The sequence below is a fragment of the Strongylocentrotus purpuratus genome, unplaced genomic scaffold, assembly GCF_000002235.5.
Source record: "Strongylocentrotus purpuratus isolate Spur 01 unplaced genomic scaffold, Spur_5.0 spur5_scaffold_3, whole genome shotgun sequence".
NCBI lineage: Eukaryota > Metazoa > Echinodermata > Echinoidea > Camarodonta > Strongylocentrotidae > Strongylocentrotus > Strongylocentrotus purpuratus.
Window position 1 is genome coordinate 22,649,720 of NW_022145609.1, and position 72,089 is coordinate 22,721,808.

Here is a 72,089-nt window from a genome sequence, read left to right on the forward strand (position 1 = left end):
CAATATGTCAATAGGCAAATGCTTCCACTTTATTTTCATAGCTAATTTTTCTCAGTTTCGATACTATAACATATCCCATTATTCTTAGAACATGGTTGGTTATTCTAAAGCATAGACCTATATTTTGATTTAATTATTTATTACAATTTGGGGGGGTGATACACTCACCGAATGGTGGAAAATGCAAATTTTATTATTAAAAAAAAAATGAATAACTTGACTTTGAAGAGTATTATACGGCGTTCTGGTTTAATTCTAATATTTTCTATTTAATAATTATTCCCTTCAAATTGTTGATACATCTTTCCATTACAATCTAGTTCTATTATGGATGTCATTTTGACCCAGACCTTCTCCTACTCTATATATTATATTTGTGTCTTTATATCAGATGTCGGAATGTTGCATAAGGGGTGGAAATGTGTTTCTTTTAAATGTGAAAAAGTGGTATCCATTTAGTTTTTAAATATCTTTATATCTACATGCCAGCCCTTGTCAGCAACTCTGTATAATATTGCCCTTCTTTAGCCATGTAAATCTGAATGACTCCGAATCTCTAAATGAAGTAAAATCAAAAGGACAGACCTGCCAATAAATTTGATGTATTCAAAACTGAACAATACATCTACAAAATTATATCCGTCAGAAAAATATCACCAAATAACACCCTCTAATGATAAAGAAAAATGACAATTGAAATATTGAATTGGAATAATAACACTCTATTCAACAGGCAATTCGTGATAATAATCGTCTACTTGTGTTTGCTCTGCTAAAATTGTTATGACATGTGCGAGTTTAGCCAGCCAGCGATCCATCTCGCCCCCGAGTAGCGGCCCAGACACCCGGGCGCCAAGCCCAGAGTACCTGCAAACAATGAGTATGTATTTCATCATTGTTCTATTTTAATACAACCTTCCTTGTTTATTCTGTTCGCTAGAAACCGAAGGATACTATCAACGGAGAAAAAAAAGGGAGAAAAGAATCAACTTATGAGAGGTTCGGGGGGTCTTGGCGGGCTTTCGCTGTATACGCGCAGACGATAGAGAAAGAAGAAAACATTCCGCGGAAAGCCTTGTTCGCTGCCTAGCAACCGGGCTTGCCAACTGTTTGAGAATGTTGAAAAGTAGCAATACATCTCTTTATTTTGTGTGAAGGGCTTGAGCTATCTCATAGTTCCATCACCAAAGTTCAGAAATTATAACAAGTGCATGGATTCAATCATCGATGACAGAGCTTGTTTGAGCTAATTTTCTTAAATTTCTTCATTATTGCTGTACCAATATTGAAGCGGACGAAATATATAATGTAACCGGGAGATCAATGAGGGGTAATGGTATGTTATGAGATGAAATTTATCATGAGCCATTAACTACTCTTATCAATTAGACACAAAGGAAAATAAGATAATAAAATACTAGAAAGTAGATAAATAAATATATAGGCCTATGCCAATCCAATCCATGGTTAGGATGCATTGATCTAATGATATAAATGTTAATCCATCAACATTCATCATGGCTGTATATTAAGTTATGCTAATATATGCCAATAAATCTCCATTCTTTTAAGAAGAAACAACCGACATTTGTAATTTGTTTTTACCATCTACGGTGTAAGTATGTGGTACTCGTGGTATTGATAACTCTTTCCCCATTCTGCAAATCAAGTTCGTATTTAAACCATGAATCTTTTTCCATTTTTGTTTTAGCCCTCTCTGCATGATTATTTCGTATAATGATTAGGATTAATTATTCGGCTGTACGCATACATGGGGAAGTTTTGTCACCCAGGAAAATCCAACCTTAGCAACAACACGATTTTAGATGACCTATAATAATATGTTATTTATGAAATATTTTAAGCAGTGCCCCAAGGGAGAAGGGACTTAGGAGAAAACATTTTGTCTGCTTTCATACGAATGAAATTAGTACAAGGGTCGGATTACAAATTAAATAGGATGTACACTGCCTCTCTTAGTACAATGCAATGTTTAGTCTGGGAGTATAGAAGGCTCGAAACGATATGCATATTAGTACTTTAATATTAACAAGCCATTCAACCTATCCTTTAATGCCTAACTCTTTTCTCAATTCTTACAGTAACTTGGCATTATCTGAAATGGGTGTTTCCTACTCAAGCATTTTCTTTCCTCCTTCTGCTTTTTGAATTTATATACTGTTATGTTCCACTTTGTTATTGTTAGCCAGTTCGTCAATGAGAGAAATAGATGAATGTTATTTTACAATTAGCGTTGTATACAAAAAATTAATCGCCTATTTGATCACGGTCATAGATTTGAGGATAATCATACTTCAGCATATTTAGTGTTTCACCTTGAACTACTCAAACAGTACTCGGTGAACATTTAATTGGTTCATATTTATGTTATTACTTTAATGGGTATATATATTCATGTTATAGTGAGTAGAGAGGATGGGGCCGTTCATTAAAAAAGAGATCTAATTGTATTTATTGTAAAACTTTAACAGTTAATTATAGTTATCTGAAAGTCGAATAGTAGGCAATTCAAATGTTTGACCTTGATTATGGCATCTTGATATTAAAAAATCAAGAGACAATTTTTACCCTCTCTCTCTCTCTCTCTCTCTCTCTCTCCCTCACCCTCTTCTATGTATCTATATATTTTCACCTTATCTATCTCTCTTCTATATTATTTCCCTTCCTATTTCTTTCTTTCTCTCTCTCTCTCTCTCTCTCTCTCTCTCCCTCTTTCTCTTCCTCTCTTCCCTCTCCAACTCCCTACCTCTCATCTCCTTACATCTCTCTTTCTTCTCTATTCTCTCTTTATCAAATTAAGGAATCATCTTTGAAACAATCTTCTCGTCCTCACGCCATTATTCTCCACCATATCACCAGATCCAGCCTTGCAGTAGGTAAGTCACATTAAACCATCAAATCATCGCTCAAATCGGTCCAAAACTCTATACGAACAACTTGGAACACACACCCCCAAAAAAGAAATTCTCGCCACAAAAGTAGTAACACGAAACAGTGGCATTGTTTGCACCGGTGCGTGGCGGGTACTCAAGTAGCCTGTCTGTGGGTCGTTACATTTCTCAAGTGGATGTATATAAGGCGATAGAAAAGGTAAGACTAAAAGTCGTGATGTTTGATAGAAGTGGTTGATTGATTGGTGTGTATTAATGGGCGCCAGTTTGTAAGGTCATGGTATATCGGAAATGACTTCATGTCAGTGAATAATTATGTTTGGGATTTGTAATTCTCGTCATGAATTATGAAAAATCATAAAAGGAAGAATTATCAACATAAAGAAAGTGAGAGGGAGAGAGAGAGGGAGAGAGAGAGGGAGAGAGAGAGAAGAGGGAGAGAGAAAGAGGGCAGGGAGAGAGAGAGAGAGAGAGAGAGAGAGAGAGTGTGTGTGTGTAAATTGGGGGGGGGGGTGGTCGAGAGAAGGGGAAAATGTGAAAGTACATGAATAGATTATATAGTATATGTTAGAAAGATAGGTAAATAGACAGATTCATAGATAATGATTGATAAAACTTTGACAATTCCCTTTTTGACATTCATCTATATCTCCGATTGTACTTTATTGTTTATCTTGTTTATATCATGCAATATATATATAATACTTTGATTATTCCATAACTTAGAATTTTTTTTTTTCCTATATGAGACATAATTTGGAAGGAATAATGAGAAAGTCATCTAGGAAAACGTAGAAGTGTCGTGGTATATTACAGTTCAGTCACTTGACTCTTGAACGGCTGGGGTTTCGAATCCCAGCCTGACTAGTAACATCCTTTGACAACTACATGTAATTAATCTACATTTGCAACTCTCCTTCCAGATAAAAATTGGTACCTGTAATTGATTTGGTTAATAATTCATTGGCCCTCAGGAAGAATAGCTTTGATGCTGATGAAGCTTCCTTAGGTAAATAAATTAATATTGTTATTATTATCATTATTATTAATGTTTTCATTATCATTATCATTATTACTACCATTGTTATCATTAATATTATTAATATTATTTTGATTATCATAATCATAAACATCATCATCATCATCATCATCATCATTATTATTATCATGATTATTAACATTATTATTATATATGTTTCAAAATACAAAGGCCCGAATTCACAAATTCGGGCCAGATTGTTTGAAAGTCCGGATAGGAGCATACACATGATCATAATAAGGACACTCAGTACTCAGTACTTAAAATACCATGCACATCCTTTATTTACCTAAATCTACCGATTTTGACAATCATCACAATTTTAATGAAATCTAGATAATATGATCTAAAATACATCTTTATCACTGATAAACTCATCAGACTGCATAATAAATGTAGTAAAGGATGTTTTGAATTTGTCCGTGATAATTAAGAATAAAAAAGAATAAGAATAAAATTATGATAAATAGAGAGGTATGTAGTGAGGAAGAGAAAGATGAGGGGGAGAAGTGGAAGATAATGAAATACAAAGAGGGACAAAAATATAGTCTACAAATATCGTTTTTCAGAAGTGTTTTTGTTTGTTAATCAAAACAATTCAAAATGATCGGAATTAAACTGTGATAATTATGCCGACCAGGTTTGACATATCACTACAAATTTTCCTGCAGAAAGTTTTGATTTTATTTTAGAGTGTCCCCCTCCCCCCGCTACCACACACCTCTCCACCAACAGCCCTATAGGAATTGTAAAGATATGCAAATCCTTGAGATCATGTACATATTCCATTAACAAATAATTAATTAATGATATATAACCTTGCATCGAATCATTTTCCAAATCCCCATTTTCAGTTTTCCATGCAAGTTCACCATAGAAACAACAACCCCTGGTTTTAATAGATTCTTACATAATTATTTAATCAATGTAAATAAAATTTGATAACACACAAACTGATATATACTATTGATACACTCCTTAAGTACACATTCCATTCATTACGCTAATGAAATCATATCATAATGTGACAATACTACGCCATAATTGCAACAAACAGAATCACATCACTCTACCCGGCAAGCCAATAATATAAACCTTTCGTCTAACTAAAGTAAATTTGTATCTTTAGTTTGCATTGCTTATCTAATTCCAAACCTAAAACGAAAACAATAACGATGAAAGATAAAATAATATTGAGAAATTCAATAAACCGTGATATTGTCTGAATACAAGTATATATTCAGGACAGTATTTTAAATCGCCGAAAATATCCAAATTTCTACAGTATTAATAAAAAGATCTCTGAAGGTGACCTACCCTATTATTGCAAAGACCGTGATTAAGAAAACAAACTTTGTGAATGTGAAACCAAGTTTTTGTTCTAGTCACAAGATGGCGCTATATCAAAATACAGAACAGGTCAGATCAAAACATTTAGCATTAAAAAAAAAAAGTTTATTATTGAAAGGGAAGTTCGCCAGGGTTGCCAATTATCGGCATTACTTTTAAGCATACGTGTTTCTATTGCAAGCCATTATCCGTGGAGAGAAAAATCGCATTAAGAAACTGAAAATAATCTAGATATTTGCAGGTGAATTGCTTGCGAGTTTCCTATGAGATTTCAAAGTTTTTTCGACATGATTTATGGCACTTCCTTTGCAGGTCAAGTTAATATTTGATCAGTACGAATATTGCTGCTCTACCAAGCTGATTGCTAGTAGATCCAGTTGTACACCGTGTTTCTTTTAAAAGACATTAATCTTCCTTTGCCTCACTGTAAATTGGTACACGGCAGGATTCCTTGAGATGGTAGAGCACCCAAATGGCAGCCATGCTCATAAGCGTGGAGCGACAGGCGTTTCAAATATGACAGACATGAGCGCTATACAAGAACCCCCTACTATGATTACTATAACAGTATAATTATTATTAATAATGGTGAAGTGATATATACCGTGGGGCATGACTGAAATTAGCACCCACACCTTGCTATACATGTACAACTGAATTCAATCTTCCTTTTACCATCCCCCATTATATTTTTATTCAAGAAATAATAAACAAGCTATCTCTTTGTTATCTTTTAGTATTTTACAGAGTCGTAGATGCTCATATGGTTTTTTAAATACTGTGGGTGATTCTATTCAATGTTTGCCTTACGACATATGACATTATTTTATTTCAACATTAAATGAAAATTCCCTGTTATAACCGTTGACTAATAGTTGTTTCTTATACTGGTAATGTCAAGATATTTGCGGAGTTAGCAGGAGTTAGCACCACAATTGCGGGGTTAGCCCTGCTATTTTGCAGGGCCAGCTAACCCCGGACTAATAGGTGGGGCTAGCCCACTTTGATAAATACGAGTATGAACAGAAAGTGGAATGAGCTTAACCCCGGACTATAGGTGGGGCTAAGACCCCCCTTTAACCATACCTATAGTACGGAGTTAAGCAAATTTTTGCCAGTGTGAAAAGAAAGTGGAATAAGCTTAACCCCGGTCTATAGGTGGGGCTAAGATACCCTTTAACCCCACCTATCGTACGGGGTTAAGCAAAACAAGTGTGAAAACAGTATAACGGTACATACAATGCGGCAGCATGTGGGGTTGGTCTCTAGTAGGAAAGATTTTAAACTATTTGGTGTGCTGAGAGCCAGAAGGGCATTAACAGGAGGCGCGATGGCTTTGTGGTAGAGCAGTGGTCTCGTAACCGGAAGGTCACAGTTTTGAAACCAGGTCTACGCGCTAGTTCCCTTTGGTAAGGCATTAATCTTCATTACCAGGCCCCTCAGAGAGGACTTAACTCCGTTGGTCCTCCGGTTGCTTACATACAAGCATACACATGCTTTCTTAGAAGTCAGGTAAAATACTAAAACTCGGTAACTCCCTTCTGGCTCTAAGCAGACGATTTATTCCTGAAGAGCTTAAGTTGGAACAAGTCTGTTCGAAAACTCAATTTTTTTAAAATATATATCATGTACATGTACTTGCTAAATATAGACAGTGTACACGTATTTTATATTTGCATATGAAAATATTCCTGTTAATAATGTGATGTTCATAACTGTTTAGGCCTATACACCAAGTTCTTTTCTGTACAAATTATCTGGAAAATTTATCATGCATACTAACTATTAAAAGTATTTGGATTTTATATGTGCCATTTAAAGGCTTGTTCAGGTATGACGCAGCAAATGGTGATGGTGGTTATTTTTACCTGAATGCTAAGAGAGCATAATTGCTTGTAAGTAAGCAACCAGACGACCGACGGCTTTAGGTCCTCTCCGAGGGACCTGGTAATGCGGATTAATGCCTTACCAAAGGGCGCTAGCGCAACGCCTTGGTTTCGAACGCTGGTCAACGGATTATGAGACCACTGCTCTACCGACTGAGCTATCGCGCCTCCATATTATTTTGGGGCGTTTTTTTTAAATGCTTTTCATTACGTGTAAATGAATCGCAGATATGACGCGGGAAACCGATCCAAAAAAGCTACCAAGGCTTTCTTACATGTAAATGAAATACCATTGTGTGCCACAGATGTCCCTCACATATTCACTGAGGTCTGTGTCATAACAAGCAGAAATTTGAAGCTCATAACACTTTATGCCGTAACAGAAAACTTGTGGTTCTTCCACCTTATATCTGAACGAGGCAATATTCAAAGTTCAAAGTGTACATGTATGTTTTCGGTTCAATTCAAATAAGTTTCATTACCCTCTACAGTATCATTAGGTTTGAACAAATTGTATCATATTACCTTAGATAACATTTCATTCATTTCATTTCATCTTTATTTTTTTAATTTCCAACAAAATACAATACATTGAGTACTTTTGAAAAGATAACATTGTTTCCAAAAATATAAAAACAGTTGTCTATTGGTAATCTGTAAAGGTTGATTGTGTATTATATGTGAATTGGTGTATACCGTTACTTTTTTAATCATTGCAATGGTAAGAAAGTGGTATTTTTTGAAAGTCACATGAAATTCATACGGTTTTCTCATGGTCAACTTACCAACAGTGTGTAACCCAATGACTAATTCCCACTTCGCAGAGGAGTCATTACGAGAAACAACAGCGCAGTTGGGGAAGCAGCGAGTTAAGGGACCATACAGCTACAGCTGACATGAGATGGCGCCAGAGGGGATTTTGCGTAATACTTCTAATATAGTATGGCTTTAAATCAAATACATATACACAGTGCATACCGTTATTGCAGTTATTTTTTATCAAAGACTTATAAATATACTTGAAATAGTAATTGCACGTTTGCAACTATACCTTACATGTACATTTGTGTAAACTAAATGTAAACAAAACCTTGAAACAATATAGTAATAAGATAAATCATTAAGTTGAAAAAGAAAGAAATACTTTTAGAACTAGACCTTTGAGTTACTTTTAGGACTTGATAATTTTCATTATGAAAGGACATGCGGGATATTGTCAAAGTGTTACATAACTTATATTTATAATTATTTATTAAATATTCAAGTTTTATTGTCATTATACAGACATTTGTTTCCCATTGGTGTTTAAATGTTTGAAAGGTGTTTCATTGTACTGGAAATTTCGAAATTAATGAGGGATTTTTTTGAAAATTATGATGTTTTTTTTTGGACAAAGAGACTTATTTACATTTCATTATTTTATTTATGCATCAGTCAAAAGATCGCAAGTTTGTAAATCTGTTTTAATTACTCATTATGTACTTAAAACAATGCACTGTTAACAAAGTTAATTCCATCTATTCATATTATTCAGGCGCCTTTGAATGCTTTTCCAGATAAATGGCGCTATACAAATGCTGTTCATCATCATCATCATATTAAACTATAAAGTATGATATATGACATGTATATGCAATTGACATACCCCTTTATAATGTGCAGCCCTATGCACAACAATTCAATCCCAGTATGATATTATTTGAAATATATGTGCATCGGATATTCACTATTATAATGTGCAGACTTATACAAATATAAAAAAACGCTATATAATATAATCCTTTAAAAAAATCACGTACTGCATAAAACATTAACTACTGTAATGCGCAGACTTATGCATAAATTCAATCTCAGAATGAAATTTAAAAAGCATATACAAGTTTGCAAACATCCTATCTCAGTATGATATATATGAAATATATATGCATTTGATCATTCACCAATAAGACTTAAGTATAAAACTCCAATGACAGTGTGATATCATATAACATGTATACATGTATGCATATGACATTAATCACTTTAATGTGCAGGCTTATGCATAGAGATCGAATCTCAATATTATATCATAAAAATATATAGATGTATGCATAGGAAATACAGCATAATAATGTGCAGACTTATACATACCGAAAAAGAATAATCAAATTTCAGTTTCATATCATAAAAACATATATACATGTATGCATAGGAAATACACCGTTACAATGTGCAGACTTATGTGCACACAAAATCCTAACTCAGTATAATATCATAAAAACATATATACATGTAAGCATAGGAAATACACCTTTATAATGTGCAGACTTATGCACAAAAATCTCATTCCAGTAAGATATTATATGAAATATATAAGCACTGGACATTATCCACTATAATATGCAGACTTATTTACACAAATCCAAATCTCAGTATGATATCATGAAAATAAATACACGTATGCATAGGAAATACACCATTATAATGTGCAGACTTATGCACAAAAATCTAATTCCAGTAAGATATTATATAAAACATATGAGCACTGGACATTATCCACTATAATGTGCAGACCTATTTACATTAATCCAAATCTCAGTATGATATCATGAAGATAAATACACGTATCAAACTCAAATATCGGTATTACATCGTAAGAAACGTTGATGTACATTGGACTATCACCATTTTAAGCAGACGTAGGCACAAAAACCCAAACTCGGTATGGTATTGTATGACGTGTATATCCATAGGAAGTAAACGAGTATACTGTGCAGACTTATGCACAAAAACCCAATCTCAGTGTGATATTGTGTATGATATATATGCATGCGAAATACACCATCATACTGTGCAGACTTATGCACAAACATTCAATCTCAGTGTGATATTGTATATGATATATATGCATAGGAAATACACCATCATGCTGCGCAGACTTATGCACACAAATCCAATCTCAGTGTGAAATTGTATGCCATGTACATGCATAGGGAGTTAACGATTATACTGTGCAGACTTACGCACAAAAAACCAGTCTCAGTTTGATATTCTATGAAACATTCATGTACATTGGACAATCACCATTAAAATGTGCAGACTTAAGCACAAAGATCCAATCTCAGTGCGTTATTGTATGATATATATATATATATATATATGCATTGGACATACGCATTATACTGTGCAGACTGATGCATACAAACCCAATCTCATTATGGTATTGAATGAAACATTAATGTACATTGGACTATCACAATTATAATGTGCAGACTTATGCACATTAAACCCAAAAGCAATATAATATATCATTTAAAAAGATCATGTATGCATAAAACATTTACTACTGTAATGCGTAAACTTATGCACAAAATACAATCTCAGAATGATAATTAAAAACATATGCAAGTATGCAAACAACCTATCCCAGTATGATACGGTATATATGAAATATGTATGCATTGATCATTCACCATTAAGACTTGAGTATAAAACTCCAATAACAGTGTGACATTATATAAAATGTATATATGTATGCATTTGACATTAATCAATATAATGTGCAGGTTTATGCAAAGAGATCGAATCTCAATATACATACCGAAAAAGAATCATCAAATTTCAGTAAAATATCATTAAAAAACATGTATACATGTATGCATAGGAATTACACCATTGCAATGTGCAGACTTATGCGCACATAAAATCCAAGCTCAGTATAATATCATAAAAACATATATAAATGTATGCATAGGAAATACACCATTATAACGTGCAGACTTATGCACACAAAGCTATTTCCAGTAATATATTATATGAAATATACATGCACTGGACATTATCCACTATAAAGTGCAGACTTATACACAAAAATCCAAATCTCAGTATGATATCATAAAAATAAATACACGTATACATGTAAAATACACCATCATAATGTTCATGCTTATGCATAAACCCTAAATCTCGGTATTATATCGTAGGAAACATTTATGTACATTGGATTATCACCATTATAACGTGCAGACTTAGGCACAAAAAAAACCAAAACTCGGTGTGATGTTGTATGACGTGTATATGCATAGGAAATACACCAATAATGTGCAGACTTATGCACGAAAATCCAATCTCAGTATATCGTAAGAAACATTTATGTACATTGGACTATCACCATTAAAACGTGCAGACTTATGCACAAAGATCCAATCTCAGTGTGATATTGTAGGATAAATATATATATGCATAAGAAATACACTATTATAGTGTGCAGACTTATGCACACAATTCGATATTCTATGAAACATTTATGTACATTGGACTATCACCATTATAACGTGCAGACTTATGCACAAAAATCCAATCTCAGTGTGATATTGTACGACATTGATATGCATCGGAAATAAACCATTATACTGTGCAGACTTTTGCACAAAGATCCAATCTCAGTGTGATATTGTGTGAAATATATATACATAGGAAATACACCATTATAACGTGCAGACTTATGCACACAAAGCTATTTCCAGTAATATATTATATGAAATATACATGCACTGGACATTATCCACTATAAAGTGCAGACTTATACACAAAAATCCAAATCTCAGTATGATATCATAAAAATAAATACACGTATACATGTAAAATACACCATCATAATGTTCATGCTTATGCATAAAACCTAAATCTCGGTATTATATCGTAGGAAACATTTATGTACATTGGATTATCACCATTATAACGTGCAGACTTTTGCACAAAGATCCAATCTCAGTGTGATATTGTGTGAGATATATATACATAGGAAATAAACCATTATACTGTGCAGACTTATGCACAAACATTCAATCTCAGAGTGATATTGTATATGATATATATGCATAGGAAATACATCATAATACTGTGCAGACGTATGCACAAAGATCCAATCTCAGTGTGATATTGTGTGAGATATATATACATAGGAAATAAACCATTATACTGTGCAGACTTATGCACAAACTTTCAATCTCAGTGCCGTGTGATTTGTATGATATTTATATGCATAGGAAATAAACCATTATACTGTGCAGACTTTTGCACAAAGATCCAATCTCAGTGTGATATTGTGTGAGATATATATACATAGGAAATAAACCATTATACCTTACAGACTTATGCAAAAACATTCAATCTCAGTGTGATATTGTATATGATATATATGCATATAAAATACACCTTTATACTGTGCAGACCTCTGCACAAAACCCAATATCAATGTGATTTTTATGACATTTATATACATAGGAAATAAACCATTATACTGTGCAGACTTATGCAAAAGCATTCAATCTCAGTGTGATATTGTATATGATATATACGCATGGAAAATACACCATCATACTGTGCAGACTTATGCACAAAAACCTAATCTCAGTATGGTATTGTATGACACATTTATGTACATTGGACTATCACCATTTATTGTGGAGACTTTTGCACTTATATATTTGAACTCAACAGAGAGAGAGAGATCTACAGTGTACTATCATATGACAAACATATACATTGAACATTAAAGATCGTGAGCAGACGTATGCATACAAATCCACAATCACCATCGATTTAAAGTTTGTTCAACGAAACCTATATAAATCGGGCATTCACCATTGTAATGCTCAGACTTACACACACAAATCCAATCTAATGAAGAAGATATTATATCATATGAATTCTGCATACATTACGCATTCATCATGACAATGTGCAGACTTATATTCCAAACAGAGAGGCGCATTCGACAAGCACAATTACAGTGTGCAGACTTATACAGCAAATCCAATCATAACAGTGATAAGCGACATTCTCAAAAGCGAAAAACCATATACATTGAACGTTCAGCAATAAAATGAGCAGACTTATGCAGAAAGATCAAACATCAACATTGAGTTATGATATCATATTTTTTTAAAAAGTCAGAATTATGTGCAGATTTATGAACAAGAAATCAAGGTCAATTGGTGTGTGATATTATGAAATATACATTAAATATTCGATTTTATGTCAAGACTTATGCACAAAAATATAATAAACTCAAGAATGAACTAGACTTTAATTCGTCACTTTGACGAATTAGGTGATACGTATGCTCATGTGTAACATAATAAAGAACGTATTTTCACGATTTCATATTTCGTTTACTACTCCCATTATGGTCTATCCATGAGTCAAGTTTCAACTGTAGAGCAGAGGGAGACAGACCAAGAGAATAAGAGGGACGCAAGGCAAGAGAGAGAGAGAGAGAGAGGGAGAGGGTGAAAGAGAAGAGAGATAGATAGATGCAGAGACAGACCAAAAAAGGAGAGGGGCAGAACATGAGAGGAGAAGTAAAAGAGCAAGAGAGAGGAGAGAGAGAGATGCAATTGAGAACAATGCCTTCCAGATGACCATGATTGAAAGTGGTATAGCGCCCCCTTTAGGTATCCGATTGAGGATTGTTATATATGATAATTGACATGTCACCTATGATTGAATTTTTTACTATGATAACGTCAATATAATGTTAGATAGTCTACATAAATCTCGTGGGAACTTGTCTCAGCTACAACATACTCAAAAATCAACAAAATCCAAGCAGAAATATTGGCGATATTGCTCAAAACACAGAAATGTAGAATCCAGATTTGAGAAAAAGTAATCTCCCATAGGGATTAAACGCAAAAAGTAATGGATTAAGTGAAAATAGGGTGATAATAAAGAAAATAGGGTTGTTTATTACATTATTTGCGATTCTACGTGTTTTAATACTCAAAGGAGATGGTACAGTGAAAGGTCAAAAAATAAAGTGAAGACAAATATTGTTGGAGACACCCGGACTCGAACCATGGATCTCGAGGATGGAAGTCAAGTGGGTTACCGATATACCAAAACATTTCCCATAGCGATTACACGTAAACGGGAAATGGAATTCTGAAATCCTACTTTGCAAGTGAAATATGAGCATAATCCCGGCATCTGATCGAAAAATGAAATGCACACGTGTGATAGATTATTGTCTCAGCTACAACATATTCGAAGTTCAGCGAAAACGAAGCTAAAACAACGGAGATTTTGCTCGTGAAAGACAGGAGTGTAGAATCCAGTTTTGAGAAAAAGTCATGTCCCATAGAGAATACACGCAAAATGTGAAAAATTGACATGCCTCCTTTAATCGCAAAAATACACCATGATACTTTTGTCATAAATAAAAATTGTGAACATTACATTTGTAGAAAATTGTCTCAGCTAGAACATATCAAAATTAAAAAGAAAATTGATCCATATTTACAGAGATACAATCAATTTTCCAAAAATATGCTGACGTCATAATATGCAAATTGAAATTTTGAGTTTGGAGGCCATTATGATGACGTCATGAGTTAATTGAGGATAAAATGAGGCATGAAATCATATTTCCGACTCATAATCTATCCAAATATGACAAAATATTAGGAGTTTCTATCTATTCTAAAGAGTTACAATTAATTTTATATAGGCATGTTTTTGCCCATGTATTGTGGATAAAGATAACGCAAATCCGCGCGTGCTGTCAACTTTGACGGACGCTCATTGCGTTAGTAAAAGGTGAACAAATTATCAAAATGCTTGGAAAAATGTACCGAATATGATGACAGAAAAAAATCGGCGATTCTATGTTGCAAAATGCCAGTACGCGCGAAAACGCGCGCGCATGCGCGTGTGCGTAATTTTTTTATCAAATGCTCCATATGGCCTGAAACGTATGCAAAAAAAATTTGGGATGATTTAGAGCATTTTTAATTTTTGCGCGCGCGTAAACGCGCGCATTTACGCACGTTTATTGACCTCAACTTGACCAGACAAATATTGATTTTAATCATGATAAATATGAATGAAAAATTATTATTCGTTATAAAGATATGATCATTAGTTGATTTTCACAAAATGGCGCCTGGATGACGTCACGATGACTTTGAGTCTTTGAAAAGTCACGCAGTTCTAAGTTAGACTAAGATCTATGATCATTGAAAGATTCATAACAATGGCTTCGTTCAGTCTTGAGATATCCTGCGAACAAATTCGAGGAAGAATAATAATAAATAAATAAATAATAATAAAAATCTTGACGAAATCAAAAGGTGATACGTCTACGTACGTATCACCTAAATATTGTGTAATACAAGATTTAAATGCATTGGACATTCCACATGTGCAGACTTATACAAAACATTATAAATGCATGTAGATATGATTTTGTCTTTACGGTGAATAGACCTCATGTTTTAAACTTTTGAAAGTAAAACTAAAAAATGATAAGAACGAAACTTGGTAAAATTTTAGAAAAAGCCAATCAAGAGAATCAAACAACAAAACGATACAACATTTTGGTGACATTCATAAAAAGGATATTTGAATTTAAAGAGTATTGGATTCCTTCAATATTGTTAATATTTTCTCTAAGGGTAATAGCATATTACTGTTATTACGTGTTACACTATTTATTTGTTGGCAACTTTGGAAATTCCGATTGACTAGAAATAATGGACAGAAACATGCTTGTTTCTTACAGTGAAGGGGAAGGAATTATGGTATCTGAAGTTGAGTCAGTGGCCTAGCGCAGCTACTTTGTGAACGAGGAAGTTGTTGGGAATAAAAATATCCCAACGGAACATAAAATTAACAGTGTTATGAATCGTCATTTGAGAATCTACACTCGGTTACTCCACACAGTCACGCAGAAAATATGTCGGTTGAAGCTAGAGCCTTTTTTCGCCCTATCACAATAGTCCACTTTCGTTAAGTAATCAGATTTAAATACCGTTAATACTACTTGGCCAGAAGGAATTAGACCACACAGCGATGTCACTGACAGGTGGCTATCTCATTAACTCAGCTATCAACTAACATAAGAAAAAAGGATCATGGGGGACCAACAGGCATCGATTAAGGAAGTTTTCTATATAGAGGGAGCAAGTAGCTACAAGTAGGACAGTGGGGCTTTAATGCATACAAACTTTATTCAATGTCATGTTATAAATCTTGTTATTCATCTGTTACAAATGAATGTATTTCAATAGTCAGAATGCGAATTGCATACGTTCCTTGTCGCTAGGTATGACAAACATTATGGCTTGTCTTACCTAACGAGGCACTTATCAATAATTTATGCATTAAATTTGATTACATTACGAAAATGGCCTATCCTAAAATTTGAAAAAATTAAAAAGAACACTGATGGGACTCACATACAAACTAGGCAATTTTAATAATAAGAATTATAGTTGTGACTACATTCAAAACACACTTCAAAATTTGCCATTTTGATGGCTACTTCTACTATTAAATACAAATTATTTTTAAAGGCGAAAGTGTGGGTATGACTATGAGATTTTCCTTAAAGTATTTTCTACAAAGTAGTATAAGGAGTGATAAGTATTATGCATGGTATAAAATTGAACATCAAATATGTCAAATACTGAACTATTTAGAGTTTTTCAATTTGTATAGTAAGCAAATAACTACCGTTGGTGAAGGTGATGGGACAAACTATCACTTCCGAGGCGATCTGGATGTAGCTATCTTTCCAAAGCGAAGCTGAGGAAAGATAGCGTATATATTCTGACCGACGAGGAAGTGATAGTTTGCCATCGCCTGAAACCAAAAGGTGATTACTTGCTTTATATTCCACATCTAAAACAATTTAACTACAAAAAGAAAAGGACGTGTATGCATCTACATAAAAGACACCATGCCCAAATTCACACCAAAAAAATAAACAGTTTAACCCAACCCCTTGAGGGTACGGTGCGCGCATGTGTTTCTTTTAATTGCGCTCATTGGTAATGCGCGCTTAATTACGCCTGTTTTAGTGCTCTCTTGGATAATCTTCAATGAAAGTGCGTTGCCCTATGTAGATAGTACCTCTATCTTCACTGAAAGGGCGTTGCACTGTGTAGATAGTAGTACTATCTACACAGTGAACTTTTTGCTTCTCCCATCAATAATGGGCTAACTATCTTTCATCACGTGATTTACTTTTGACCAATCGTAGAGCAAGATTCTCAGTATGTGGAATATAATTCAAGCTAACTTGCCACATCGTCGTTCAGGAGGCAGTCTGCTAGTCGAAGGTGACCAATCGCAATCAGGGCCTCCTTCAACTGTTCACGTTCTCTTGACCTCGGTGTCCTGTTCCTCCATGAATCGAGCATATCACGTGTTCCCTCGTATGTGACAGTTGTGTATTTTTCGTTTGTTTGTATGTAACGTTGTATTACCGCTAATTCAAAACCCAATTGCCTGCCCAGATCAATGATCTCAACATTCTTGTAAATCTTCTCAGCTACTTTCTCGAGAATGTCGACAAATTCCTGCTCCCTGGATTCTTCGGTAGGGCTATATTTGTATGGAGAAAATATGAAATGTTACTCATTATATAATAATCTCACCGATTTTACAATGTGTAGCAGTGGTTTCAAGTTTGAAGTGTGAAGCTTATACTCGAATCAAATAACTGTGATTGTATGTAAATACATAATCTGTATTTCCTCTTGACTTGTCTTCTTTTTTTAATTCGTCTCAAAATACAAGTATATTTTATAATACGTGCCTTATGGATAAATACTCTTATAGGATTTTCCGGATATTTCCGAAGCATAAGCATGGATTGTAATTCTTTTCATTTGTTCTCTCTTATTTCCTTGTTAGATACAATAAGATACAATAGTACAATTTTCCTCTTTTTTTATGATGATTAATGATGATCGTTTTACCTAAGATATGCTTGTAAGTAAGTAAACAACCAGGGGATTGACGGAGAACTGGATCATCATGATTAGAATTAATGCCTTTACCAAATGGTATGAGCGCATTGACTTGGTTTCGAACCCGGGACCTCCCGTTTTAAAACGAGGCCACTGCTCTACAACTAAATCATCGCGCCTTGTCATCTAGCCAGATTATATGGTATATTTCATTTTGTGTGGCGCGGATGACAAGAGTCTAAATGCAGAATATTAATGAGTGTCAGAAGGACGTAATATCGTCAAATTCTTTAAAATGTTGTTATTTTGTATTAACTTTCTTCCGTTGATTAAGATGGGGGCATTTCTCCCAAAGTCAATGTTGTAGTCAAAATTGACGTTGATGATGGCATTGCTAAACCGTTGAATACAAATAATGTACGAGAACGCAAACAATCCTCACGTATATCGAAAATTATTATTATTACTTAAAATATTTTAACGTATTTAGACAGACAAAGGCTGCGTTCATGCTTAAATTTTGAAGGTAGAATGAGCGATCTGAAACGCTCATCGTAAACGCTCATCGTGATCGCAGTTCCACGATGTAGTGTTCATGCTTACTTCTCTGGCTCCCAAGGCAATTCTACGTGTGTGGCCTTAATTGGTCTTCCAGCTGGATTCGCAAACCTTCACTGTGCATGCTACGTAGACCTACTAGAGGTCAGTGCGTTGACCCCATTTAAACGCGTTTACAAATTGTAAACGCATCTTTTTGTGAGTTTACGATCGGCGATCGTGATCGCCGTTTTTCGGTGATTCTACAAAAGTGAGCTAAGACGCAACCGTGTTTTAAACTAAACGCGTAACAGATGCCTGATTCTGGCCGTCAAAATCAAGCATGAACGCGCCCAAACATATTGGCCCGAATTCACAACGGAGGTCTGAGGACAGACCCGGTTTGATCAGACCAAGGTTTGTACAAACCTCGGTCTGAGCTCAAACCTGGTTTATTTTCAAACCCATTCCACAAAGGAAGGTTTGTATAAACCTTGGTCTGTAATTCCCAAACCTCCGACCAAGGTTTGTAAAACTAGTCTCAGCCATAGGGTTTCTAACATAATTTTTATGGGCTAGGGTTTAAATGTTAAGAATTGAAAAAACTGTTAAACTAAGCATTCTTAGTACGATCCGGACATCTTAATGAGCAATCTTGAAAAGATGATGGTTAGAACATCTCTGAAATAAACTTTTGAATTGTATTTTCATGAATTAATCGAACCAAACTGGCGCGCCGATGCAGAAAGTGCCCCACGTACTCACATTTGTGTGGTGCTGGTGAAGCACTCAATCTGACCCAGAACAAATTGACATCGGCACCTGAAAACCTTCGTTAGATAAATACATCTAAGGTTGTCAAGGGCTCTTTTAAATTAACTGTAAGAGTCTTATTGTTTTGGGGGTTACACATTCTTATCAATAAAATCACCTAATAATAATAATAATAATAATGATTTAATATGAATTAAGTTTTTATTGTGATTAATATATTAATTCATTTGATTGCAATTGTTAATTACTATACATCTATATAGTTATTTTGTTAGAATGGTCAATCAATTATTATTTTAACTAGTTCCCCGTTTGTTTCCCCAACTGGCTATTTTTTTCACATCAAAATTGCAACTGGTAAATGATTTGTTTCCATATAATATTAATTTTTAAAAATTCCTCTATGGCCATCTTTTCTTTCTCTCTCCCTCCCTGTCTCTTTCTCTGTCCCCGTCCCTCTCTCTTTCTACCCATTTTTGTTCTCTCTCCCTCCCTTTCTCTATTAATTCTTTTTCTTTCTCCCCTCTTTCTCTATTCATCTTTCTCTCTCTCCCTCCCTGTCTCTTTCTCTGTCCCCGTCCCTCCTCTCTTTCTATACCCATTTTTGTTCTCTCTCTCTCCTTTTCTCTCTCTATTAATTCTTTTTCTTTCTCCCCTCTCTCTCTCTCTCTCTCTCCCTCCCTTTCTCTCTCTATTAATTTTTTTCTTTGTCCCCTCTCTCTCTCTCTTCTTCTTCTTCTTTTTTGCAATGAAACACATAATGCAAAACCATGCAAACTGCAAACACACACATCTGCACCCCCCCCCCCCAAAAAAAAAAAAGGGAGAAAGAGAGAGAGAGATAATCTGACACATATCTATTTCAGTTATCTTTGTAAATATATGAAAGCAAGAATATTGTATTTGTATTTTCATGTTTTACATAAATAATTGAGCATACAACACAATAGTAATCTACCGTTTGTTCAAACAATGCAGTTCACATTTGTAAATTTTGTAGCATGCTTATATAAAATATAGCCCACTAGAGGTTAAGAGAGGCTCTGGAAGGCCAATTAAAAGTCTCACTGTAGCGCTATTAGCAGAAAGAAAATCAGAAATACAACAAAATGGGTGACGAAAATTCAAATTTGCAGATAAAAGTTCTTTAATTCTGACTTCGCTTAGTACAGTAAATAATATTTGTTCAAATACTCTCCCCTAGCTGCCAACCAAATAATTTATATTGACCCACCCCTCAACTCAGCAGTACAATGCTAATTATAGTTAAATCGGGTGCATTTAATCTATAGAGAACACTTAATTACAAATACCGTCAGAGTGACAACAAATACTTATCAACTAAACATAACATCAAAAATATTCAACACCCAGGTTCTTGATGTAATGCTGCATAACTACGAAGTATTGTGGGAACACCAAGGAGGGGCCGTATTTTGAAATACTCTTAGTATTGATGAGGCATGGAACGTCCTCATCCTTGCATTTAATAAATATGCGCTCAATCACACATCTCCCTTTTTTGTGTGTGAAGTGTTAAAGCCCCACTGTACTACTTTTAGCTACTTGCTCCCTCTATATAGAAAACTTCCCCAATCTGTGCCTGTTAATCCCCCATGATCCTCTTTTTCTTATGTTAATTGAGAACTGAATTGATGAGATAGCCTCCCGTCAGTGACCTTGCTGGGTTGTCTAATCCTCTTTGGCTGAACTAGTACAGATGGCCTTTAAAGCACATCTGTGGTCGACCCTCTGAATGAAGAAATGGCTTCTGATGAGGCAGAGAAGGCATGGATACCTGCAAAATTGAATGAACAAAATAAACAATATCATAAACAATATTTTTAATTTCGACTTGTTCATTTTTTTCTTGGAGGGGGGGGTGGGGGGGGGGGTAATACTATAGAAAGGATACAATGTATTGTACACATAATCAGGAATTATTCAATCCTGTGTCACTAATACAAAAACTATGAGGTTCCACTTGACAACAAACTAATCAAGTTGCATCCAGATATCAAAAACATTAATTGTGATTTGTGAACTGAAATTTAAAAGCACATGAGCTCGTTTGAATTAATTACTTAATGCGAGTTGTTACTATATTACCAAATGAACATTCCTAACATGTCACATGTTGGCCAAATACAAAAAAGGAAACAAGATTGATTAAGAAAAAGAATAAACAAATGTTTTCATATAAAGAAATAATCTACAGTACCTACCCTATAGTCTATCTCCAAGAATCAACTGTTATTCATATGCCCTAGCATCAAGCTGTCAATTCAGTGCACACTCAGAAAAGATCCTGGCATCGTGGCTGCTACCAGTCCAGGCCACCTTGCAACGATACTAGTTATTTTCCCAGCATAATCACAGACAACCTGTCAATATGAAATAACATGTTGGCATTCATTAGTTATGAAAACTCACTCATTTCACACTTCAGATAGGCCGTGAAATGTATAAATTTCACTTGTTATTTATGGTAATTAATGCAAATGCAGTTGAATATGTGATAATTGCTTTTCAATATCTATTCATACAACAAAAATTGGAAGAAAATTCTAATTACCCTATATTTATTGACTGATGAAGTATTTCTTCATTTTTAACTCATGTTTTCATTGTTTATCTTGTAACAATGTAAACAAAAATAATCTCACTTTTAACAAAACATTTCGAGCCTAAAACAACAAATGCTTTGTTTGTGTGTGGGGGGGGGGGGGAGGGGGTACCCACTCTCGCATCTTTTTATTTGAAATGAACCTGTTTGTTTTTCTATAGTTTAAAATATATAGTGGTAATTGCCATTGATCAATTTACATGCTTCTCTTTGTTGTTTTTTCTTTCATTGATCAATGGCAAAATCAGTGGCCCAATTGCCATGGCCATCAACAAAATATCAGAAATCTAGAGGTCATATCCGTATTGCCAATAGAAGGATGGAACAAGTTTTGATTTTTCAAATTTCCCTTTCGTTAAAAAGATATTAACGAGTGTTAGGATTTTTAAGTTTAACTATCCATTGGATATTCTTAACTGTGTACAAAGGCAGTGAAATGAGTACCTGTACGCGAATATTACTTTAATATCCATTTGGCCACTAGAAATCTTGCATTGGTCACCAATGAATTAGCATGGATGTACAACACACAAGACTGGAGAGTGTATATATCTAATGTGAAAATTTTGCAAGGTACAAAAAAAAAGGTCTAAAGGGAAAGCCGTGCTGGATCCAGTCATGATGTATTCATTTATTCTCACCTGAACATCGATGGAGTACCTGTTCTTCCTATTGAAGTAGTACCTGGCTCTTGCCCCACCAGGGCTCCTGATGTAAACATGTGTCCCATCAACAGCAACTCCTGGAAATCTGCAGTACTGGAAAAACTGCTTCTGAATAGTAGTCACTATTGCCTTGTAACTTGTAGGAAACTTCATGACTTGTCCCTTTCTTCTGACAACAGCTTCGGAAACATCCCTCACTCACTACTCTCCATTCGGCAAACAGATGAATATGACACGGCATGCCACCTCCTCACGGTGCATCCTTTAGATCGAATTACCTTTTTAAAAAAATTAAAAAAACAAGCATTCAAATAAATCATTTTTTTGCTGGTTTATGCTATTATATTTTTACATCCCCAACTGTCACTGTCACTTTACAAAAAAAAAAATCCTGATTTCTAGATGTGGTGTGAATCAATTTAACGTAAAAGACAAAATTGTCTATGCCTTTTCTAATCTCCTTCACGGCTTCACCTTTTGAAAAATAAGTTTAAGTAGTTAAGTAGTTTTACACAAAACAAGAAATCACAAACCTGTTTCCAACACATAATCTGAATAATTTCCTCATGTATTAAAGCCAAATAACAGTATTGGGAAATGCCCCACACACAAATTATGAACATTAATGCTCCCATCACCTACAGTACCATGTAAAAGAATAAATATCATAACTAATCTATCAATGTATCGAATATGACAGAAAATGCTTAGAAATTGAATAAATTTATGTAAATGCACATGTGTATTGCATTGGGGGCTTGCACAGTCGTAGGCAGACCAGCGAAGCGGGGCAAACGAACAGTGAATTTAGGCGGTCAACATGAATTGAAATATTTCTGCATTTTAATAACGACACTAGTCTAGGGTTGGATTTTACAACAGAAGCCCTTTTTTGTATAGCTATGTTAACAATATTCATCAAGTAGTTTGGCCATGTTTTCAGCAACTTTCCCAATACAGAATTTGAATTCAAAGTAGCCTACCTCAATCTAAAACAAAAGGCTCATCATCCAGCGGGTTTTCCCAATCTCAGACTCAGAGGCCTCTGCCCGGTTGTGCTGCTATATATTGCTCCAGCTCCTCCTTCAGGTACACCAGCTCATTATGCTGAATCAGCTGCATTTCTACCATCTTTATTAGAGTGAAGATAAAATTAAACAAATGTTTAAACAATGTTTTTAAATTAAAGAAATGTTATTACTTGTGCTTGTGACTTTGTGGGTGATCCTTGCTCTGGAGACTAAGCCAGTTAATTAAGACAATCAGAACCAGATCTAAATTTAATAAAACTAAGCTTTGCTTGTCACGACTCATACTAGATCTAGTCATAGACAGAAATAACCGTCCGAGTGATATGGGTCATTTCTTTAATAAAAATAATATTAAAACTGACATTTGTTGACATTCTATAATCGGAGGTCTAGTGGAGCCAGGCGTAGTCTCAGTGAACAACCGGCGATATAGAGAGACTGAAGCTTTTGGTCCATGCCTGTCAGTGTGATTCATTTTGGGGAACATTGGCATTGCTGATGCCATTTTAATTTCTATTTATTTATTTTAGGTACCAGTGTCAGTGAAACAAGTCAAGTGATAGACATCATTGCCAGGCCTATACTAGGCTAGAGCCTGGTATTATTATCATTATCATGAATTTGTAATAACTAGTGTAGGTCTAGGCCTATTCTAATAGGCATGTGTCATGGCATTGCTGACAACAAGACGAAATTAAACATGACAGTCATACTGACATACTCAGATATAGCCTACTGTAGGCCCGGCTAGGCCCAACTCCAGCCCAGGGTCAGAGGGTGCGAGCTCCCCCGCCGCCTTGGGCGTTGGACTCGAGCTCCCTCGGACTCAGTCCCTGAACTCTGGAATTGAGAGGCCGTCGGATATGTAAACACCGAACATTTCATGGAAAATGGAAAGTTATAAAGCATATCACATATTGAAATCTCAGTAACGTGAAGAGTATGGATTCGACTACATGACTACAGGTTTTATACTTACGATTTTAAGGAAAGGATCGAGAGATTGAGAGATTTCAATTGCACTAAAATCGGGCTGACCAGATACTATCGCAGATTGTTTAGGCGGTGAATTATTTGGATAAAATCAATCGAGCATAAATTATCTCCACCCAGTGCTGCATCCTGATTGGTTGATAGCTCTCAAACCAGGTTTGAGAAATTACAAACCTCCTATCTGAGCAGTCTGTAAATTTCGGGTCTGATGACGTACATAAACCTGGTCTGAGGACAAACCTTGCTTTGTGAAATGTAATTTCAGACCAAGGTCTGAACTCAAACCTGAAACGCGTCATATGACGTACATAAACCTTGGTCTGAGGACAAACCGGCTTTGTGAAATGCATTTCAGACCAAGGTCTGAACCAAGGTCTAAAACGCGTCATATGACGTACGTAAACCTTGGTCTGAGCTCAAACCTTGCTTTGTGAATTCGGGCCATCCAGTCTTGACTAGAGTTCTGCCAGTTCAAGTGTGATTAATGCTCTAAAGCATCACCGCGCACAGATCTTTACATTTAATACATGAACCTGTTATGCTAACCGTAAACATTCATTCAGGGAATGCTAGTACATTTCTATGCAAATATACAACCATATATGAATTATCCCATCAATGATATTTAATTAAGAATGATAAGCTAATATTCACATCAGCGATTAAGAGATAATTCGAACCTGGCTTTAGCAGTGGAAACTTCACCGGTTGCTGCTGATGCATCTTTAGGTGGACTGCCAGTTGATGTGGATGCTGACGGCATTGGGGACGCGGAATCTGTTTTATCTGGTGATGCCTCGGTTGTATCTGATTGGAGTTATGGGACATTGTGTTAACTTTGTACAAAAAATATATATTCAGTTTTTGATTTTATTGCTTGCATAATCATGGTGCATTAGAAATGTAAAAAAAAAAATTACAGTCTAATTACACACAAAAACATTTTCAAGTAATTTAATCTTGTAACTTCAATTTAATAACGTATAATAAAAATAATCATGCTATTTGGTACTTCGATTTCGTTTTAAATTGACAGGAAATTAAAATTGTCATACAATCCTCTGCGTGAAATGTGAGTCATTCTTCAACACTGAACTATTAGAAAGTTAGAGCTGTTATAAAAAAGAAAGGTGTTGTGTTTGTGATGTTACAAAATCAAGAGACGACGTCTTTTTTTATTTAAACCACAGTTGCTGCTTTTCACGTACTAAAAGGATTTAAGTTAACAACGAAATACAATGTTGAGCTAAAAAGTGAAAGAAAATATATTTTGTATTGATACTTTGATATCCTTTCCAAATATGAGGAATGTATTTTGAATTCTCACATAAAATTCTACTCAACATGTTTTTACATGTTCTGGCGCATTCATACAGGCCTATGTTTTAATTGTGTTTGTACTGTACATATATCCGCATAATTATGACATAGATTTCAATTGAAAAGCTTAGTGTAAACAGTACGATAAATAGCGATTAAACAAACAAATTGTAGAGCACACACAATGTGTGCTGTATCTCATAAAAAAAATTAGCAGTTTGTGTTAGTTAAAATCCGTATAAATGTCCGTCCGTCCGTTATTTTGTTTGTATACCTCTTAACACATTTTGTGCTTAGTTTAACATTGAATTGATGTGGCAAAGAAATCTTGACTAATATTCCCGGTTGAAAGTAAATGTCAATGTCAGTAAGTTTAGATACAAAAGACAAAATAGAGCCAAAGTCAAGATTACCGTTTGCTTCTATCTCATCCGTCAATGAAAAGGAACATTTCATTTATTCTGTATTCAGGAGGTTTATAGCAACCAAATGTTTCGACACCTTTGGTGGTACCTTTAAAAGTGACTATAAACAGTTCCCTATGGTGCTTTTTCTTCATGCCCTTTAATTGTTCTCAATATGTCAAATGTCCATAGCTGACAGATTGAATGAATGGCAAACGTTTGTGGACCTATAGGCTGGTTTGATTCTATCACATGTTATTTACCTTCTAAGTGCATGGGAACCAGGAGCTGCTTTGTTGTGCTTTGTTCCAAGATGAAATGTAATATCCCTTTAATTTTTACAGGGGTTCGTCTATTCACTGTGAACATCACATTGTGCTCAGTCAGATGGCAAATCTCAATTTCCTGTAGAGTCTGAGAAATAATCACGTATATATGTAAATATACATATGATTATTTTTGAAGTATTTAAATGACCCACATGCTGGCTCTCTTTATTTCTATATATCTCTACCTTATCTACCTCGGAAAATTCATTTGTAACGTTGCTGCTAGATCACTTAAAAACAAAAAGAATGCAAGATGAAAATCGTCAAAGAGCTATTGAATATATTAAGTTATATACCTCTCTTTAGAAATCTAGTCATCTGATTGGTCGAAATTGGAGTCGTTATTTTAGCCATGCCCGCCTACCGGTTAATTTTTTTTTTTTTTAAAGATGCCCGTTTTCCTGGGTAACTGGCCGCATAAGTACATTTTGCTGAGATTCCCATTGGTTTACGTGTAACAGGTTTCTTTGTGCGAGCGCGAATACCATCCAGTGCTTTTTGTCTGCGATTCCCGAATAATCGCTACATTCAGACAACTTTTCAGTGAAGATTTACATACAGCGTCTCATATTTGTTGTGATGTTCTAACCAGTCTTTACTCAAGAAAAGGATAAGGTAAGAATTATTTGTATATTTGTTTGTGAATTCGGTATATAAAAGATATATCGACTGCTTTAATATTCGAAGTAAGCATAGCTGTTTCTATATACTGGCTCTTGGTGACGTCCCGACGCGCCTCAGGGTTATAGCAGGATGAAACGTCCCCTTGAGCCTATAGAAACAGCGATGCTTCTCATAGCAGTTAATATATCTAGACTATATTGAAGATCATCATTCTGCCATACATTCAACTTTCCACTATTAAAAATAATTTGAGCGAAAAAACACAACTAAAGTTGGGTAACATGCTATCCACTGTATTTTAGGTAAAATGTTGACAAACTGATCTGGACAACTGAAATGCTAAGTGGTGTGGGCAAAGTAAATTGCCACACTGCAGATAATCAACCAAAAAGTGCCTAACTCTCCGATTGCAAAATTATGGGTTACATATTATGTGGTCAATCAATAAATAGCTTAACCAGCTGATGTTTAAAAAAAACATCATCCGATTCTATAACTAAACAATTTTTGAGAACATATAGGGCTGATGGCAAATGATGCATTTTTCATTTCTTAAAAAGACCGAGATTTTAGTTTGATAAAAAGAACAGGTTGATTTTAAAGTTTTCATTTAAATGTTACCATAGCCTTGTCTTTCATGGTGCTTTCTGGGCAAGTGATCTTGAATTCTCCATAACGCCACCTAATTAAGAATTGCTCTCCCGTGATCGGAGCCATAAATCCAGGCCGCACCTTGAAAGTTGAGAAAAAGGATTGAATAGTTTAAGTTCAAATGCATTTTCACTCAAAATGTGTAAGCTATAAGTTATAGAGAGAGAGAAAGAAAGAAAATCAAAATAAAGCAGGGTATTGAGACATAAACAGATAAATTCAGAACTACAGAAGTTTAGAATTCAAAAGGCCAGGAGAGGATCTATTGAAGAAAAGTTATCTGCTAACATTACGATAGATAATTATATTAGCCATCGTAATGATATTTTTATAAACATTAATGATAATAATAACGAAATTAATAATAATAATTATAATATTTATAATGATAACAATATCAATTTCTACTATTTTCCTTATTATTTTTATTATTATCTCTTAACATCCTTTTATCGATCAAATGTGCACAATTAAGGACACAAAATAACCCAGGATAAAACTAAATTATAGAAGTTGGAATATAATAATAGTATTATAATTGGGCCTTATATATCCAGGGTAAGCACATCAGCACTGATGATTTTTTCTTCGAAGAGGTCCTGCAACTATTATTACCTCAGCATTGCCAGGTACCCGTTTACACCGGGTTGGGAGTGGTAAAGTGGATTAATGTCTTGCCAAAAGACGTCAGTGCCTGGCTTGGATTCAACCCCCAAACGCTTGGATTGGTAGTCAAGTGAATGAGCCACAATACCACGAAACCTCTATGTATAACCCCTTTATACCTAAACTTGATGAAAGTTTACGACTGTACCTAAATGTTGTATATGTACTTTAAATGCAAACGAAGAAGATGACGATGGAGAACAAATTAAGTAGAAGAAAATACAAAAAGGAAGAAAACCAACCTCTCCTTCTCCGATGTTGTCATCTCTAACACGGACGAACAACATAAAATGGTCATCATTATCCGGAGTTGACACTGGAATATATGGTGTACAGATAACACGTTTTCCAAAGAATGCCCATTTGATGATAGCTACTATCCAAATTTCGGAAAAGTGGTCCATGTAGACATCTAGGTCGCGATGTCTTACAACACATCGTGGGCCACCGTCGGTAGAAGAAATCGCCGTAAAACTTTCCGAAGCTATTTATGGAAAATATCAACAAAGAAATCTAGTAAACGTACGTTTACCAAAACCTTCGCACAACTTACTTTTGTACAGGGCCCCATTCTCACAAGCTTTGCTTTTCTTGGGGTCCTTCCGATTTTGCTGTTAATTTGATATGTATTTTATTTTGAATTTTAATGGAAAATAAATGAAATGAAATGAAATAACTTTAGTATCCGAAAATAAATTTCAAAACCTATATGTTTAGAAAAAGTATCGCAATTTTTACATCATATAACAAAATATCTATTCCTTCATTTAATGAATGACAATTTGAAAGGAACAGAGAGGGTAATAGAGAGATCGAGAAAAAGAAGACTTTACCATTCTTTCGATAATAAATGACGACTTCCGCAGCCTCTGGCTTTGTGAAAATACCACAATGGGGCATCGTTACTGTCACAGGATTGTCAAAGGTTGCATCGGAGGGCGACAACCTTAGACCGACGCAAATGATGGCTTCCGTTTCCTTCAGCGCCAACTCAGATGGAATGTCATGGATTGGTTCGACAGTGACATCCTTTGCTCTGTATGCTTCGTTTGGTGGAATTCTTACTTCAATACCATGCTTCTCAAGCCGAATCATGCCAGTATCATCACTCAAATCCTCCCTTCTATCAAGATTGTGAGCTTCGGTTTCATCCTCGTGGGCGCTCGGTTGAGAGATATGGTGAACGGACTCTAGTATCTGTCCCTCGTCGTCTGTAGGTTTTGAAGTGTACTGACGCGGTCTGAAATCCACCGGCTTTGCTTCTTCTACAGATTCCATCCATGCAAAAACAGCTTGCGTCGAATGCCCCATTTCTGTAAATGAATTTCGGTTTTATACTACCAATAATAATTATAACTGGACTATATAGCGCCTTTCTTAGTAATACAAGTCACTGCCTCTTATATTGAGGACATATAAGTGTTTGCTTTCAGAGTATTTTTTTAAAGGAAGTCATATGAAATACTTTTTCTCATAATACAGGGAGATAGTTCCATAGGCCCGAGTTAACAGATTGAAAGAATGTGAAGCAAGGCGCGTACGCAGGGGGGGGGGGGGGGGGGGGCTTTGTGATTTTGTTTTTGTTTGTTTGTTTTTTAAATTAAAAATAACAAATAAAAAAATAAAAATATTATGCCAATGGCTGACCTACAAAAAAATGACCTCCCCCCCCCCCCCCCCCCCCCCCCCCCCCCCCCCCCCCCCCCCCCCCCCACAGAGCAAAATGTCAAATTTTCAAATTCCGAGACCAAACAAAAAACAAAAAAAAGTGTCCTCTTACCCCCACCCCCCTGCTTATTCAGCGGCTGGCTGAGTCGTTGAAAAATTTTCAGCCAGATTTAAAAATGTTAAACATCCCCCCCCCCCCCCCCCTTGAAAAAATCCTGCGTACGCTACTGTGTGAAGCCAACCTGCTTTCTGAATTTTGGGATTGGGAAAGGAAGGAGCCGATTTAGATCGAAACATGACGTTAACTGTTGCTGAAGGAATGGGTAAATTCATAGAGGAATGTGGTTGACAAAGATTTAAAAGTTCGAAAGTTTGAACAAGCATTCGGTATTGTAGTTCGCGTAAAAAAAATGGGTAGCATGTGACCATTTCAGCGCCTGACAGATTATCCTTCACATTAGCATTCAACAAGCGATAACATTGTGGGGTCTGTCTGTGATTTGGAAATTTATGTAAAGTATCAAAAGAAAGATGAATAATTGTTTACTGTACGTCGTTACTTAAATTTGTCACATGGCATGTTTAGGACATATATTATGAGGAATTAGAAATATAATCCTACTTCCGAAAAGAAATACTGACTTTTAGGTATTTTGATATTTTAATGATTGATTTTACAATAAGAATAAACAAATTTACATAGAAGATACTGTAGTACATTTCATTCTTGCATTTCATTTTTTCTTCATGGTACTTTTTTAATTGTCGTTTCATTAATATTGTATGAAAATGAACATGTAAACATTATTCAATTACTGCACTTTGGAACGTAATCCATTTCTTTACTTGCCCCCAAAAAGATATAAAGGGGATGATTACCTTCATCTTCTTGATGCTCGTCAATACTCAGATGCCTATAATAGAAGACCAAAATTGTAGGGAATTCTTGAGCAACATCCAGGTACAGACAAAAGATACGTTTCATCTATAGCAATTTAAGATTCTAAGAATCTAAGTTCAATTGATTCAGTTGATCATCATGTTGACATTTCATATGACTATCCAGTAGAAATTTTCGAAAAATCAAAGAAGGTGTAGAAGTTGTCAACATAAATATAGTATAGGCAAGTCTTATCCCAACCTCGCTGGGGATTTGCCCTTGATAGGCCTTTGGCCTTTGTTAGTCAATAAAATACATGATTTGAAGTCAGTTTTCGCAATTCTAATTACAAGTAATTGTAAGCAAGAAAAACAGACAAAATACCTTTGATCTCTTTCACGTATGTGTCTAGAAGTTAAGGCGTTCCATTTACGCGCACGATCAGAACGGGGAATACCTTCGTCATCTGAAATGAACATTTAATAAACGAAATATTATTATAAATATCCGTTTGAGACTCAACAGACATACAAGTATTTACACTCGACCAAAATGCTGAATTGATCTTTTGTCTCATTTCAAGAACCTTCTAACTCACAACCTACATTAGAACATTGCAATGGCTTTTTAACCTCCAATAGCAAGATACCTGAAGCATCATGCTGTTCAGAAACACTACCCATATGTTTATAATGACTTAAGTATTAACAAATAATTAGGGTATACTACACCCTTTTTATTCTGTTATTCAACAATTAAAAGAATAAATTTAGTTCTGGACAGGGCAACTTACAAAGTTTCGGAAAGCGACCCTCCTCCTCCTCTAGAAACGTGCTGAAACTGTATGATGATAATACAAATTTTAAAAAACATCAATAACAATACTACTACTATTACTACTACTACTACTACTACTACTGCTAATAATAACAATAATAACAATGATTATATAATAATGACAATAATGATAATAATAATATTAATTATGATAATAATGATAATAAAACTTTGTTTAACCATAGAAGCCACATCAGCCTCAATGCTGTTCTTCCTGAGGCCCTGCAATTATTATTGCTCATGATTTCTTGTCTGAACGTATTTGGATTTTGTCATAGAGAGAGAGAGAGAGATTTTTATCGCCAATCAAAATAAACGCCAAATCCATCCACGATCTGTAATAGTTTTTCCTCAAAACGTGTTTAATCTATTCATTTTGTTAAATAAAAAAATACGGTCCTTTGACAAGAGGCTATAACGCCATTCTAGTTTTATCTTCCTGACAGAAGCTAGTAACCAATAAAACCCATGGAAACGCATTACGAAGTCATTTTCTACCTGCTAAACGAGTCACTTCTAACACTTGGAGTGTTAGCTCGCTTATGATGAATCCTCTCCGCCCAATGCCCCCTTGCTCCTGGAATCTGTAGAGGGGGAAACAAACCATCAGTTGCCAAATAGGCATATTTAACTGGATTACAGCAATACTAGTAAGATTTGACACTAAATACAATAATTTTTACGTCTCTATGAGAACAAAAATTCCTGATTTAATCGTCAAGGGCACTCCACATGGTAGCTTAGTAGCTAAGAGCTCATTTCCTAGTACGTCCAACGTATACTCTTTAGGGATATAATCATGAAAGAGCAAGATTGAATTTCTTTTGTAAAATCAATTTAGCCATATTGCGTGGTATTCTCAAAAGCGGACTAACTTTAGTCAATGGTTTAATCCACCGACTAAGTATGGAATGCCAAGTGTCAATATGAATATATTTTTGAATGATTTGATATGTCCCTAAATTACAATGATAACATAATTATATCATAGTTATATTGTTTTTTATTAATTATGTTATTACATTTTAGTTTAGTTTAGTGACAGATTAAATTATTCAAAAACATATTCATATTGACTATTGGCATTCCATACTTAGTCGGTGGATTAAACCCTGGACTAAAGTCAGTCCGCTTTCGAGAATACCACCCCTTTTAACGCTAAAACAGACATCCTATGAGACTGAAGATATTATAAAAAAAACTTAAGAAAGCAGAAGCTACATGGCAGCGACATTTTTTGTTTGTAGTCGGTCCATTGGACTGCGTTCTGAAGGGCTGTATGTAAATAATAACAATATTTGTTCACAGAGTAAATATCATTTTCATTTTGTGTATCTTGGATGAAAACGTTATATCTTTTTATCGGTCTCAAACAAAGCATTTCACCCTATTTATAGAGTAAAATTTTAGCATCTGTTTTCTTTTCTTTTGTATAGGGTTATACAAGAAATTCAGTGTTTCATTGGTTTGATTCACCAGATATTAGAGAATGCAGAAAAGGTAAAATTTACATCAACGATATTGACTACAGATTATTCGAAAACCTTCGATAGAATAAACCACAATGTTTTAGTTAAAAAACTTCTCAATCTCGATGTCAGACCATGCCTTATTAACTGGATAATGAGCTTTTTGGATAATCGATTACAGTGTGTCAAATATAATGGAACAAAATCAAACTGGAATGTCATAAATTAGGAGTTCCACGAGGAACAAAACTTGGACCTTTATTTTTTTTGATACTAATGAATGATGCATGCCAAGATTCCATTATACCGTATTTCAAATACGTAGACGATTTGTCAATGGTAGAAAGCAGGAGTATATGTAAGGCTTCAAAATTACAAGATGAACTTCGCAAACTACAGGAATGGTCTAATAGGAATGATATGAAACTAAATGCCTCTAATTGTTACAGTTATGCAGATCTCCTTTTGTAAGCAACCTGTACAACAGACGGCCTTGTTTATTAATGATACCCAACTATGTAATGTAGAATCTCCCAAAATATTGGGTTTGATCGTACAGAGTGACCTTAAATGGAATAAACAAGTAACTGATCTCTTGAACAGGAGTAACAAGAAGTTGTACATACTCAGGAGACTGAAATCATTCAAACTACCTACTGCAGATCTTATCACCATATTTAGAGGATATATAAGACCAATTGTAGAGTACTGTGCCCCTGTGTTCAACGGAGCTCTTACAAAACAGCACATCTATGCACTTGAATCAATTCAAAAGAGAGCATGTAGAATAATTGTGGGTAGTAGTTATACTTCATACGATGTTGCATTAGAAACATGTAACTTAGTGACTCTTGAGGAATGAAGAAAACAATTATGTCTTACGTTTGCTCATAATCTGGAAGAAAGTCCCTTTTCATTGAATTGGCTAGTTAAAAACAGGGAAGTCGCTACAGCTTGAGGAGAACAACAAAGTACACCCAGTACAAGTGCAAAACTAACAGATTTAGAAAGAGTGCAATACCATACCTTATAGATCTTCTAAATAATGAATAATTGAAATGTATTTTTACATAATGTTTATATTAACAATATTTTACAAATATTTTTACCATCATCTAATGTTTTAATACGTACCCAACTATGATTTAGTTTTAATATAGGAAACTATATGTTTTACAACATACTCTGGAATATGTTTATCTTTTTACAGAGACATCAATTTATAATTATATACTAACCGTTGATGAACTGGCAACATAGAGCAACATTTTGCTAACTTTTAATTTTCAATAAATATGAATTGTAAAGGACACAGGTGCAATAATTTCAGTATTAGCTTTATAACTTATGTGTATGTTATGTATTGTATTGCTTTTGATCAAATATTGTTATTACTATTGTGAACTTTAATAGATTTTAAAATGTAAATAATATATAATGATTGATTTTAAATGCTACACATTAATACTGTTAAATGTTACCAATACTGTTTGAATGAATGATTGTAACAAATAAAATATAATGTTATGTAATGAAGCTCATGTATACATGTAAACATGCACAATTCAGCATTTTGGCTGCGAGGCATTGTTTTTTTAATAAAACCATTATTGAATTGAATTAAATTACAGTGGCCCACATATATTAGTCGTCAAAGGCAGTGAATAGTATTATATGTATTGCTGTAATATTCTGTCCACGAATCATAAAGGCTCTTAGCTAAATCGAGGAAAATCTATCTGTCAGGTTTAGGCCTGTAGATGCTGGAAGGAGTGGAAGCGTTGTAAATTGTATGACTGCTTCGTAGGGCTACATGGGTAACGAGTGTAAAAAATAGTCACTAACGTCTATCCCACAAATAAGTGGGAAATATCTTGGCCCCGTTGCTAAAGCCTACCTTTGATGGTATTTTGCCATTAAAATAATTGTAATTTCCATCGAAACCTTGATTTGATTGGCTGTTGAGTAATGTTGTCGTGGTAGTGACGGCAACGTTATCACCAGTGATAAGTCTCATGCAACGGGACACTAGTTTGGAATTATCAACAAGTACAAGTCTCTGGAAATATTAGCGAAAAATACCTACCGCATGGGAACACTCACCTCCATCTCATATGCACGTAGTCGTAGGCCTACTGTCGGATTGGTCCATGATTCTTCACGAGGGAATTCTCCTTCGAAGACTTCTTTCATCTTTTTGTCAGGTTTCTTTCCTTGAGAGAGAAAGTAGAAATATGAAGGCCATTCAAAGATGTTTGTCAACCTTGATGATCAATTAAATTTGGAGAATAAAGAGGATAGCACGATCCCTCATTTTTTAAAGAAATTTTGTATATCCCCTGGTTTCTTTCGGGGCGTTCTTACCCGCTCTTCGTCGTTGTTTCAAAGCAGGGGCTGAATCTCCTGAATCACTCATGGACTTCCACACTTCTCTTAGATGATCGTCTGCTAGGGAGACGGAATGATACAAGCATTTCCAATGGCGGATCATGATGATAGCAGCTTTTTGATTTGGGGTATAAACCCCAGCCTCTTCATGTTGTCTGCTTCTGAACTGGATGCTGTCAAGTGTATGGTAGGACAAACCCAATGCTAGACCAAGCTGGTAGTACTGATCAGTGTTCATCTTTTTTGTGATGAATTCTTCACTCGGAATGTCTTCGGCGTTGCTATAAAAGGATATACAAGGGAGAAGAGAGAGAGGGGAAGAGAATGCCGTTATGTTAGTATTAAAAGCTTGATAATGTCATGACCTATTATCCCAACCAGATCTGAATTAAGTAACACTACCTCCGTTAATTGACTCTGAGTCTCTTCTGTTCCTGGTCATGATCCCTGAAGTTGGTTTCTTTGACCAAAAAAGAACTTTAGCGTTCGCGAGTGTGTTACATATTTCACACATTTTGGATTTTATCCCATCACTTTGAAATTAAATGAACATGGTCGAAAAAGTAATATTCATATCGTCACTTTGGATTGCATTCCACAGTCTGACCTTCAAGTCTTTTACCCCGTGTCCACACACAACATTTTCCGTGATTAGGGGTGATTAGTTATACCGTTTCGCGATAGTTATACGATGAAATTGTGTGTGTCGACGCTTACTAGCTATACGTCGTATAACGAAACAATGCCCAAACTTGCGTTTCGTTTATATACGACGTATAAAGAATCACGCCTAATCACGGAATGTGTTGTGTGTCGACGTTACTAGTATAACTAGTCGAACTAGAACGGTATAACTGGGCGGGGCTTAACGTGACTTCGAGCGAAAGGAGACCTGACCTCTCATTTCCGCTTCCATTTCATGATCGCAGTAGCAAACTGCGCACCTATCCGATATTTCGCCGTAGAGTTTCAAGATTACTTTTGTCTGTGTGTGGACATCCTGGAATATATACGATGAATCTTTATACGACGTTTCGTTATAGAGTTTCGGGATACATTGTTTTGTGTGTGGACACGCTGTTATTTAGATTTGCGTTGACTGATACGTGTGACGTCCATTCAAGGCAGTGCATTAAAAGAACGTCGATCGTAGCAATCCACATTGTTTTCGTGCCTATTGACTTGCAGATTCCTATTTCAGGGGGAAGTAAATTCAAGGCCCGAATGGCTCTTGGGGGGGGGGGGGATCAGTATTGAATCTCATGTTGATAGAGATAATGTGGTGTCCCGAAGTTGTTGCCAATTCAGTTCACTCTTCAGGTCTGATACATAGACGTCCATTCCGCATTTAATTGCCAGTGACAAGTTTTGCCCGTATCTTCTAAACACCCTCTGGTTTGTTGATGTGCTTGAATGCTTAAATAAGGATCCCACACGCTACATGCGTATATTCAATATGTTCAAGATAAGGCCTTACTAAAATTGAGAACAAGAGTAAACGCAGCTCTCTGAATATTCTTGGTTGAGAGGCTAGATGGTTTTCATCCCAAGCATTGCATTAGTGAATTCTTGAATTGATTGGTTCTCCAACAATAGGTTTTGGTCAACTCCGAAGTAAGAATTGTGGTATGCTTCTGTGAGAGTAGTACCGTTGATTGTGTATATTCGGTTGATAATAATAATAATAATTATAAGATATTTGTATACCGCAAATTGCAAATTGCCTCTAAGCGGTTTAGAAGAAGAAAAAAAAGGGAGGAAGTTGATAGGTAAAGGAAACAGAATTTGCATTACAAATTACATCAATTCAATTAACGTTAAAACTTTGCAAATGAAAAGAAAATACATGTACATAATTACAAACCACATACAACCAAATTACAAAAAAGTTCATAAATTAATAATATCCTTTATAAACCTCACTTAAGTAATCCAGCAATCTGATTGGTCGAAATTGCATTCATAAACTTTAACTGTTCCCAGTAACCATGGTTACCGGGAAAATAGTTCAGTCTCCATCGTTACCCCATAGGTTTACATGTTAAAAAATGGTCTGAGCGATCGAGGATACCGTACGTGTGCGAAGAATTGGTCGGTAATTTCAATACAATTAATTGAATCTCGATCGATCTTACCGACAATTTTATCTTGCATTGTTGACATGAAGACGAAAATAAACTTCCAAAAACAAAAAAAACATCTGCCGATAGATCTTGATCTAAGTTCGTGCCAATATGCATTGCAAAAGTAAAAGAAGGGCCCGTTTAATGGAGCAGCGGCGAAGCATCCACCACGCGAAGCCGTTTTCAATCCATTTTAATGTATATATTAGAGAAAACTGCTATATATGGTGACAGAGCGCGCTGGCCGAGTGGTTTAAGGCGCTGATTTTAGATACATCACCTTTTGTACGCAAGAGATCGAATCCCATCTTCGACAAAAGTTTTTTTATTTTTTATTTTTTATTTTTTAGTCTATTTTTTTTCGGCATATAAAAGTATTAATGACTGCTTTAATATTCGAAAAATAATTGTTTTTATACGCTCTCGGGAAGGTTACAATTGGGCTATTGCCCTCGGCACGCCTCGGGTAATAGCACAATTCTAACCTTCCCTTGAGCGTATAAAAACAACTATTTCTCTCAAAGCAGTCATTAATACTATAACATTAATCTACACAAAGTATAAAAGGCAAAAGGTCAAAAGGGCTATTCAGGAACAAGACTTAAAGTGATATGTCTCTACAAGTCTTTCCAATGATACAGCAATGCATTATTAATGTACCTCGTGTAATGATGTTCATATTGTTTATATGACACGATCGACATTATATTTTTTCCATCTTGATTATGTTATATTTGAATAATTTAATATAATAATAATAATAATAATAGTCACAATATTGGTCTAGAGCAAATGACGCAAAAAAAAAGAACAGTAGTGATATTATTCGGTAAACAGGGATTTACACAACAAACATTGTTCATGTAAAATTGTATTTTTCTAAGAGTAATTTTACCTGAGGTCAAAACTTGATCCAGGGACCATCTCATATAGGGTCGAGTGTATGTCGGCGGAGAATCCTTGGAGAGATATGATAAAATTGTTGAGTGAACCCATTTATCTTATTGGTACAAGATTAGTTTCGATTCCGGGTATTGCGTTATTTAGGTTATGATAATTGCGTAAAAATTAAAGCAATATTCATATTTTTGTCCTACTTTAAAATCATTCAATGATAGGTTTTCGTCAAAATTCTTGCCCATACCAATCCAATATTTTACTCATTAAACATGTTGCAATATAGGGATGTATATTTATTACAAGTAGGTGTTTTTATGTATTTATGTCACCACAATCTTATCCCTGATTCTATTTCCAAATTGTTTATTTTAAACTGTAATGTTCATAGTTATAATACTAGAAATGCTAAACAATTTCACTTGCCATTGACTCGAACAGTACTAAACCAAAAAATAATTATTTTCCAAGGACCCTTTTTATGGAACACTCTTCCCCATTATATTCATAATTCTGTTAGTGTAAATGTTTTTAAACGTAGGTATAAGAAATTTCTTTTAGATAAACTGCAATAATCATTTAAGTTCAAGACATATTTTATTTGTTTGTTGTATGTATGTTTGTTGTCTTGATTTGAGTATAGTATAATGTTTAGTAACGGATATATTTCATATTTGTTTATTATAAAAAAGGGTCAACCTTTATATAAGGATTACTTTTTTCCTTTCAGGTTGCAACCTATTCGGTTTATTTTATGTCCAAATGTCAAATATGTTCGTAATGTGTATTTTATGTTATATAGCTGGTTGTTATATGAAATGTTGTCTTTTTAAACTGAATGAAATAAAATTGAATTGAATTGAAAAAATCAAAACTTTGGAAAGTTATAATATAAACATAATGACAAATATGCAGTGATCCTCGATTCCATGAAAATGATATAATTGAAACATTTTAAAACGATAAACGCCTTTGTTTATATTTTTGAGAAGAAAGAGGAGAAGGAGAAGAAGATTGACAAACCAGTACGTATAACCACGAATGTCATGCTGGTTTTTGGTTGGTTGGTACTTGTTGCTGAAACCGATACGTTAATCATCTGTGTTCTGGCATTGGTTTCCGTCGTGATGGGCAGCAAAACCAGTGTCTTCTGCCCATTGAATAAATCTTTCGCATAGATGATCTGATAAAAAGTTATATTGACAATATTTAGTGTTTATTTCTTCCTACAACATTGGGGCAGTTTAAAAGACGTTGTGGGCGAATTTAAGACGCTTGTACCTGCGCCAATTGCCACTCGATAATGTCCAACACTAATCGAATTTAGCCATGTGCCCAACACAAAAACCAGACCTAATCTTAACACTTACGCTAGACCTAACCTAAAACCAAAATGCACCTCTGACACTTACCCTATTCTTTCAACGAAATAGAACAACTAGCGAGTGCAACGCCAAATAAACACCTGACTTGATTTTAACTCTAGTTCATGACACACACGCATATAAATTAAATATATATGTTTATATACGAAACAACTCAATCATCCATACATCTTTTTGTGCTTTTCGTAACTGAAGAATGAAGGGCGGACTGGTTAAAAAATGGCCTTTGTTGAATACCTTTGAATGTAAGCTTGAATACGTTGCATTCTCAGGAAACATACAACTGTCTAAGATATAATATACACTCTAATATAGCCCTGATTCGAGGCGTTTCCTATACAAAGTGTATTATTATATACATTTTCATTAGCTGGCCGTTTACAACTTGGCCAAGAAAATCGCTTTGTATTTCATGCCTTGTCTCAAGCACATCTTTAAAATAATTAGAATGCACAGACATTCAAACCTAACAAGAATAAGGATAATTGTTACCTTTCTTTCCCCATTGCATTCCATCTCAAGATCACTTGACTCAGGTTCAAGACCAAAACATCTCCCAGGATGTACCTGATGGTGAAGCAGATTTTCCTCTTCTTCCTGAATTTTCTGTTTCATATTAAGAACATACACAAAACAGTGACAGCAGATCTTATGAATGTAGTAATTGGAATTATAATAATAATGATGATCACCTCACTTTCTACGATCTGCCTAAGTCGATTAACAGTGTCTAACAGTTCTAAAGTATTTTCTCCCAAATATTTTACATGTATAATTTGATGAAACGATTTTCCTTGAATTAACTGTCTATATCAAGAAGGTATTCTTTTTAAAGAATGTCTTTCTTTTGCTTTGTAGTTTTTTTTTCATTAGGATTCATGCATAAAATCATAGAAATTTTAATTGGATAGGGAATATGATTGTATTCTTAACATCATGAACAAGGTGATGTCAGTCATCATTGTTAAGAAAGGATACACATGAAATTAGAGGTGAAATAGAAAGAGAGCATCTTTTTGTTTTCCTTCTATTTCTACACTGATAATAATTTAAGGGATATAACTTTGTAAGAGAGATAATTGTGCCATAAAGATCAAACATTATGCTTTTTCAGATAATGATTTCTTTTTAAAGTGATAACAAGATATATGTAACCATTTGCAGCTATGCCATGCCCTTTCTTCAGCAGTATAGAAAGTGATACTTTCTTATTCAGACATTATATAATCGATCAAAATAATAGACCTGTATGTATTCAGCATCCAACGGATGTGACTAGATCCATCTCAAAATGATACATATTTCAATGTAATCATTTATAAAATGTTTATCAAAACAAAAGAATTCAATTCAATGGTAGACTTGGCACTCTGTGATAGGTAAAACACAATTTTCAATATTTTTCAAAAGGGTGTATTCAATTTTGTTCGATTGTTATAGATATGGTAAATAAAACAGTCCAAATAAAGATACTTGATAAACACACACAAATATATAATAAAGTCTAAAATTATGTTCGGAATTCAAGCAAATACACATAATTACAATAAATAGTAATGCTCCGTATACGAAGAAATAATATGGGGATAGGATACGCATATTTTGGCGCAAAACAATAATATTTTTTCAAAGCCAAATACAATCATTACTTGACAAAGCTCTAAGTGCAAAATTTCGAAATTGCTCTCCGTACACGCGGCATCATTGTTTATTGGAAATTTGTATACATATATATATATATATATATATATATATATAAATTACCTGAACAATGCAAGGTACATCTTCATGTATGTACATGCGGAGTGTGATGTCTTCCCCCTGTGCCATGTCAACGGGAAGAAAAGGGGTGCACACCATTCGTTTACCATGACTATGATTATGAAGCGTGATCGGTGTCCATAGCTGTACCTTGTCCTGAATTACAGATTTGGCATCAATGACGAGCTTGATATTCCTTTCCTTAAGGATACATTGTGTATTACAATCATCAAGGGACCGTTCACGGTGAACTGTAAACAGTTCCATATTAACAGGGAAAAAACAAATACAATTGTGTTTTTATATACGTTTGCTTTCTTTTGTATGACCTTCATTGATCTGATGAATTTGACAATTCTTCAATTCGTTGCTAAGTGCTTCATTTACAGCATTCGCGTTAGGTGAGCTAATGATGAATTGAAGAAATGATGATGAAAAAAGGACATTATTTTCATGAAGAAAAGAAATATATATATATATATAGGTGAGTGAGGAATGTATGAACAATAATCTTGAAAAATACAACGCATCTTTACATGAAGTTAAAACATTAACACTTTCGCTGCGCCGATTAAGAGGGTCACTTGAATGTAACGTGGCAAATCTTGAAAAATATTATGTTGTGATTACAACTTCCTTGAATCCTCCTATTGACAACTAACCTGAGGTTGATTTAGTTTGTTTCCAGATAATGTCAGTATGAACATCGTTTGAATTCAGCAATGTTGCGGCATGAGGAAGACTTAACGTTATAGGCTGGTTCTTGGAATAGCGCCACTGTGCAGGGAATGTGATTCCAATGCCATGGCCTGTAAGAAACTCCCTCTCTCGGATAGGTGGGGGATCATCAGTAACTAGAGCTATAGATACATTATGACAAGAGCCAGCCTGCACTGTCCCAGGTGGAATCGACATTGTTATGTCACAGCTGTCCAAATGTAGAATCCCTCCTTCACAGCCGATAATGCGATGAATCTCAGTAGATCTTGCAATCGGTAGATCTACATTTTTTTCATACGAAAAAAAAGGGTAAAGTTAATCAGATAGGGGAAAACAGTGGAATGCTATGAAACCTTTGTGAGAAGTAAAAGCACTGAAAATCAGATAACATACATACCGCGGAATGTATGAACATCATCTTCGGACAAGCTGTCAAAAGAACAAACAAACAGAAATGTTGTACGAGTCTAACTATAACTAGATTGTATTATTTATCATGCAGCCATGTTTTATGTCATACAATTAATATCTTGTTTTGTATAACAGTGATATATCAACATTTTGTTGATTATTTGCACTTTAATATCATCATTTAATACACAATATTAAATTTTGTCTTTATGAATGATGTTTACATCAAAATAAAATAGGCAATCGAAAAATCACATGAAAAATTCATCAATCTGTCAGCAGGGTCATACAATAATTGTAGGAACTTTGTACATAAATTATGTGGTCATATTTATAAGATTTTATATCCTTGAGTTGATGAATTTAATTTCGATAAATTTTATGCAGGATCTATTTTTACAGAGTCTGATTAACTCATTCTTTAATACAATTTTCTCACCTCCGTAAAACCATTTGCCTAATGCGCTCCTCTCTAGCATACTGTACCGGTGTAAAGCCTTCGTTGTCCTTGATGTCGACCTTGGATCCTTGATTGATAAGGAATTGTATCAGAGCCTCCGCAGGGGTTATGTCATCATCACTCTCTTGTTGTATCTGCATGAAAGGGTTAAAGTTTCGTGAAGAAAAAAAGAAAAAAAAAAGCCGACCGTAGATTTTAAGATTTGTGGGTCGGTCGCAAAGGGCAATACACCATCTTTTTTTTTAAAGGCCTTATAGGACGTAAAGAAATCACTCGTCCGCACGTACCCATCCACAGACACAGACACACACACGCACACACACACGCACACACCCACATTCATATATACTCGCATATGTGCAGATTAGATAGACTAACATGTCTCAGCGAAATAGAAACTAAAACAAGAAATACGTAACCTGTTTCAAAGCTGTCGTCACTTCAACCTGTCTTTTCTTACAGTGGCATAGTCTGATGGCATCATGTAAGGGCGTCTGGCCATCGTGTGATTGAGGATTTAAACCAGCACCTAGTGATATCAACTTCTCAACGATTGATGTTAGGCCGCTTACAGTAGCGAGATGAATGGGCGTTAGACCTGCACTGTCACTGTGATGTATAGATGATACATCCTGCGAACCCCCCCCCCCCCCCCCCCAACAAAAAAGGAAGAAGAAGAAGAAGAAGCAAACAAACGAAACAAAACGAAATAAATATCAAATAAACAAATAAATGAAGGACTTTAAACAAATTTCCATGTACTCTTGTGAATTTGGATGAATTAGAGAATTTAATTAAATTGAATTATATACATTTTAAGTTTTATTTAGTCAATATTTAATCATATATACATGTAAACATACTTTTTATTACGCTATTCTTGATATATAGCACAGTATATAAACGATGACACTTGATAGATAATGCATTGTTGTCCAACTTTCATTACTATCATTATCAGTATATAATAAGGCAATACACATGTACTATTAGCTTGTTATTACCATCATCAACAATGTATGAGTGCAATTAGCAGGCTTAACAGCAGAACGTGGGGATCTTTTTGATAAAGTGTAAGTAGTAGAGTTAATGGGGGAGCAGTTGTGATATGAGTGATGGTAGTACTGAAGGTAGTACATGAGCCATATGACAGAAGCTAAATTAATAAACACAATAAGCTGAATGAGTTACAGCTGCACGTACCTTATCAAGAAGTATCCGTGCAGTTCCAGCATTGCCAGAGTTAAGTGCAATACTTATCGGTGGCTGGCCTCGTCTAGAAAGTCTCGTGCTCATAATCGCTTTCCGGTCCAGTAGATCCTTTATTATTGATTCATCCCCACTGTAATAAAACAAGAAAACAAGAAAACGTATTACAATAAATGTATATCGGTGTATATATATGTATGTATATAATATAATTATTTATAGCATGCTTCTGAATATATAAACGAAATTTGATTTACTTAAAGATTTACTTAAATGGCAAATCTTTTTGGCATCATGTTTTTTTAAGGAATCAACCTACATACCGTTATTGTAATTAGAGTAGACATGTATTTCTAGCGGAAATTTGGTTGTGTCTGATTCATTTTCAAGTGTACATCTCCTATGCAACCGCTGATAAACCGACCGATGAAAATGAGATCCAAAAAAGTAACATGTTACAAAATATTTAGAGAAAACTAGGAAAACTTGTTTTGCTTTGATGATAAAAAGGGTGATTATTTTTGTTGAATGAGGAGGAGGCGTGATAGCTCAGTTGGTAGAGCAGTGATCTTGTAATCCGGTGATCTGAGTTCGAAACCAAGGCGATGCGCTAGTGCCCTTTGGTAAAGCATTAATCCTCATCACCAGGTCTTTCGGAGAGGACCTAAAACTGTCGGCCAGGTAAAATAAGCACCACTACACACTTCAAAAACAAATGTACCGACTCTATACAATCGAACCATTGTAGTAGTTTGTGGAACAGTACTGTAGTTAAATGAGAAACACTTTAAAAGTATGCTTAATGTTGTATTATAAGCAGTTCACCTTGCTGCAGCATAATGGAGGGCTGTCCATCCTTCTGCATCCTCTGTCCGAATATCTGCATTGTTTTCGAGCAACAGACGTAGACAGTCCAGATGTCCGCCCCTTGCGGCAACCATAAGTGGCGTGACACCTTTTAAGGTCTGTAAGATAAATAATATCGGTACCGTGCCTATATTTTTAAGTAGGCCTACAATAAGATACATGTAATCCTACTCTAGTTTCATCAATGAATACAGTTTGCACTTAATAAGAGACAATCTGGGAAAATATCGAATGCTTACTCACTTGGATCATTATTGCGTTGATAGAAAAATATATTTTACGTTATAACAAACTACTGATTCGACATTAAAATCAAAATCTTATCATAAGTATTCAGTAATGATATTTCGTGTTACGGATATCTCCAGCACTGCTGGTAGTTAATCATTATTTCGTTACAATGAGATTTAAGAAGCTCTGTGCAGAATAAGCGGGTAGGTCACTTGTAAGATCCCATTAGCCAGTCCGAACTCATAATGTTAAGCTTTATACGTGTAACTCTGAACACTGTAAAATGTCCCCGGCCCCCCCCCCCCCCCACTCAGTGTTATTTAGGGTACGCATATGCTCGTACCCTCTTTTTGAAAGCACCCCCTATCTGAGGACTGCCAACATTTCCGAACCCCCCTTTCGCGGGCTTTTCGCGGGCTTTTCCTGCCTTGGAGACCCCCCTAAATCAGGAAAAATGCTCAATGTACCCCCCTAAATTTGGAATAATTTCTCAGGAGTCCAAAGAGATGAGAGGAAAAAAAGAAAAAACACCCCCTTTTTAAAGAAATCTCCGGGTGAAAAGTCAAATACACCCCTTTTTTTACAATTCCCGGGCCGGACTTTGTCGCACGAAAAGTACCCCTTTACCGGACATTTTGGCAACACGCATGCGGTCATTCCGACCTCTGAGTGGGGGGGGGGGGCCGGGAAAATGTCCTCTCATGAATCGAATTTTCTGTTTCATTGCTAGTATTTTTCTTGCGTCTTTTTTTAGGCTTTCGTGTATTGTGTCAAGGGGTTCATTAAAACGTGTCCCTGTCAGAATGATTTTCCGATTTTCATACTTTCAGATAATCAAGTGAAGATTTAAAGCATAACAATGAAAGATTGAAAGATGAAAAGTTTAAATCGTTTATGTAAACTTCTTTCCCTCAATTTAAGAAAATTATTAATTGTTCTCCCAGACTTCATATTTTCAAATAAATGCTAAATGCATAACACTGTAGTGGCCAAATGCATGGTCGCTCGTCTGTATGGGTAGGGTTGGGTTCGGCGGGGGTCCTCTGCTTCACTTTTTTTTTTGCCTCGGGGGTTTCGCTCTTGAACAATATTTATTTTGTAACGTTTTACATTTTCTGCCCTACCCTTTATTGTTATTGCGTTATTCTGTTTAGTATATTTGTTTCTAATTATGTAAATTATTTGTGAACATTGTGATTTCTTTTGATTTTCCAATAAAAACTAAAATATAAATTTAAAAAAAGATTATTACTTTTTGCTGAAATTGTACCTTTATACTTTTAGATGTGTAATTACGATTTACAAGTTAAATCTATTGATTTGTATCTGTTGTATGTGTATTGCTTTCCCATTTGCGTGGTATTTGCCTGTCTGGTTTGTAGACATGTTCAAGCCGTTTCTGTCTGGTTCGTTAATATTATTCATTTGTTACGTAGATTTGCAATTATTACTAGCATATTGATGTTCAACCATTCACGCTTCTGTGGTGATTTAGAACTCGGGTTCTTCTCGCCACGTGAGAATCAGTGAGACTTTTGTATCGGCACATACAAACTGTGACTGTGCTATTGTTTTTTGTGCCGGCTTAAATTCTAGTCCAACAAGGACTCGACTGACTTAGTCCTCGCACCTTTGGCGGAGGACTTGCTTGCTGCTCGTCTTGCTATTTGCAAGCTTATCTGAGATGAGAGGGGGGATGTCTGCATGTCCTGAGATAGGGGGGTACATTGAGCAGCGTTCCTGATTTAGGGGGGTCTCCAATTAGGCAGGAAAAGCCCGTGAAAAGCCCGCGAAAGGGGGGTTCGGAAATGTTGTCAGTGCTCAGATAGGGGGTCTTTTAAAAAGAGGGTACAAGCATACCCGTACCCTAAATAACACTGAGTGGGGGGGGGGGGCGGGCACACAGGATACTAATTGCTCCCTTTTTATCCAGTGATCAGTGTTCTTTTATGTATTGATTATTGGCGCTTAGGAGAGTTGTACACTCCCTTTTACACTTCTATATTGTGTGTATTTTTGTGTGACCAAACGATTAAATGAACCTCGATTATTTGTTTTGATAATCCATATTTAATCGCCGATATTTAATTATGAAACTTTTTTGTTTGATAGTATGGTTTTTCTCGGGAGATCATAATTGTTCCTACACGATTTTCATTGTTATTCTTATTTCCCGATCTACATGTATTCCATCATTTGACATCAAATAAATAACTCGACCGTAGGCCTCTTATGAGACATATAGGCATATAACTAAGACTGCAGCCACTTCCGGACAACCGAACCCAAGGCAATTATCTCCCAATAACGGACTACTATCTTCCTATTATGTACCGGGGGTCAGGCGCGGATCCAGGATTTCTTAGGGGTGGGGGCCCAAATTTGAAATTATGCGAGCCAAATATTAGTACGTTATGGTGACAAACAGTGACGTAATCCGGGGGGGGGGGGGCAGTTTCCCCGTCCAAGGCTTTGACGTTTCATTATATTATTTGAGAAAGAAGACGATTCGTTGTACCGTTCTCGAAAATGATTCTCGTGTGAATTTAGTTTTTCCCCTCCCGCGCGAAGCGCGGAAAATTTTACGATTTATTAAATTATTAGAGAAAGAAGACGATTCGTTGTAGAGTTCTCGACTCTTAATCCTTGTCTAAATTCAGTCCCCCCCCCTCCCCCCCTCCTACGCGAAGCGCGGAAGCTTTGACGTTTTATTAAACTATTAAAGAAAGAACACGATTCGTTGTAGCGATCTCGACCCTTTATCTTCGTCTGATTTCAGTTCCCCCCCCCCCCTCTCGCGCGGAAGCTTCATTAAATCATTAGAGAAAGAAAACGATTCGTTGTACAGTTTTCGACTCTTAATCCTTGTCTAAATTCAGTCCCCCCTCCCCCTCCTGCGCGAAACGCGGAAGCTTTGACGTTTTATTAAACTATTAAACTATTAAACTATTTACGTTTCTTTAAATCATTAGAGAAAGAAAACGATTCGTTGTACCGTTCTCTATACTCTTAATCCTTGTCTGAATATCAAATATGTTCTTTGTCTGCTCCTTTTTCTTCCTACATCCTCTTCCGATTGGGGGAACCGCCCCCAACCCCCCCCCCCCCCCTGGCTACGCGCCCGCGGTCAGATAAACACATCTTGATACCTTGTCCGACCCCGCAAGTTTAGGGGTTTAAGGCAATAAATTACGGTCAAATAAGCATTCAGGGGCCCGCCTTAGGGCCCCTGGTGGGGTCGAGGCGGCGGAGCCGGCCCCGGAAGCTCAGGGGTTTTAGGCGTTTAATTAAGGTCAGATGAGCATATTTTTGTGTATACCTTATTATTTTGTGACACTGGCATGTCACTATTTGGCGTGGGGTCCAGGGGGCGGAGCCCCCCAAAACAGGGGTTTTAGGTATTAAATTACCGTCAGATGATCATCTAAGGGTCCGCCGTAGGGCCCTAAATGGAATCCAGGGGGCAAAGCCCGCGGAAGCTCAGGGGTTTTAGGCATTTAATCACGGTCAGATGAGCATATTTTGATGCCTCATTATTTTGTTAACACTGGCAGTTAACTATTCTTACTTTCTTGCTCTCATTCTATTTCATTTCTCTTTAAAATACTTTTTCAAGAAAAGTAGGGGGCTCGAGGCTCTCGATCCCCGCCGTACCTCGGGCCCTGACATGTAGGAATCCCAAGAATCATATTTTTTGCCTGGTTGTAAATTTAGGAATTTGTCATTTTCCAACAAACACATACAAACGTATAATTTACTAAAAAGTGAGGAAAAATTTCGGAAATTATGTCATTTCAGCAGTATTTGTAATCCACTGTTGTGGAATTACAAGTAAACCAAGTTTGAATATGATTTTCCCCAAGCCCCCCCCTATCAGTACGCCAGTATCTCCTCTTTTCCCTTTTTCTTTCCCTTTCCTTCCTTCTCTCTTATTTTTTTTTGATTGGGGGGGTGGGTTGGGGGGGGGGGGTTAACATCCTGGGAGGCAAGGCCCTTTCGGCCCCCGATCTCCTTCTTCCCCCTTTTTTTCTTCTTCCTCTTCTTTCTTTCCCCTTTTCTCCTGTTTCCCTTTCTCCCTTCTTTTCCTTTCTTCTCTCTTTTTTTTTTTTTTTTTTTTGCGGGGGGGGGGGGGCCAAGGCCCGCTCGGCCCCCCCCCCCTGGATCCGCGCCTGCCGGGGGTAGTCGTCCGTGGTTACAGTCATGTCTCAATAATAGCTCTAAAAGTATTTGAAAATATTGAGTCAGAGAGAACAGTAAATCAGTTTCTAAAATTGTGTGGGAGAGGTTAAATCAAGAAATGTTCAATCTTTTATGAACGTAATTCCTTTGTTAGTATGCTTTCAATCTTCAAAGCCTGACATCGGTTGCTCATTCCACTGGACCCACCTTTAATTTTCCCCTAAAAAGACACGATACGGCCACCGCACCGAGCCACGACCCGACATTACAGAAAAGGAGTTTGAACTGAGTATCCTACCTGAAGTCCTACTTCAAGAACGTTGGGACTGTTCCCCGAAGTACCGCCAGTGTTGTTTCTCAATAAATATTCCAAAATTTCCAAGTGGCCATTATCTGCTGCAAAATGAAAAATTGTCCAACCGTAATTATTAGGTGACTCGATGTGAGCCACTTTCGTAATGAGATATTTTATAATGTCAAAATAGCCCCCACGAGAGGCAGCAAGGAGAGATAGATCACCATCACTTGTTGGTTTGTTTACATCTGCTCCTGCATTCACAAGACATTCAACAACATCAAGATGTCCGTTATATGAAGCGATATAAATGGGAGTAAATCGCTCATTATCTCCCGTGTTCAGGTCTGCTCCTTCAGCGATGAGATATTGTACAAGATGGTGACGACCCTCGTGTGAAGCAACATACAGAGGTGTACTGCCGTCGTTATCACCTAGTTCTTTATCTGATCCTTGACTTATAAGATATTTGACAACTGTAATATGGCCATAGAGTGATGCCGCCCAAAGAGCCGTCTGACCGTTATAACCTCTACTATCAATATTTGCTCCTTTATCAATGAGATACTTCACGACGTCTAGATGACCTTCATGTGATGCTGCATACAGAGGTGTACAACCATCGTTATCACCCATCTCTTTATCTGCTGTTTGACTGATAAGATACTTTACAACTGTAATGTGGCCATAGAGTGATGCCGCCCAAAGAGGCGTCCGACCGCTATTACCTCTACTATCAATATCTGCTCCTTTGTTAATGAGATACTTCACGATGTCGAGATGACCCTTTTCTGAAGCAACATACAGAGGTGTATGGCCATCGTTATCACCCATCTCTTTATCTGCTCTTTGACTGATAAGATACTTTACAACTGTAATATGGCCATTGAGTGATGCCGCCCAAAGAGGCGTCTGACCGCTATTACCTCTACTATCAATACTTGCTCCATTATCAATGAAATATTTCACTATGTCTAGATGACCTTTATGAGAGGCTGCATACAGAGGTGTACGGCCATCGTTATTACCCGTGTCTTTCTCTGCTCTTTGACTGATAAGATACTTGACAACTGTAAAATGGCCAATGAGTGATGCCACCCAAAGAGCCGTCTGACCGTTATTACCTCTACTATCAATACTTGCTCCATTATCAATGAAATATTTCACTATGTCTAGATGACCTTTATGAGAGGCTGCATACAGAGGTGTACGTCCATCCTTATCACCCATCTCTTTATCTGCTCTTTGACTAATAAGATATTTGACAACTGTAAAATGGCCATGGAGTGATGCCACCAAAAGAGCGGTCTGACCGTTATTACCTCTACTATCAATATCTGCTCCTTTGTTAATGAGATACTTCACGATGTCGAGATGACCCTTTTCTGAAGCAACATACAGAGGTGTATGGCCATCGTTATCACCCATCTCTTTATCTGCTCTTTGACTAATAAGATACTTTACAACTGATATATGGCCATTGAGTGATGCCACCAAAAGAGGTGTCTGACCGTTATAACCTCTACTATCAATATCTGCTCCTTTATCAATGAGATACTTCACTATGTCTAGATGACCTTTATTAGATGCTGCATACAGAGGTGTAGATCCACTCTTTGCTGCTGTGTTTACATCAGCTCCTGCATTCACTAGACATTCAACAACATCCAGATGTCCATTTTCTGACGCGTGATATAGTGGTGTGAAACCATCTCTATCTCCCAAATCGAGGTTTACCCCTTTAGTTATGATGTACCTGGCAGCATCGAGGTATCCCTGGGAGGATGCTTTGCAAAGTGTAACTGGACCGACGTCATCTCTGTTGCCAATATCTTCTTCCTTAGTCATGAGAAACTCCGCAATGCATCGATTTCCATTTGTTATCGCGGTTGACAGCGGAGTGTTGCCATTATGAGATGCTTTATTGATATCAGCTCCTGCATTCACTAGATATTCAACAACATGAAGCTGATCATCTCTTGAAGCGGCATGAAGTGGTGTGTATTTTTCATTGTCTTCCGTGTTGATATCCGCACCATTAGTTAAGAGGTATTTTACAACATCGAGGTGACCACGGGAAGCCGCAGTACTAAGAGAAGTTTCACCATTGTATCCCTTCTGTTTATTTTCTGCTCCTTTGGTGATGAGATATTTCACAACGTCTAGATGACCATTCCGTGATGCAGCATGAAGTGGTGACATATTCTCGTGGTTTGCATTTTTGACATCTGCTCCTGCATCTACCAGACATTCAACAACATTAAGATGACCTTCCAGTGAGGCAAGATGCAGAGGTGTATAGCCATCATTACCATCTCTGTCAATTTCTGCTCCTTTAGTGATGAGATATTTCACAACGTCCAGAAAACCATTTTCTGATCCAGCATGAAGTGGTGTGTCATCATCATATATTAATTGGTTCACATCTGCTCCTGCATCTACCAGACATTCAACAATGTCGAGATGTCCCTCCTGTGTAGCGCTATAGAGAGGTATGTAGCCATCTTCATTCTCAGTATCAAGCTCTGCTCCCTGGCTAATAAGATGCTTAACAACCTCAACATGACCACCCAATGACGCAACTAAAAGTGGAGTTTGACCCTTAGGACCAATCTTTTCAAGATCGGCTCCTTTAGTTATGAGATATTTCACTACGTCAAAATGCCCCTTACTTGCTGAAGTATAAAGGGGTGTAGAATGATCATATGAATCTTTGTTTATATCGGCTCCAGAATTTACTAAACATTCAACAACGCCAAAATGGCCCTTCTCCGAAGCAAGATAGAGAGGTGTATAGCCAATGCTATCACCAATACTGATATCTGCTCCTTTACCGATGAGATATTGAGCAACATCCTGGTGACCACTCTGAGACGCATAGTGAAGAGGGGTGTCACCGCTTCTACTTCGCTTTTCTAGAACCGCCCCCGAATCAATCATATATTTTACGAGGTCAATATGCCCTTCTTCTGAAGCGATGTGGAGGGGTGTATTTCCATCAGGATCCTCACTCTGTAGCATCTCCAGCCTGGCATCTGTCTCGTCTTCTAGAATAGACCTTGTCTTTACAAGATCGCCTCCCTTCACCGCTGTAAAAAGTGCCATGTTCATTCTGTCTCGGTTTGTGTATTGTCTCTCACTATAGGAGGGTGTTATGTATTTAATTTATATATATATCTATATATGTTATCGGGCAGAAAAGTTGTAAAGGGAAACAACCAATCCACAACAATTCTGTTCTTAAATTGGAATAAACCAGGAAAACATATGATGTAGAAATATTTAGGAAACACGATACTGCAGATTGGTACATGTAGTACGAAATCGACGAATATCAATGATTTACAGACGAAAAAAGTTTCAGATTGCACTTTTGTTATGCACATTAACTTGATTAAATTGTTTTGAAAGCACTGAATACATGAAAGGATGGCTTATCTGAATTTGATCATCCCCATCATCCGTCATCTTGGGTTTCCTCCATGTTATGATGCTTCTGAAAGGATTTTCTGAAAGGCGATGATCCTGTCGGTTGACGTACACGTTCAGTATTAAGCTCTCCCTCCTGTCACTTCAAAAGGGTATTCATCCGCTTCGGAAGCCATTTCTTCATATCAAAAAGAATCCATGGCCTCTTACACAGCATGTGATCTTTCTGATTTACATCTGATCCTAACGTAATATCCACTGTAGACAAACATCTGATTTCCTGTCGACTCCAAATAAGAGACTGCTTCGTTATATCTTGAGTCCACCACCACCACCACTTCTATGACATGAGTACAAATATGTCATGGTTTGTATTTTCTAAAGATCCGAAGTCTATACAATTCGAACAAATTATGCCCAAAGCAAACATGCCATATATGTAAGCAGTCACTTGCACGCAACACTTACACAAAATCAAACTCAAAAGGGAATTGAATAACGGCCTTGATTCAAGGCAAACTACGATTTTCTTTATTATCATTTATATGGTAAGCCCCGTTATTAACGATCAGATTAGCTAGCACCATAAAGAGATATCGTCCCTTTTTTCACGAAGTGACAGATGAGCTTGCAATTAAAAGAAAGTTAGTTTTGAATAAATCGCTCTCAAACTTTCAAACTATAACCTCAACCTCTTTAACGTATCAAGGGCAAATACATGTAATGTGCTGGGATAGAACATATCTCAATGTTTAGTTCTATATTTAATTATTTCTATAATTTCTTATAATTTTTGCGGAAATGAGCTGTAAACATAACCGTCACTTCGTGAAAACACGAAATTCAAGGACGCGCTGTAATTTTGTTTTCACGAAGTGACGGCTCGTAGCCGCGCGCGTAAAACAAACGGGATGCTCTCGTGGATGAAATTCCCGAAATGGACACTAAATACGGCAAAACGTTATGTTTAATTAATGTACAGATAAAATAACTCAAACTACGAGATAGAGTATATTTTCCTCTTTCTGCAGCTGCTTTTGTATTCCTCTGTTTGGATTTTAACACAACCGTCATTTCGTGAAAACACAAATTACATAGAACGCTTTGATTTTGTTTTCACAAAGTGAAGGCTCGTAGCCGCGCGTATAAAACATATGGGAATTTTATTGTGTGAAACAATTTCATGATACTCAACAATCGCAGTAGTGAAGTACGATACATGTAAAAGTAGGCCTAGTAGTAGAGGTATCATTCTGATCCTTATTATCCTGATTATCTTTTGCAATACGTCTAGACGATGAACTCTGACAATTGACAATTGTCATGAATCATTGTCTTTAAGCTTACCCTTAAATGCATCTGGCACGAATTTTGCTTCGGTATTTGGTACTGGATGATTTAAATGATAAAAATGAACTTGTGTCCTATTCATTCTAGTCTCATTCATTTGCATTATGTTTTATTTATTCAAGTTATAATGTTTCTGACTGTTTTCTGTCGATCATAGTTCTATGTAGCTTGATATCTCACGGTAATTTTGAGAGAAAAGCAATCCAAGCACCGATTTCTGAATTGTAGCGACAATCGCGTTCGTTTTTTGCTGCTCTTCGATAATACTTGGCAAGCAGTATTGATTAATTTTTCAAGGACTCATGATAAATTCGTTTAACAGTTGATTACCCTCCGTTGATTCTTTTGTTCGGGTTATTTGGCGGGGAGAGATCGAAATGAACGGTCTCACGCTTAACGACGTTGTATTATTATTCTTATTTGTTCATCGTCTCTACGATGCTCTTTGAATCAAAACAGCTTTTATTGTTAGGCTTCGTGAATGAAATTTCAATTGTTGTTAAGAAATTGTTGGTTTCACTCTGTAGATTATGATGATGTTTTTGATCTTGTTTTCAATAACAAGATCAAACACAGGATGAAAATCTACTGGGTGCTTGCCAATTTCCAATACGTTCTTTACAACAATAAAGAAAAAAGAGGTAAACATAAATTTAAAATATCAAGTAATTCATACCAAACATATCATTATAAATTATCTTCAATACTGTATTGCATTTTGAAACGTACATTTAGGGTTTTGTCGAAAAGACTCATCAGGTATACATTCACGGAATACGAAGGTTATTTCAAAGATTATACAGTACTTGTAAATATGCTAAAATGTCTTTATCTTTTGCATCATCATCCTCATCATCTGCATAGATTGTTTACCTGATACAAAAGAGGTATTCAAAACAGTACTGTGTGGTATAGTCTCTTTCTTGCACGATATAATGTTGATCGTAACGAAACAACGGTGGTGGAGTTTTCATTGGGAAAGATGACTAATATAATCATCAACGTTACTTTTTTGTTCATCACTGTTTTTTCATAAATGTTTTGTGAGTAGAGTATCAGAAGCAAGTCAGTTTTAATACACAATCTCTTTGTAGGGTATTTCAATAAAATTTAGTACACAGTCTCAAACGCTACTAAGTTTACCAATGCTAAAAGGTTATCTCCACCCATGCAAACACGTAACCTTTGACTAAACAATTATCAGCTGAAAAATGCATGATAAACATAGAAATATCATTTTGACTAAACAATTTCATTTCTCATCATACAGATAAATTCAAAACAGAAACATTATATTGTATGATTATAGGATAGTTTGAAGTACCAAATACAATTATGATGAGAATAACTAGAGAAGTAAAAATAAACCAATAAAATGTGAACTAGTAACATTGTGTTTTGACAGAAAAAGAAAATTGTGGAAATGTAAGTTATATTCACGTTCTAATAAAGGCATCAACCCCTGTAAATAGAAACATTTAAAAGAAATCAACAATTTTTTTTCAATACAAAGATACGATATGCGAATTCATGGAACTGAAATCCAAAACTCAGTCAGCAGAGCGTCCGCCTCACAACCCGGAGGTCGTGGGTTCGAACCCCGGCCGCGTCATACCAAAAGACGTTAACAGACGGGAGTTGCTGCTACCTTGTTTGGCGTTCAACAATAAGGGAAAGAGCAACGTCGATCTGGCGCTGCCGGGCTCACGCTCGATTGGGCAAAATAATTTCCATTTTCGGTTTAACTTAATAACATTTGGAGTGGACTTTAACAGATTATTATTATTATTATTATTATTATTATTATTATTATTAATATGCATTACTGATTTCTAAAAATGAGGTAGGTATACCTGACAGATAGCTGTTCTGAGCTAAATATTTGAATATCAAAGGTTTATGTTTGCAGGAGTTCATTACAATACTGTAACAGAAAACTGACACAGGTACGACCATTCAGTTCATTGTTTCAGAAATCATGGACAATATTATCGGTTCACTTTAAATCAATTCATTTATTTTATAATCAACTCATTTCATTGCGATTACTAAATTCTACACACAATTAAAATTATGAGTGGAGTTTTCTATATGATATTCAAAATGTCTACAGTTAAACAGTATAAAAGAGAGATTAAGGTATTGAAACATTGAAGCATTGCCACAACGATCAATATGATTGATTCTAGTTTCTTTAGCATGCTCTGCAACAAAAGTTCTTCAAGTTTCTTCACACGTATGTCATCCAAGCGATAGTGGTTGAAGCAGCGAAGATTCTTGATCTAGACTGCTTGAAAGCAAAAGGAAATAAGAGAAATAAAAATCATAATAAAAAAATTCCAAGTCAGAATCAACAGAAAATCATTATCAGAATGTCAATTATGAAAAGGAAACTGTACAGTGCATTATATTTATGATTAGGTGAAATTGTTTTGTGTAGTTTTGGTACCAACTTTTAGAGAGGCTCTTAAATTAGATACTTTAATTGGTATTACCTTAGTATTAGCAATTTTTGTTAAGGATTAAAAAAAAAACTTAGATGCTGACCTCGATAGGACCACTCTTTCCCTTAAACTAAGAGACCTAAACATTAAAAACAATTAATTAGGAATATTGCAAATTTCAACTATTGGGAAACGATCAAGAAGGGAAAAAGATACCTTTTAATTTGTTCACAAGCATAGACAGTGGCTCATCATCAGAATCGCCATCGAAGCCATCTGAACTACTTAGATGTCACTATGCCAAGTCACACTGCAGCTCTGACTGTATTCAGTGAATCGCTTCAACAATTCCATACCGCTCCCACTTGAATTATGCATTCAATATATTTGTTTAATTTCGTGTATTATCTGTATAAAGTTATATACACTTAAAATATTGTATCAAACCATATTATGTTCATGAAAATGTATGATGAAAAAAGAAAAAAGATGCAGAAACCAATAAATCAAATCAAATCAAATCAAATCAAAATCCAATCTAGTTTTGTAGAATAAAAGAAATAATCACAGTACAAGTTATTTTCCTTCTTTTTTCGCAAGCAGAGGTAAAGAAAAAAAGTATTATCTTTTGTACATCAAATAATCACTAGACATAACTGACCCCAAACAGACGTTTTCAATTGCCCCTACCAAACAACTACCACCCGCAATGCACATATGCAGTGAGTGTGCTTGGTACTTGTCATACAAGATGATCAAGACTTGACTCTATACACTCTAGTTACAACAAATATTCAAATTTTGGTTCATAGAAGTTTTAGCTGAAAATATTATATACCAATTGTCATGTACATATATAGCCTTCGCCAAAATTAGAAACACGTTCCTGTCCAGCTTTTTACTATGTCTGCTAAGTGCATTACATATTCCATATCTTTATTTCCCTGTTATGTAGCAATCATATATAATAGCAGTGCATTTCAAAGATTTGTATCGATCGCAAGTTCGGTAGTGAGCGCAAATCAATGGATGGCATTATACAGACCGGTCATGATTAATCATAACTCTCTACAGTGCTTCCCAGAAAAAAGAAACCGAAAATTATCGATGTTTTATCATGACTTAATCACAATTATATTTAATAAATGACACATATTTGGAAAGCTTAGATCCTCCTCTTTCATTTGATGCAACTCATTTGATGCATATGTCACGCATGGGTTATTCAAATCATTTTGAAGAGAGGAAACCGAAAAGTCATTTGGCGGGCGGTATCTGAATTTCAAAGAGCAAATCACATTCTAGAAAGTTGAGTTATTGCCCTTTCATATGACACCTCAATCAGGAAAAATGAGCGCCCGCTGCGTACAGTCATGATTCATTGGCTAAGCAATGGCTAAGCAATGGCCCCGTTACTGTGAGCCCCCAGGATAAAAACCGTGTCGATGTGCTATATTAGTGTCCTTTTATGAGGCATTAATCCCCATTACTGTCATGTATGACTTAAGGGCGTAGGTCCCCTAGTTGATTAGCATAGTAGCATACACACGCTTTAGCAGTCACGCAAAACAAACACTCCCCAATTGTCATTCAATATAATCTGAGAAGATATACTATTATCTAGATCTATTAGGAATAAATCATTGTCAAAATCATTCAAAAAATTGGGGTAAAAAAAAATTATTCCACCATAATGACCAACAGTGTAGATAAATTGACTGCTATGGGAAGAAATAAAATTGAAGGCGGTCATGGTAAAGAAGAGAACTCCCAAGGATTTTAATTCAATTGTTTTAATTATTATTTATATATATATATATATATATATATATATATATATATATATATATATATATATATATATATATATATATACTGTCGCTCATATAGTTGGAATATTTTTGTTTTACCCCAATTTATGGAATATGGAGCCTGCACATAATCCTGAAGGACACTCAATTATTAAAATACCATTCAAGAACAGCAAATAGACACGTTTCATGGTTCACAATGCACATCTTTCATTTCTTATTTACATAAATCTGACGATATTGACAATCATCAAGAAATTCATAAAATCTATATAATAGGATCTAAAATACACCTTGATCACTTTGAAACTCATCAGACTGAATAATAAATGTAGTAAAGGATGTCCGTGATAATTTAGAATTAGGTTTGGATATAATTTGTTGTTATGATGAAAAGAGAGGAATATAGGTAAAGAGCGGTGGGGGGGGGGGCGAAAGATAATGAAATACAAAGAGGGATACTAATATAGTCTACAAATATCGACGTTCAGAAGTTTTTTGTTTGTTTTCAAAACAATACAAAATGGTCAGAATGTAAACTGTTTTAATTATGCCGACAAGGTTTTACATATCACTACAAATTTTCCGGCAGAATGTTTTGATTTTATTTTAGATTGCCACTCCCCTGCCGGCCACTCCCTTCCCCCCCCCCCCCCCAACGACCACACACCTCTCTACCCAACATCTCTATCATAAAGCATTGTACAGATGAGCAAATCCGTGAGGTCATGTAAATATCCCATTAACAAATAATTACTTAACAATGTATAACCTTGCATAGAATCATTTTCTAATCACCCATTTTCATTTTCCCATGCAGGTTTATCATAGAAATATGAAATCCTCGTTACAGCAGACCCTTATTATTATTTTATCATTGTAATGGAAAATTGTATTGCTAAAACACAAACTGATACATATTATAGATATACTCGGTATGTACACATTCATTACACAAATGAAATAACATTATAATCTGAAAATACTATGTCATAGTTGCAAAACCAGAACCACCTCATTTTACCCGGCAAGCCAATATTATAAATCTTTTGTCTAGCTTAAGTACAGTTTGTATTTTCTTTATTCTATTGCACATTTTGTTTGCATTGCTCATCTTATTCCAAACCCTAAACAAAAACAATAACAATGAAAGAGAAAATAATATTGAGAAATTCATTAAAACCGTGGCATTTAAACGCTGTTTGAATACACGTATCTCTTCACGCCTGTATTTTAAATCGCCAAAAATATGCAAGTTTCTACACCAAAAAAAGAAAGAGATCCAGGATAACCTACTCTTCTATCGAAAAGACCGTGATGAAGAAAATAAATTTTGTGAATATGAAACTAAATTTTCGTTCTAGTCTCAAGATGGCGCTAAATCAAAATACAGAACATGTCAGATAAAAACATTTAGCATATTGCGTTCTAAATACAAGCCTTTACAAATACATTCAGCAAAAAGGTGGACACTGTTTATCATTATTTTTTTCAAATGAATATTTGACTTAAACTGAAGATGACAAGCAAATTGAATCACAACATTCACGCATGAGTCAACATGGCCATTTCACAATAAATGTGTCTCTGGAAAAAAAGAAGATTTAAAAAATGGAGCATCTGGCCATTCACATGTTGATGAGATTTTCTATCTTATAGAGTCAAATTGAAACAATTAAAGAAATCCTGAGCAACACAAAAGGAAAGGCAACTTGAACGCGTTTGTTAAAACCATGCAGTCCTGAGACTACAGTTGACACCCAGAGCTCAACCTTCCTCACTGTTTCCCATTCTTTGTTTTTGTTGTTGAACAAGTGTATTTTACAGAATATTTGTTCATTAACATTAATTTTGAATGACTTCTTGCCCTACTTTTGCAATTTTCTTAATCAGACCTTCTAACTGTTAGGTGGATTCGCCCATCCCAGCATTAAAATGCTAAGCTTGATTTTACTTGATGTTGATACAGTATCAATTTTCCTTTAATTTTATATATATTTCATTAATATTATAGAGACGGTTTAAATGAAAATTTTAACAATTAAGAGTGCCCAATTTCTATTTTGCTGAGTAAACATTCGCTTACTAACATGATCAAATAAACATTTTGCATGTCAGTTAGGCTACTTGAACTTTACCCTAGATTTAAAAAAAAAACGATAAAGCATTTAAATACATATATTTTTTATATATAATATATCTTGGATAACAAACTCTGTGACCTGTACATCGAAGAAGCCTCTTAACCCGAATTAAATTGAACAGTCTATGATTCATTGCATAATAATTGTTTATGAAATCTCAACTTTTATCTATCATGATCACGAAATGACTATTTTTTTTGGAAATATAAAGACCGTTATCAATTTCAGGAAAACGATAATTGCACCTTAACTAACTGAGTTGTCGATTCTCCTATAATCCATTAAAACATGTAAAATTCCTTTTTCATAAAAATCATCATTTAAACAAATCGTCACAGTTTTTAAACCCATTACCATTATATACATCTTTGTCATTGCTTTGGGTGTTAGAGCGACCTCAAATTCAACCTTCAAAAAGAAAATCTTCAACAAATCTACAATTTGTTAAATGAATCGTTATTGCCATGATAAGACCGCTGTACCATAGCTACTATAAATATAAGTATATATAATTTTATTTTCTTACTATTAAGTATAAATATATAGTACACTATCGTATAAATACATCGACATGAAACAATCATCAACAAAGTGAATGATTGTCCATTGTCATCATTTTACAAGAATCACCAAACGTATTTGTTCTTCCAACTGTGTAAATGCACGAGGAATGATATTCATACAATTTCAAATCAAACATTATTCATTACATCCACTTGTCCATATACCTGATCACCCCCCCCCCCATCAATAATATTAACCGGTAGGTCCCGGGTTCGAAACCAAGTCAATGTACTCGTGCATTTTGGTACTAACGCTCATTGACGCTTACAAACATACAATGCTTTCTTATCAGTCAGGTACAACAATCACCATATCAACTTCACATAAAGTTTCGATTCAAGAACTCGCTCCTAGTGATGCGATTACACGAGACATTGTTTTTTGTTTTTACGGCAGTGGATATTAATTTTTTAAGTACCGATAAACTTTCACTATGAATATGACTGACAAAGAAAGCGGACAAAATATACAGTTCCTCAGGTAGACAAAGGAACATCCCTTCACTGCTATTATGTAAAAATTTGTAGAACAGGTGTCACATGCATATTCACCTTTTTACATAATAGCAGTGAAGGGGTTTCCTTTGTCTACCTGAGGAACTGTATATTTTGTCCGCTTTCTTTGTCTGTCATATTCCTAGTGTGTAAATCTGTCTTTGAGACAGCTAGAGGGGAATGATAGAGTGCACAGAAGACCTTGTCTGTTTGTAGGACATGCACCGTTATATCAAATACAAGAGGATTGAGAGGCTGACGGAAGTTCCTAAAAGTGGCAGTGTCTGTGAATCGTCTTTTATTTGAGAACTGATCACCAATTTCGATGAAACTCTCTTTAGTTCCAAGTTTTTACAAAGGAAATCGTCAAAGGGTGGTCCTAAACGGGGCAACCAGTGCCTCTTGCTGTGTGTTGCCTTTGGCTACAAGTTAGATGGAGATAGAGTTTATACAGTTATAAGTTGTGCTGGTTTAAAGAAAAGAAGAATGTACATGTATATAGCTCTAGAGGGCACTATCCATTCAGTTTTCCCAGAGCCATCTATATACACAGAGATGGCTCTAAGTTTTCCTCGAGTACCTACATTATAATATAGGTATGTTTAAAGTTTTCTCAGAGCTATAGGCTGAGGAAAGTTTAGGCTTTAGCAAACCCGGTTCGAGTCGGGCACTATAATGGCGAGTACTGCTTTGTTGGGCAAGCACAAAACAAAAGAACGCCATGTTGTAACCAACTGACACCAAGTTGTCCACACTTTGTGTACAGACAGCTCAGGGTTTTTCTGTAGATACATTGAGGCACATCATGTGGTAACTTCGGTCCCACTTCGACACAACATGCATGGCGCACATTACTTTTTGATTGGAACTGGAACCGAGATGGTCCAACTCTGGGTATAGATAGCTCTGATTTTCCTCTTGTCTGTACACCACCACCATTAACATTTTCCATTTTTAGCTGTTGAACTCGCTTTACTCAGAGGTGTGGTAATATTTCAGTAAAAAGACGTAAACTGAAGTGGTACGGGCACGTCACACGATCATCTGGACTGGTCAAGACTATCCTACAGGAACAGTATACAGGGAGGAAGACGAAGAGGCAGACAGAAGAAACGATGGGAAGACAACATCAAAGAATGGACTGGCCTTGACTGGAACATCATACGGCGGAAAGCTGAGAACCGCGAGGAATGGAGGAAGCTGGTTGCAAAATCTACAGTGGTGCCCCAACGGTCAGCCAGACTACGGTACAGATGAGATGATGAGAGAGTGGTAATCTACTCTTTAAGAATGTCTCGAAAGCACATCCAATCGTGTTTCCAGTACACTTAGAGATATAATGTATTCAATAATAATGAAAAATCACGGTATCACCATATACATTTGAAATATAGCAATCTCTAACGATGAACTATTTGCCTCTATTTTGGTCTTCTTCCATGTAGGTAATCAATGAGAATGGATGGTAGGAGATTATGTAAGTTGTTGATGACCCGGACACGCATTGTTATCACTCTCCTCACTAAGAATTGGAGTGGAAACACTCGAGTATCTGTAAAGCAACGATCAAACAAAAAGTATGGAAAATACTTTTACTACTACAAGTACTAATAATAATCCTAATTGGTTATTGACAATTGATCATTGATCTATATTTGCTTCTCCCCACCCGGGTGTTAATGGGTAGGCCTACCTGGTAATCGCCGGGGTAATAATAATTGCAGCCTTTGCAGGACCCTTCAGGAAAAATAGCCGTGCTGTGGCTTCCCTTGGTAAACAATTAGTTTAATTATTTTAAGTATCATTATTATCGTTTATTATTATTATAATTATCATAACCATTATTGCCATTATTATCATTATTATTGTTATTACTATTATTATTGTTGTTGTTAATATTATCATTATCATTATTATCATTGTCGTTATTATTATAGCTCATCAAAATCAAAAAGTAAATTCAATTTATTTCTGAATTTCTGTTAAAATATTATTGCACAATTTTCAATGTATTCACTCGAATACCCTGATAAATTTTAGAGACATCTACAAATATTTGGAATATATTTTTAGGAGGTGGTGGTATATAAAACAGAAATTAATGCTACCTTTTAAATGTTACATACAGAAATTTTGAAGCCATTCGACGACCTCCCTATGATTTCCTTCGTTGGCAAGATCCAGGGGTGTTTTGCCTGCTGCGTTTACCTCTGTCAATGTACAGTTTTGTGACAATCTGTCCAAGATCTAAGAAAGATAGACACAAGATCATAACAACACTTTCTAATCATGCACGAACCAAGAAAATAAGTACACGTATTGGTATTTAATTTTCCATAATTTCTGCATCAATTTCTGTTTAGCTGTAAGTTATTTTTACATATATAATTATATTTATCATCATTTCGAGTCATGACTCAGCTACTTCCTAATATTTAGCAAAAGTAAGAGCCTCGTCGTTGATCAGGTCCATCCCAGTGCATATGTCAGCCAGCACGTCACAGCTGGGTAGATGATCCATGGCCTGGGGACCGTGCCCACAATAATCCCATATATTATGAGAAATGTAGAAGTAATAGATACCCCACAACTGGAAAGTTTCTATTCTGGCATGTTTGCTCCTATAGTGCTTGGAGTGAAAACACGAGTTCGAGGTTGTTCCTTGCCCAGCCGTCAACCGAGAGTAAAATAACAACCGATGCCACGCCCAGTTATACCACACCCACTTATGCAACGCCCATCGACGCCAAACACACCTATCAGATTAGATTATTATACGACGGCCTCTGTTGAAGAAAATGACATAATATAATGCTTATTAGGCAGATTCGTGCTCGACGTCGAATCCAAAGCGTCTACACCCATTGCTGTTTTCATTTTTAATTTATGTCATTTTATTCTTTATTTCTTTATTTTTATTTTGTATTTATTCATATATTTATTTATTAACTTAAAAATTCATTTTATTTATTCAATCATTTACATATTCATTTCATCATTTATTTATTTATCTATTCAATTATCTATTCATTTATTCTTTCAATCAATCAATAATTTATTCATGCATGTAATCATTTTCTTTACCTGAATTCGGTAACTGCCTCCTTTTTCGGCAGCAAGGTGTGCGGGGGTGTTGCCCATGTTATCCCGGGCCGTGGCATTGGCCCCGTGTTCGAGCAGGAGATTGAGGGTCTCAATACATCCCCTTTCGGCGATGTCGTGAAGGATGGTTCGTTGTACGCTAGGGTCGGGGCGATCGAGGTCGGCACCGTGGTCGATCAGGATACGGGCCGTGCTCGGGCTGTCAGAATTCATGACCTGGGTTATTCGAGTGACCAAAAAAATTCTTGTTGTCATCAAATTCCGAACAGGATGTTGTATTACAATGTTTACATTTTAGAGCAATATAAGATATGTTGCTTAATACGTTACTTATATTCCCTCCCTCACGTGACAGCCATAACATAATTATAGCTTGCATTGGATAGTATGGACACGGGTTTCTCAATAATAACAAGACAGAATGGTATATGGACAAATACATGGGCATAGGGGCACCTTATCCCTCCCACCCCCTTCTAATATGTTTTAAAAAAGTAAGGACAAAGATTAAGAATGGTAACAAAATGTGAGAAAAGAAGACGCCTGGACCATCTATCGCACCCTCAATCTTTTGTATCACTAGCATTGTAAACATGCATGGTAGATAAATTCACTAAAACAAAAAAGGGGGGTTTTATAAATGGAAAAAAATGATGACCGAATTAGATATTAACGAAACAACCAAATCGGTTAATAATATAGTTATTAACCATTAAAGTGTCGTAAAGGGAAGAGAAGGGTGTACTGGTACCCGTGGTATAGAAAGACATTTTTTGAATACTTCAGCGCCTTAACTACAGCCAGGGGCGGATCCAGCGGCAGGGGAGGGGGCCAAAGAGGGGGCCCAATTCGTGAGAAAATATTCAGCGGCGAAACAGCCATCCGGTAAATAAGCGGGGTGGGGGTAAGGAGCAAAAAAAAATTAGCACCAGGGGAGGGGGCCCGTCTCAAATAAAGTTAAAATTAACCTGTTTTTACCTGTTTTTCCCCCAGAGGAGTAGCCCCCCCCCCCCCTGGATCCGCCACTGTCTACAGCCGGGGTAATAATCTGATCCTCTGTAGAATTATCATCGTTATTATGATTCTTACCTGAATGGCTGTACGATCATATATGTTGGGTCTGTTGACGATCCCAGGGGGAGCTCCATCAAGAATTTTCACTAGGGCTGCATCATCAGCTTTCGCTGCTGCGCTTGTCATCGCATCAATCGTTTCCTGTTCTGCCATTCCGAATGACGCATCTACGAACGATCTCGACGGGCTTGATGGGCAGTCATTCAATCACGGATTCAAGGTGGATGCCGATGAGCCTCCCTCTGTACGTGAAAAATGACAACGTTTTCTAATAATTTTTTCGGAGCATTGATTCAATCAGATGTTCACGAGTGCCCTTTTATCTTCACCCATTTGGAAGAATAGCAAATCATTGATACATTATCACGTATCTGAATGAACTCCGTTGACTATTGGCAGGCGGAAATAAAATCCCCTTTTTCAAACAGATCCGGTTCTCTATATTCCTAGTTTTGTAACAACACTCTCTGATCCTCTGGATGTATATACTGTCTCCTTTCGGACTTAATTATGTAGGCACACAATGGTCAGTGAACATTGACATGAACTAACTTGTCACTACACGTAGCAGGCACAAAATAACAAATGCAGTGGAAATGTTGGTCAAACAATTGCGAAATGTCGGAAACTGGAGGTTGACGAACCAGACGACTGGGTCAGGTGATTCCCAGGGCCCACGTCTGGTGACTTGGCTGGCTAGTTGATTGCCTGCATCCTTCCCGAACCCGTGGACAAGATGAATGTTCATTGCATTACATTCAGTTTATTTCATTTACGCACGGGGCCTGTCTCAGCCCGAAGACTGTTCTTCCCTAGTCGTGCAGATAAAACATTTACAAAATAATTATTAATTAACAATTTACAAGAAAACAATTAATTTAGAAAACTACGATTTGCGATTCTGTACATTTAAATGGTATACTTGTTTCTGCTCATATTTAACAAATCAATGTTTAATCGTGATGATCCGCAGAGCCCCAGTCATGTTGTAAAGATTTATATTTTATATATCACAAAAATGATGCGCAAAGCCGCAGTCACACTGTGGTGAGTTTGGAAAAGCAAATACAGTCAAACCTGCTTTAATGACCACCTGTCTTCAAACACCTCATTCCCCCCTTGAAAATGGTTTCCAATTGAAACATATACTAAAGAAACCTGTCTTCAAATGCCACCTGTCTATAAAGACCACTTTTTGCGTTTCCCTTGGGCGGTCGCTATAGACAGGTTTGGCTATCATAATAATCCGATACACTGTTTCGGCACAGGAAATTCTCATGAGCTCTCATCTCCTGTTGCGGCAGGTGGACCTCTACATCGGAGTCCCCCCCCCCCCCTGATGCACAGACCAATTTATCTTTTATCCAAACTCCCCAAACTATATCCCCATTTCGCTACGATCACGCTCGCAACTTTGTTCGAAATATGAACTCAAGGGAAATACCCTAGTGTATGTCCCATAGAAATCATGTTTGGAATGTATGATAGTTTAATACGTCATTGCATGTTCGCACATTTCAATATGTGACGCAAAAAGTTATTGAGATTGCCTTAGGTTGGTTTTCTCGGAACTTTATTGATCAATCAAAATCTTTAGATCTGAGAAGAAATAAACTTTATCTTCATCGTGAAAAAATCATGTTCTTACAATCACTTCATTAAAATAGGTAAAAGAAATGTCTTCCAACTTGATGTTCAAGAGTGAGTTGCTGTCGTGTTGTATCTGTCATATCTTATTCGCCTTTGTGAGCTACTAGTAGGCCTACTATTTTTTCCCCAAGGAATTAGATGTCACAAGTAATATGGTAAATGCAAAGATAAAATCAAGAAGCAATTTACAAAAAGAAAATGTACAATATGATCAGATTACGAAAATTTGGAACAATGCTAAACCTGTCCAACGTGCATGATTAGTTGCTAATATTCTGTTTAAAGGGTTTAAAGATAGTGTGGAGTAAATATTTAAAATTAGTATTGTAAGGTTCCTTTCAACCACTCAAGTCTGACAAAATAGGTATCGGTGAGACGTCTGTAGTCTAGGTTATATATTATGTGTTATATAGGCGAAGTGCTTCGTATAACTATTATGCCGATGCACTATTTGTTATAACCGGCATGTTCTAACTTGCCTTTTCACCATTCAATCTCTGTAATGATGTTTTCTAATGGTTACCTTTCAATAAATCCAGAGCACTAGAAGTGTTATATCTCGTTTTACAGTGATATGGCTGGTATGTTGTTCTTGCTTTTGTTTTTCACTGTTGACTTTCAATTTTTCACTTCTATCTATTCCTATAGAACACACAGAAACGTCTATATCTTTGTAAGTTCTGATAAGCGAAGTATGTTTGCGCGTCCCTGGGATTCCCAAGTTCGGTGCGAGGACTTTGGAGCTATACCTTGAGTCACACAAAGTTCACAGTGCCACTTGACGTAATAAATAGTTCCTAAAACGGAATAATTTGAAATGATATCAAGCAGTCAAAACGGGTTGGATTATTATATGATTTTCTCTGCAGCATAAGTTCCGATTCAGTGAAATTTGAAATCTTCATACCTTACTGCGTTAGCGAAGACATGCATACCATCAGGACTCTATACCTTGAACGTGCACTTGGTTCTTTTTGGCAACATTGATGTGGAGTATACAAGAAAGAACTCAGTTCGAAATAGATTATCCATACATTTACCCTTACAATTACAGGTTAGACTATTGTTTTTGCAAATGGCTTTGTCTTTAGAATATACTGTATATTATAGTATTATAGCTAGCAAACGTGAAGATAATGATATTAATACTGGCTTGCATGGAACGGCCTATATACCACCACGAATTGTATAATGCATAAAGAGCGCCTACAAGGAAAAAAACAAGTAAATCGGATTGGACATTCTTGGAATGTCAATCATAATCACAAGACATCAAAATAACTTTAGTGGATGGTTATTTTGTGATGCGTTAAAATTCACGGTGTTACTTTTGACACAATCCATGACACATGCATGCTATTTGAAACAGCTCATACAACGCCACTCGTACTAACCCAACTATACTCCTACGCAAATCAAGATGTTTGTCACCAGCTTATAGCATAAATGGATGACGTGTAGGGTGCATTGTAATTATTTATTCTACCATGTAAAAGTCTTTGTGTGATTCGATCATGAAATTATCTGCTTAATGCTCATTCGGTAATATATGTATTAGAAATACAGTGACATGCTTAGATGTTTAATTTAAAATGTGTTATTTAGTCTTGATTTGTGAAACAAGACTTGCTGTTTGTTGTTGTGTTGTTGCTGTTGTTTGGTATTGCGTTTCATTCTTTTTTTAGAATATTCAGTCTTTCACTTATTGTTTTATTATTTGTAAATTCGTACTCTTCTAAAATCATAGTTTTTTAATAATCTCAGATCCACTGGTCCATGAAAACCCCCTTACCACAATTGGCACCTTCCTGCCAGACCGACGCGGTACGTTGCGCAATCCGGGTGCGCAATCTTCTCGGCCATCATTGGCAGTGGCGGATCAGGGGGGGGGGGCACAGGGGGCACGTGCCCCCCCCCCCCGCCCCCTAAAAGTGTTGAAATCAGCCCTAAATTCGCCAAAAATGAACTGTCAAACAGGAACGTGTCCCCCCCCCCGGCCAAAAAAAAAAAAAAAATTAGTGCTCACTACCCCCCCCCCCCCTTGTGCCCCCCGGGAAGTAATTCCTGGATCCGCCCCTGTCTATCTACCAGTCTTTATAATTGCCTAAACAAAATTCAGCTTAATTTCTTTTTCTTTAACATAACAAATGTTTCGAAAAAATGTTGTTTAAATGTTGCAGCATGGTTTTTATGTTCGGTCTAAAAGGGGAATATAAAATACAGATACGTACATTGCTCTAAAATAGGGAAAATTAAATCTATGTAGAAACTTTTAACCTAAGAAACGTGCAGATGGAATGTACAAAATATGAATGAAAGGTTAAGCGTACAGGCAATCAATTTCAATTACCTGTCACCCGTCAGTTTGTGATATATCATAATCCCCCTTTTGGGTTATCAAAGTAAACAATCTAACGACGTATAATAGATAGAGAACTGTCATTGAACAACCGTGGAAACCAGTGAGTCAGAAAATGAATTATATATCTATAGAAAACGCGTTGAAGCGTGGAACGGTTGCCTTTAATAACGTACAGTTAGTGAATGTGCATACAGTTGAAGTTACCTGGGAGTTTTTTAGCAGATGTAGAAAGAGAGAGAGGGAAAAGAAGGTGGGAAAGGGGGAATTGGGAAGATCGAGGAGAAGAAGAAAAAGGAGAAAGGGAGAAAGGGGGAAAGTGGAAGAGTAGATACAATTAGAAGGAGGGATAGAAAAGAGAGAAAATGGAAGAGAAGAAAAAAAGAAAGAGAGCGAGAGAGAGGGAGAGAGAGAAAGTGGGGGCGAGAGAGCGAGAGAGAAGGGGAAAGTCAGGCAGCCTGACAAAATCAAATATAGCGATTTTTTTTAATATTAACGTCCCCCCCCCCCCCCACCACCACCACCAACCCATACACACACATACATCATAACATAACATTTGTATATTGAAACCTCACTTTCTTTCTTTTTGAAAAAACTGGAAATGTAAACTTGGACTTCCTTCATTTTTATTGTCAATACAAATAATAACCTCATAGGAGAGAATAGCATGCTTTCCTGTTCATTGCGAAACTTATTATGGGGAAATGGCTTTCCCCAAATGGTTTTCCCCATGATAGACAACTACTAACTGTTAAACGAATTGATTTCTTCTTGCTTTGTAATAGTACGCATACTAGAAACGCGGAGATAACTAAGTCATACACCAGAGGGTTCAACATTTATGCGATCGATCCATGAGGAAACAGTACAGGGAAATTTCGAGTACAGAATATGCTGTCGAAATTGAATATTGCGCAAATGTCATTTCTTCATGTTAGAACATGTATTTGAAACTGTAACAGTGCCAGCGTACACAGGCGCGTACGCAGGGGGGGGGGGGGGGGGGGGGGGGGGGGGGGGGGGGGGGGGGGGGGTTTGGGGGGTTAAACCCCCCCCTTTGGAAATTTTTTGTGTGTAAACCCCCCTAAAAAAAACCTAAAACCCCCCCCCCCCCCCCCCCCCCCCTTTTGGATTTTTTTTTTTTTTTTTTTTTTTTTTTTTTTTTTAATTATTAAAAAAAAAAAAAAAAAAAAAAATATTATTCCCATGGCCGCCCTAAAAAAGGTGACCTTACCCCCCCCCACCGGAGAAAAATGTCAAATTTCCAAATTTTGAGACCAAAAAAAAAAAAAAAAGTGTCCTCTTACCCCCCCCCCCCCCCCCCCCCCCGCTTATTCAG

At 36.1% G+C, this 72,089-nt stretch overlaps 6 protein-coding genes and 2 long non-coding RNA genes across 10 annotated transcripts; all 8 read right to left on the bottom strand.

The window, feature by feature from the left end:
• Positions 1-17,193: 17,193 nt before the first annotated feature.
• On the bottom strand, positions 17,194-27,955 carry LOC105446914. Its single transcript, XM_030996470.1, has 4 exons — positions 27,851-27,955; positions 26,540-26,690; positions 25,233-25,359; positions 17,194-17,558 (listed from the first exon to the last, which is right to left on the bottom strand). The coding sequence occupies exons 1-4, from the start codon at positions 27,944-27,946 to the stop codon at positions 17,249-17,251; spliced, it is 684 nt and encodes a 227-aa protein (XP_030852330.1). The 5' UTR covers positions 27,947-27,955; the 3' UTR covers positions 17,194-17,248.
• On the bottom strand, positions 20,870-24,832 carry LOC115928693. Its single transcript, XR_004066182.1, has 5 exons — positions 24,539-24,832; positions 23,512-23,659; positions 22,505-22,806; positions 21,463-21,621; positions 20,870-21,035 (listed from the first exon to the last, which is right to left on the bottom strand). It is a non-coding gene; the product is annotated as an uncharacterized LOC115928693 (long non-coding RNA).
• Positions 27,956-28,665: 710 nt separating the features above from the next.
• Positions 28,666-31,119, bottom strand: LOC115928524. The gene is made up of 3 exons (XM_030995810.1): positions 31,094-31,119; positions 29,380-29,859; positions 28,666-29,030 (listed from the first exon to the last, which is right to left on the bottom strand). The coding sequence occupies exons 2-3, from the start codon at positions 29,855-29,857 to the stop codon at positions 28,666-28,668; spliced, it is 843 nt and encodes a 280-aa protein (XP_030851670.1). The 5' UTR covers positions 29,858-29,859; positions 31,094-31,119.
• A 771-nt stretch (positions 31,120-31,890) lies between these two features.
• On the bottom strand, positions 31,891-35,607 carry LOC115928431. The gene is made up of 3 exons (XR_004066052.1): positions 35,504-35,607; positions 32,430-32,515; positions 31,891-31,934 (listed from the first exon to the last, which is right to left on the bottom strand). It is a non-coding gene; the product is annotated as an uncharacterized LOC115928431 (long non-coding RNA).
• Positions 35,608-35,717: 110 nt separating this feature from the next.
• On the bottom strand, positions 35,718-41,052 carry LOC105447079. The gene is made up of 4 exons (XM_030995811.1): positions 40,686-41,052; positions 39,832-39,991; positions 38,807-38,870; positions 35,718-36,069 (listed from the first exon to the last, which is right to left on the bottom strand). Exons 1-4 carry the CDS (start codon positions 40,806-40,808, stop codon positions 35,718-35,720), a joined length of 699 nt encoding a protein of 232 aa, XP_030851671.1. The 5' UTR covers positions 40,809-41,052.
• Positions 41,053-42,611: 1,559 nt separating this feature from the next.
• LOC105439732 lies at positions 42,612-43,832 on the bottom strand. The gene is made up of 3 exons (XM_030995812.1): positions 43,525-43,832; positions 43,072-43,103; positions 42,612-42,955 (listed from the first exon to the last, which is right to left on the bottom strand). The coding sequence occupies exons 1-3, from the start codon at positions 43,683-43,685 to the stop codon at positions 42,612-42,614; spliced, it is 537 nt and encodes a 178-aa protein (XP_030851672.1). The 5' UTR covers positions 43,686-43,832.
• Positions 43,833-47,444: 3,612 nt separating this feature from the next.
• LOC115928525 (serine/threonine-protein phosphatase 6 regulatory ankyrin repeat subunit B-like) lies at positions 47,445-53,431 on the bottom strand. The gene is made up of 2 exons (XM_030995813.1): positions 50,573-53,431; positions 47,445-47,531 (listed from the first exon to the last, which is right to left on the bottom strand). Exons 1-2 carry the CDS (start codon positions 53,429-53,431, stop codon positions 47,445-47,447), a joined length of 2,946 nt encoding a protein of 981 aa, XP_030851673.1.
• Positions 53,432-62,648: 9,217 nt separating this feature from the next.
• On the bottom strand, positions 62,649-67,828 carry LOC100893594 (cyclin-dependent kinase 4 inhibitor D). Of its 3 annotated transcripts, none has more exons than XM_030996551.1 (4): positions 66,754-67,828; positions 65,647-65,880; positions 64,671-64,809; positions 62,649-63,804 (listed from the first exon to the last, which is right to left on the bottom strand). In XM_030996551.1, exons 1-3 carry the CDS (start codon positions 66,889-66,891, stop codon positions 64,681-64,683), a joined length of 501 nt encoding a protein of 166 aa, XP_030852411.1. In that variant the 5' UTR covers positions 66,892-67,828; the 3' UTR covers positions 62,649-63,804; positions 64,671-64,680. The 3 variants fall into 3 exon arrangements, with proteins under 3 accessions (XP_030852411.1, XP_011682861.1, XP_030852410.1); XM_011684559.2 differs by having other exon boundaries at positions 62,650-64,114; positions 64,689-64,809; positions 66,754-67,825; XM_030996550.1 differs by lacking the exon at positions 62,649-63,804 and adding an exon at positions 64,006-64,114 and having other exon boundaries at positions 66,754-67,824.
• Positions 67,829-72,089: the final 4,261 nt, after the last annotated feature.

What these genes read in the sequence shown, in the direction of transcription:
- LOC115928525 (XM_030995813.1), bottom strand. Translation starts at nt 53,431, where the DNA reads ATGGCACTTTTTACAGCGGTGAAGGGAGGCGATCTTGTAAAGACAAGG. An exon ending in TTGTGAATGCAGGAGCAGAT is followed by an intron (nt 47,532 to 50,572) that starts GTAAACAAACCA and finishes CTCTCATCTCAG; the next exon opens with ATAAGCTTGCAAATAGCAAG.
- LOC105447079 (XM_030995811.1), bottom strand. Translation starts at nt 40,808, where the DNA reads ATGAAACAGAAAATTCAGGAAGAAGAGGAAAATCTGCTTCACCATCAG. An exon ending in AATGCAATGGGGAAAGAAAG is followed by an intron (nt 39,992 to 40,685) that starts GTAACAATTATC and finishes ACTTTTTATCAG; the next exon opens with ATCATCTATGCGAAAGATTT. An exon ending in GGATCAAGTTTTGACCTCAG is followed by an intron (nt 36,070 to 38,806) that starts GTAAAATTACTC and finishes ATCCTTTTATAG; the next exon opens with CAACGCCGAAGACATTCCGA.
- LOC105439732 (XM_030995812.1), bottom strand. Translation starts at nt 43,685, where the DNA reads ATGCAGATACAACAAGAGAGTGATGATGACATAACCCCTGCGGAGGCT. An exon ending in AGGCAAATGGTTTTACGGAG is followed by an intron (nt 43,104 to 43,524) that starts GTGAGAAAATTG and finishes TTCTTTTGACAG; the next exon opens with CTTGTCCGAAGATGATGTTC. An exon ending in TGATGTTCATACATTCCGCG is followed by an intron (nt 42,956 to 43,071) that starts GTATGTATGTTA and finishes AAAAAAATGTAG; the next exon opens with ATCTACCGATTGCAAGATCT.
- LOC100893594 (XM_011684559.2), bottom strand. Translation starts at nt 66,891, where the DNA reads ATGGCAGAACAGGAAACGATTGATGCGATGACAAGCGCAGCAGCGAAA. An exon ending in ATGATCGTACAGCCATTCAG is followed by an intron (nt 65,881 to 66,753) that starts GTAAGAATCATA and finishes CGAATAACCCAG; the next exon opens with GTCATGAATTCTGACAGCCC. An exon ending in CGAATGGCTTCAAAATTTCT is followed by an intron (nt 64,115 to 64,688) that starts GTATGTAACATT and finishes GTTGCTTTACAG; the next exon opens with ATACTCGAGTGTTTCCACTC.
- LOC115928524 (XM_030995810.1), bottom strand. Translation starts at nt 29,857, where the DNA reads ATGGGGCATTCGACGCAAGCTGTTTTTGCATGGATGGAATCTGTAGAA. An exon ending in CATTTATTATCGAAAGAATG is followed by an intron (nt 29,031 to 29,379) that starts GTAAAGTCTTCT and finishes TTCCATAAATAG; the next exon opens with CTTCGGAAAGTTTTACGGCG.
- LOC105446914 (XM_030996470.1), bottom strand. Translation starts at nt 27,946, where the DNA reads ATGGCTCCGATCACGGGAGAGCAATTCTTAATTAGGTGGCGTTATGGA. An exon ending in CCATGAAAGACAAGGCTATG is followed by an intron (nt 26,691 to 27,850) that starts GTAACATTTAAA and finishes ATTATTTCTCAG; the next exon opens with ACTCTACAGGAAATTGAGAT. An exon ending in GGTTCCCATGCACTTAGAAG is followed by an intron (nt 25,360 to 26,539) that starts GTAAATAACATG and finishes AACTCCAATCAG; the next exon opens with ATACAACCGAGGCATCACCA.